Source organism: Magnolia sinica, chromosome 15 (genome assembly GCF_029962835.1).
Source record: "Magnolia sinica isolate HGM2019 chromosome 15, MsV1, whole genome shotgun sequence".
NCBI classification, from domain to species: domain Eukaryota; kingdom Viridiplantae; phylum Streptophyta; class Magnoliopsida; order Magnoliales; family Magnoliaceae; genus Magnolia; species Magnolia sinica.
The window spans coordinates 3,600,697-3,672,785 of record NC_080587.1 but is presented as its reverse complement, the minus strand read 5'-3'; the positions used below and the strand labels follow the sequence as shown (position 1 = coordinate 3,672,785).

At 40.3% G+C, this 72,089-nt stretch overlaps 3 protein-coding genes across 12 annotated transcripts in view; all 3 read right to left on the bottom strand.

Annotated features, from left to right (window-relative positions):
- Positions 1 to 29,203: 29,203 nt before the first annotated feature.
- LOC131227325 (ABC transporter B family member 12-like) lies at positions 29,204 to 52,841 on the bottom strand. 10 transcript variants are annotated; one of them, XR_009162197.1, is made up of 6 exons: positions 51,789 to 52,841; positions 51,413 to 51,675; positions 51,219 to 51,331; positions 30,969 to 31,046; positions 29,584 to 29,850; positions 29,204 to 29,490 (listed from the first exon to the last, which is right to left on the bottom strand). XR_009162197.1 is itself a non-coding variant. In XM_058223104.1 (4 exons), exons 2-4 carry the CDS (start codon positions 30,969 to 30,971, stop codon positions 29,449 to 29,451), a joined length of 312 nt encoding a protein of 103 aa, XP_058079087.1. In that variant the 5' UTR covers positions 30,972 to 31,046; positions 51,219 to 51,469; the 3' UTR covers positions 29,204 to 29,448. The 10 variants fall into 10 exon arrangements, 4 of the variants coding, with proteins under 4 accessions (XP_058079087.1, XP_058079088.1, XP_058079089.1 ...); XR_009162201.1 differs by having other exon boundaries at positions 51,243 to 51,331; XR_009162199.1 differs by lacking the exons at positions 51,219 to 51,331; positions 51,413 to 51,675; positions 51,789 to 52,841 and adding exons at positions 47,128 to 47,210; positions 47,304 to 47,570; positions 47,962 to 48,031.
- Positions 52,842 to 53,480: 639 nt separating this feature from the next.
- Positions 53,481 to 56,345, bottom strand: LOC131228091 (putative disease resistance RPP13-like protein 1). Its single transcript, XM_058223922.1, has one exon. The coding sequence runs from the start codon at positions 56,343 to 56,345 to the stop codon at positions 53,481 to 53,483; it is 2,865 nt and encodes a 954-aa protein (XP_058079905.1).
- A 6,435-nt stretch (positions 56,346 to 62,780) lies between these two features.
- LOC131227174 (uncharacterized) overlaps positions 62,781 to 72,089 on the bottom strand; it is a 17,795-nt gene continuing 8,486 nt past the window's right edge. Inside the window, exons 4-10 of the mRNA XM_058222919.1 lie at positions 68,890 to 69,002; positions 68,388 to 68,456; positions 67,338 to 67,453; positions 66,761 to 66,815; positions 66,005 to 66,125; positions 63,448 to 63,590; positions 62,781 to 63,057 (exon numbers count right to left, since the gene is read on the bottom strand). Of these exons, the coding sequence (XP_058078902.1) occupies positions 62,956 to 63,057; positions 63,448 to 63,590; positions 66,005 to 66,125; positions 66,761 to 66,815; positions 67,338 to 67,453; positions 68,388 to 68,456; positions 68,890 to 69,002 (719 nt within the window). The 3' untranslated portion in view covers positions 62,781 to 62,955. The remainder of the gene's footprint in view (positions 63,058 to 63,447; positions 63,591 to 66,004; positions 66,126 to 66,760; positions 66,816 to 67,337; positions 67,454 to 68,387; positions 68,457 to 68,889; positions 69,003 to 72,089) is intronic.

The following is a 72,089-nucleotide window of genomic DNA, read 5'->3' as shown; positions in this document are numbered from 1 at the left end:
TTCACTTCCTCTTCCCAAAACTTGCATTTGGACAGCTTAGCATATAGCTAATTTTTCTTCAAAGTACTTAGGACCATGCGCAGGTGTTGTTCATGCTCCTCTTGGCTTTTGGAATAAACCAAGATGTCGTCAATGAATACGATTACAAACCGGTCTAGGTACGGTATGAAAACTTGGTTCATTAGGTCCATGAATACTGTCGAAGCATTTGTGAGGCCGAAGGACATTACTAAGAACTCATATTGCCCATAGCGAGTCCTGAATGTCGTCTTAGGGATATCCTCATCCCCAATTCTCAGCTGGTGATATTCCGATCACAGATCAATCTTGGAGAAGTATCTGGCTCCCTTGAGCTGGTCGAACAGGTCGTCAATACACAGCAGAGGGTATCTGTTCTTCACTTCATTCAATCACCAGTAATCAATGTTAAGACGCATCGACCCGTCCTTCTTTTTCACGAAAAGGACTGGCGCTCCCCACGGAGAAACGTTGGGGCGAATGAAGCCTTGGGTCAGCAGCTCGTCTATCTGGCTCCTAAGTTCTTCCATTTCGCAAGGGGGCATGCGAAATGGGGGCAATGATATAGGAGCAGTCCCTAGTTTGAGATCTATGTATAAATCTACCGCTCGTCTTGGGGACAGCCCTGGTATCTCTTGAAATACCTTGGGGAAATCCCGCACTACTGGGATTGGGCTGATGGTGGACTCGACTGATTCTTATTCGTCTAGGGCTTGCAAGCTTTCAAACGTACTATGCCTATTTCTTCCCTTCACTGTAAAGGAGGTCTACTCAGGGATGGTTATAGTGACTATTTTGCCACGGCAGTCCATCATTACCCTGACTTGAGAAAGTCAATCCACACCGAGGATGATGTCAAATCGTTTTATAGGCATAATGATTAGGTCCACAGCCACTTCGTGGTTTGCGAGAGTTAGGGGACATGTTTTGCATACTTTGTCTGTTTCAATGAATTTACCCATGAGGGATGCTACGACTAAGGGGGCATGCATTCGGGTTGTGTTCGATTCTAGCCTAGTTGCAATAGTAGAATCTATGAAAGATAAAGTTACGCCAGAATCAAATAAGAGGAGTAGAGGAGTACCATTGATGTGAGTTGTACCGTGGATTGTCTGGTGAGGGTCTTCCTCAGTCTCAGTAGCGGTTACTGCAAACATGCGAGTGGGGGGATCCTCTGCTGAACTGGAGGTCCCGATTAGGTGGCTGCGACTTAGGTGCCGCTCTGGCTGCTACCAGGTTCGACTGGGGGCAATTCGCTAGTGGTGAGATGCCCTTGTCCCTCATTCTCTTGAAGCAGTTCCGTGCATGGTGTCCAGCTCTGTGGTAGTAATCGCAATTCCTACTAGGAGGCATGGGCGGAGCACCTACAGGTATGACCCTAACTCTTCTCTCTGGTACTGGTGGGGCAGGAGGCTCCTGTCTAGGCTTGGCTAGGGTGTCCCTAGCTGGGGGCTGAGCCCTCATGGTGCGCTCAAAGTCTTTATCCACCCTCATGGCCTTGTCCACCAGCTCCGCGAAGTTTTCGAAATCCCAGGCGCATAGTCGTGACTGAATCCCCGACCTAAGCCCCTCCTTGAACTTCTGTAGTTTGTACTCCGTATCCTCCAGGGCCTTGGGCACAAATCGAGAGAGCTCAATCAATTGGGCCTCATACTAGGCAACAGTCATACTGCCCTATTCCAATTTTAAAAACTGGGCTATCTTCTCATTCCTGCATGACCGGGGGGAAGTACTTCTCCAGGTGGTAGGCGTCCTCTGTTCGAAGTATTACGAAGGTAGCCCTCACGGAATAACCTGGGGGTCAGGAGAGTCCTCCACAGCTTCTGACCTTATATCCATATTTACCACTCCAGGCGAAAGGCCTAGCGTATATACGGGGCTGCGCTCTTGCTGGCGCTCTGGCAGCGGAAGGGGATGTATATCGACTGTATGGGCCCGCTGCGATCATAACACAGGCGGCATGGCTCCCTATGAGGTCGGAATTTTCATGATTTAGGTAATAGGGAAAAGTGATCTTAGTCAAATAATGAAGCAACACAAGGGTTAAATATCCGTCACCCGGCTTGCCGCATACATAATGGCGAACATTTGCCCTCACACGATACACGAATCGAGTTCCTAGTCTAATCAATACCCCTGGTAGTATTTCAAGGGGATTGAGGTTTATGTTTCTAGATTCAAAAGACTAACCTAATATTTTATAAGGGATTATAAGTTTATTTCTAGCCTTAGCATCATTTAGAAAATCTTTTTAAGGAACCTAGGATTCCAATTCATATTCTAAATCCCTTCTAGATACTGGGGATTTCTTTGTAGGTTTAAGTGTTTACTCTACTAATATCTGGGGGAGCCTAAGTATTTTGTTTTTACATTTGTTCATCCTAACTACTTTTTAAGGAAATTTCCCTAAGTTAATTCCATATAAATTCTGTATGTTGATCCCACAGCCTGGCTATCTCAAACTCCACTCTGATACTAACTTGTAACGCCCCGATTTCCAGAAGTCGAGTACAAGACTCGTTCCAGAAACCCTGAGTGTTAATAAATCAGATAACTAGTGAAATACCAAAATCAAAGTGTGATAGCATAAGCAAGCAAGGATAGTATCATATGATCTGAATATTTGGCCCACTCAGCTGGGGGCCTTAATTACAAAATTTATAAGTTTCAAAGTAATAAATAGCTATAAATAAATATTGTGCCTACTAGTTAAGACCAAAATATTTAGCCGCTTCCTGCTACGACTCCTCTTCATAGTATCCGTCTTCAGATCCCGCCATCGCACCCTCAGGGCTGGTGCTACCATCATCTTCATCTACACCTGCATACTCTGTACGGTTGGATATTCGATAAATGAGTGGTCAACTCAGTGTGAATTCTCCTCAAGATTATACACCATCGCCTTAGCAAACATAGTTTAAAGAAAAATAAGAAAACATTCCAAAACAAGCAGGATGCAATCTTATTTAGAATGCATGGATATATGAATGCACATCGACCTGGGGATGCTCATCCATTCGAACTTGGGCTCGTCACCCATGCATAAGCCTGTAGAGCTGGACCTGAGTCCGGCCCAGCACCCCTACTAGAAGTTTGGCTCAGTCCAGAGCTTGTGGCCGAGCTGGGCCTGGTTTCTGGCTACGGCCCAGGTTTGATTTCAACCTGGTATGAAGCTGATTTTTAAAGCAGATTCGGACCTGACTCAGCATGGCCCTACGTTGCACCCAGCCCAGATTTCCAGCTCGGATTTGTGACCTTCCTTGGCCCAAATTGTGGCCGATCTTAACCTTGATTGGCGACTGGTTTGGCTCCGAACATCGCCATATGAATGGGTTGGATGACATATGAACATCACGGTGGGCCGGGGATGTTTCAATGGCGGGCGTTTCCATTCCCATTGTTCCCTTTGGTTCTCATCATTTTTTGGTTTCACAGACCAACATGATCTTGATCTGGTGAAACTGATGGACGTCTGGCTCGGCCCAGAACATCTGTTGGACATCTCTCAGATTATCCTAGCCATCTGATGAAATGGACACTGACAACCAGTGGTCCATCATCATCTGTTTTCATTGAATAACGGAGATGGGGCACTCGGCCTTACCTGAATCTCAAGCTTGTTGGGTCGAATCAGCAAGAACACCATTGCTATAATGGCTTGGGATCAGTCTACACAGTGAGTTAACTCAGTATTAAGCCGAGTCTGGGAGACTGCCAGATTCCACTTGAGCTTGGGCTGACCCGGACAACTGGTGTGACCGCACCCCTTCCCCCTCTCACACTCTTTCTTGGCTCTCTTTCTCTTTCTGTGTATATTAGTGCTTCTGGTATGCACTGACCCAACTCGACCCGAGCTAAAACGGTGCGGGTTGGTGCAGTGCAGCACCGAGTCCACAATCTGCTTCGCTCTCTCTCCCTCTCTGGATCTCTCCTACCTCATCTATTTCTTTCCCTCTCTTGAATCTCTCCTTCTCTTCCTCCTACAATGGCTCAACTGGACTGCACTGGTTCAACTCAACCCGCACAAACCGGGTCGACTCATGGCGGCACCGAGTTCGCTCTCCTCAAGCCTCTCTCTCTCTCTCTCTCTCTCTCTCTCTCTCTCTCTCTCTCTCTCTCTCTCTCTCTCAATGAACTCGAGGTGAGAATCCCGAGACAACGGCCTGGCTTTATAGGGCTGAGGCACATGTGAACGGCCCATCCAACGGCCATGATTCGGTGGCCGGTTGCATGCCTTTTTCTCAGGTTTTTGCATGCATGGAATCCATCCATCACCGGGGATGGGTTCCTGCTACTATGGCCCACAGGAAAAGCAGATTTTTACCTTCAATGGGGCCCACGTCATCATGGTTGGTTTTCGGCTCAACGAGGAAGATGATGTGGCCGATCATGGTCGATTTTTATTCACGGTATATTTTCGTGATCTGGTCCATTTGAACGGGTCATATGGGACCTTTGATCATTGTGGGGCCATTTGTACCACCCACCATCGTCATTTACTCACACCCGGCGATATTTTCCGCCCCATTCGAATTTCTTGCGAGATGAGACATCTCTGACGAGAGAGCAGTTGCGGCCCTAGAGGGGACGGATGAGATCCTTCCACGGAGCCTAGAGGACTGCTTGGATCACGCCAGTTGGGATTTCCAAAGAAGGAAATGCCTCCCGCGCCTACCGATGCTACAGGCAGTTGCCTGTCCATTTCTGGCAGTGGATGGAAAGCATGGATTTCTACCCCAAGGGACAGGTGGGATTGAGGGAGATCTGTTGACGTGGATTGCTTATGTGGAGGACTCCACAATGACTCGATTTTTGGAAGATGTAGTTGTCTGTCCGGGACTGCCGCTGCACGCGCGCATGCACGTATGCATGGAACCGTTCGAACAACATGGGTTTAGTCGTTCAGGGCTCCCCTACTTGATGGATAGTTTGGAATTCAAATATGATGGTCGATGGTGGGCCACACCACACCCAAACGAACGGCTCTCAATCCAGCCTGTTGTAGGTGGAGAATGGGAGAGAAATCCCTTCTTTTTTCAAAACTCATCGGGTCAGCGCGTATTTGACTGACCCGATGGGCTGGTGCACGTCGTGCACGTAGGCCTGAGGTGTACGTGCACTCTGTGTGGACCCCACAGTGGTGGGATCTTGCAATCCACGCCGTTCATCCTTCTTGGTGTCCCCATTTGAGGTATTTGGCCATTGATCAGGACAATCCAATGCTTGGGTGGTCCACAAGTTGTGATTTGGAGCATAATTTAGAGTTTTCCAACAATCTGAGGGCCAGATCGTTTTGAGTTTGAGTATTAATGGTCTCAAAAGAGTCCTAACCCTCCTAGGAGACTCTGGTGTTATGTCTTTAGGCATTGATAGGTAGTTTTGATACATTGGTCTATCCCTTGTCTTAGTTTTGGTTTGAATCTAGGATTACCATTATATTAGCAAGGTTTAGTAGTAACACCCGTGTACTAAAGATGTGGGGTGTTACAGTTCGAGTGGTTACCTTCCAATCAGTGATACTCCACCTCTATGGCGGTAGGACCGCGGTTTCCAGCGAATGGTGGTGGTAGGAGAGGGGGGTTTCTCAATTCCCAGCTCCCTTCCACACTCTACTCCTCTCTCTCTCTCTCTCTCTCTCTCTCTCTCTCTCTCTCTCTCTCTCTCTCTCTCTCTCTCTCTCTTGCTAGAGACTGTTATGGGAGTGAGGGAAAAAGAGTTAAAGGCTTATATAGCTTGGGTTTTGCCCAACTGGCCCCGGGGTGGTAATTTCTACCACAAGTTACCTTATGGGACACACTTACAGTTTTTGGGGCTGTCCTGGCCCATCCATGCCATGGAATAAGTGGCTCATGACCTGATGAGGGGCTATCCAAAATTTGGTGGCAAACGAATGTGGAGATTGATCACAGGGGTCCGATTCGCGATCAACGGTCACTGTCCTTCGATCAAGGGTCAGATTCGATGGACAAGGGCAAGGAAATATCTTTGACCTTGGTGTGAGTTTGGGTGAAATCCGGTCGAAATGTCATAATTTATTGTCCTAAGTGGTGGGCTAATTGTTTTAAAAATTCAGATTTTAGGCTATTAACTTGGGAGAGTTGCGTTTCACAAGCGCCAGCTGGATGGCGCAAATTGTCCATTTTTAGGTGTCGTTTTAGTCCATTGTCCGTGATGGACCACAAGCCCAGTAAGGTCTATAGCTTCCCATGGTTTCGGATTTATCTACCCCTTTTGGGCGTTGCACGACCCGTACAGGCCGTCGCCAAGTATTATTAGGTAGACCGACTCTAAGGCCCGCCCTTAACCCGAACACGTTCAGACTTGATCGCATTAGATGCTTAATTTGTTTTAATTTATTGGTGGTGGGCCCCACATGTGCAATCGAATTATGTGGTCGTATGGCAATCCACTAGTGGACGCCTCAGGACACTGTTCTAATTGGCCCGGGTATTACAATCTACCCCCCTTGTAAATAAATTTCATCCTCAAAATTTGTACCTGATCGTACCGTTTGAGTAGGTTTGGGTAATGTTTGCGGATCTAGGCCTCCGTCTCCCAGGTGGCCTCCTCTTCGTCGTGATGCGTCCACAGCACCTTCATTAGTATGATTACTTTGTTTCAAAGCACCTGCTCTTTCTTGTCCAAAATTCGAGTGGATTGGAGGATATAAGTGGCATTTTCCTTAAGCTTTATGTGCTCCCATTTGATGACATCAATGGGGTCGGGGACGTATTTCTTCAACATGTAGACGTGAAAAACATTGTGTACCCCGGCAAGGGGCGTGGGTAAGGCCAAGAGATACGTGACAGGGCCTATGTGGTCAAGGATTTGGAAAGGCCCAATGTACTGCGAAGCGAGCTTCCCTCTCTTGCTAAAATGCAAGACTCCTTTCATCAACGAGATCTTTAAGAATACGTGGTCCCCTGCTTCGAATTCTAAGTCCCTTCGTCTTGTATCAGTGTAGCTCTTCTGCCTACTTTGGGCTGCTAAGAGGCGGCGCCGAATAATTTTAATCTTCTCGATGCTCGCTCATACCAAATTAGGTCCTATTAGGCTTTTCTTGCCAATCTCGGCCCAACAATGTAGAGCCCGACATGGGCTCCCATATAAAGCTTCATAAGGCGTCATGTCAATACTAGCATGGAAGCTATTATTGTAGGCGAACTCGGCATAGGGAAGGCAATCATCCCAACTATTTGGGAAGTCTAGTGCACAGGCTCGCAGCATATCCTCCAATATCTGTGTAACACCCTGAAAATCAGGGGTCGTGCATACGCTCGACTCCCGAGTTTCCGAGGTCACTTATAACCAGTTTTCATTAATATGTGATTAATCCAGTCTAAATGCGCATTCTGGAACTTCTTGGAACATGAAGCACAACCACACAAGTTTACTGAAATAGAAGAAAATCAATTATACTTATATATACATGCCCAAAAGAATACAAACGGGCGCACAAGGTGACGCCCAACAAATTCACAAAAAGAATAACATGACCAAAGGAATAAATCTGAGCCGCTACTCGACAATCCAACGACTCATCTACTGATTCGACGGGATCCAGCTCATCAACAGGAAGTAAGGGAACTCGCCCTCCTCGAGGCTCGCGTCGCCAGGCTCCATGAAATCTGTATCTCTTGCATCTATGAACGGGTCTGGTTGGTGTTTTAAAACACCGTCCCAGAGTGGGAGTGAGTGATCAACTCAGTGGGTGCTATTAGTCTTAGTTGTAACAAGCATCAATTATAATAAGAATTTAATGAAAAAAACAATCAATCATAAACATCTATCTAGTCTTGTTAATGTGCATGCATGCAAGATGATATGATGTATGCCCTCACCACAACGCTCCCTCGTGCGACAACATCTAACGATCGCCAATGCCAACACTCCCTCAGTGCGACCTCAACTGCCGAGTCGCCAACCTAGCTAATGGCATGCAATGATGATGTTAAACGAGTTCTTAGTTAAGTCCATTCGTCCAGCAGATTTGGAAATCTGATACACCCCACGTATCAAATGCCCTGAACTAGTTGCGAGGCCAAGACCCCCCAATGTGTGAGGCCGAGACCTCGCGATCCTTGACCCCGTCGGGTTTTCCCCATCCCCGACTTCAAGCACATGGGGGTGCTGAATGTGGGTTCGCTCGCGGTCACCACGGGGAGGCGCGTCACCCTAGCGTAGGCCGACAGCTCGAACACAGTGTCCCATTCCACCATGCCCGGCTCACGAGGCTGTGGACCATTTTCCAGTGGGTTATTGATGGGCTACCTCGGTTGTAGGGTGTCACAGGTTCCATACAGATGTGAGCAAACAGGGTTAACAATCATGGTTGGTTAGACAGTAGGCTAGACCGCACGAGTCCAGGCGAGTGCGAGGCGGAACAACATCGGGTGCAAGCAACCCATGTAGTCTAACTACTGTCACCCACCCGTACTCGCCCCAATCCGCGGGTTTAGACTCAAAGCGGTCCTGCCAACGAGACTGCCTTAACTCTCCTTGTTTTCTTGACCAACCCTAGGGTTTGGATGGTAATCCACAACATGTCAACGGACAGAGCCATCAACTAGCAAATTATCATCATGTTCTCACACCTCAATCATATAATTCAAATTCGTCTAATAAGCAAGCTAACACAATTTATGAGCAATGGTGCATATGTGTTGTGTGTGTGGGTGAGGAAGTTGCTCACTTCCTACAACTCATAGAAACAATTACATAGGAATTTATAAGGCACGCATACTATAGGGCATCATCATATGAGCAATCCAACAAGTCATCAACAAGCGATCATCAAATTTGCACCAAGTCATGTAAGAAGTAAGAATAGCATCATGTGAGGAAATCAAATAAAACATACAATTCCAACCACTCTAAATAAACATGAATTCCTAGGTTTTCTCTATACTCTCTAAATGCATCAACCAAGCAATCAAAATCATTAAACTCATATTGAAATTGGTGCTAGGCCACCTAGGAGTAATAGTTCGCACCTATGGATCGTTGAAGACTTGGAAACGACCTAGGAGGATGGATTTTTTTTGGGGTTGAACGGCCGGAATCCCTAAAGCAAGCATTTGTATGTTAGAATCCATGCCAATCTCTTCTCAGTACATGGATTTCAAGAAAAATGGGTGAGGGGTTTTACCTAGATGACCAACGGACGATTCTTGTGGTTGTAGTGTAGGGATTTCCTTGGAGAAGGGGTAGAGAGTTGAAAGGTTGAGCTTCCTTGGGCCCCACCATCAACAACACCCTCCTTCACTCTCTTCTTCCTCTCTCTTTCTCCTTCTTTCTCCTCTTTCTCTTCTCCCTTTTTCTCTCTTCTCTCTTTCCTTCTCTAGGGCAAAATCGTATGGGGAGAGAGAGTGCCCAAATGAGGCCCTTTTATAATGCCAGATTTGGTGGAAATGGCCCCAAGTGTTGGGTTTTTACTATACTAAACCTATGAGAGGCTCTTTTCAAGATCTAGGGCCCACTATAGGGTGTACATAATGATATACACCATAGGATAGTTAGCCCTAATGATGATCTACGTATGAACATGATCGGCCCGCCATTTGGATGCGCCGATCGACAGATACGATTAGAAGTCTGTTCAACGGTCACTGATAGTCGATCAGGGCCGCGGCTATACGGATATGAGCAGGGAAATATCCTTACTCCATGGGTAAAGTTTGATTGCAAACTGACGGTCCGAAATCCTCAACTTTGCATAAGAGTGGACGACTCAATTCACTTAAGTTCCAACTCCTTCCTTTAGGGTATTTGCACTTCTCATGCACTCGTCCTTCGACTCAAGTTGACCGGTTCTGGACCGTACCCAGATCCGATTCCCACGATGGACGTCAAGCCCAATGAGACGAACATTATTCTATAGTTTTGGAACTAGTGGTCCACCAACGAGCGTCTAGAGCTTGTTTAGATAACTAAGGAAGTTCTGGTGGTCCTCTGGCCATGAAACTTATAGGATAGGTGCTCCATGGCCCAATGAAGGGCCATGCAAAATTTGGGGATGATCGGATATGGGGTTTGGTCGCACGGGTCTGATTTGCGATCAACAGTCACCGTGCCACGATCGGGACCCAGATTTTGTGGGCGGGTGTAGAAAAATACATTAGACCCTCATCGTAAATTATGAAGAAATCTGATGGCTGCAATATCTTACATTTCAGTTTTTATTTACACGTGCCAGATTCTAATTTTGGCATTGGTGGGGCGCATCTGGCAAGTGCCAGATTACACTTCTAGGTGTCCACTGGGTCCGTGGTCCGCGATGATCCCCAAGCCTAGTGAGATTTATGCTCCCCTCAATTTTTATAATTTTCTAACTTTTCCATGTCGCGGTATTGCCCGCACGGGCTGCCGCCAAGTGTAAATGGCCATTTGGCTTGATGGCGCGCACTTGGCCCAATCACAACCCGACTGGTCTACTCTAATGGGCTAATCCTAACTTAATTTAGTTATGGCACCAAACCATGAGTAGTTTAAACGAACGGTCCTGCGGCAAATCCTACGAGGACGCCTCAGTACACTGTTCTGGTTGGACGGGACGTTACATGATTAACCGGACTTGTGCGGTTCTTCACTGGTACACCCTGTATAAACTGACATTGAGTGCTAATGGTCATTAAGTAATATTTAGGTTAATTAAATAAAATAAAAATAAAAATAAAAATTGATGGATTTTTGGAAATCCAAAACAGTGAAAATCAAGGATGTTACAATCTGGTTAACCCGTTCTGTCTGTCTGTCTGTTTGTAGGTGGGAAGCAGTGTTGAATTTCAGTTTTACCCTCATTGCCTCCTGTATCCGTGTTCAGAACAATGAAGTAAATCAAGTATCTCGGTCCAACACAATCTCCAACGGAATGCCATGAAGCCGTATTATTTCCTTAATATATAATTTGGCTAGGTTATCGATTGAGTTAGAAGCTCAGATCGGAAGAAAGTGAGCCGATTTTGTCAATCTGTCCACAATCACCCAGATTGAATCGTATCCCTTCCTTGTCTTGGGCAAGCCAAAAATGAAGTCCATACATATGAAATCCCATTTCCATTCGGCTACTGGCATGGGCTGCAAGAGACCCAATGCTCGACCTTTACTTGTTGGCAGGTGAGACAACGAGACACATAGTCAGCTATCTCCCTTTCATATTATCCCACCAGTAATTTTGTTTAAGGTCTTGGTACATTTTGGTGCTCCCTGGATGCATTGCTAATTTGGAGTTGTGGGCGGCACTCAGCACTTCTTCCTTCAGTTTAGGAAGGTTTGGGACGCAAAGGCGACCCCGGAATCGTAAGCCTCCATCGGAGCCGACTCTCCATTCGGACTCATCCCGGTCTCCTGCTACTCCCCTCATTCTCTTTAACAATTCATCGTCCCCTTGGGCCTTAATGATTTGGCTATCAATCAACGGTTGAGCGTGGACGTGGGCTATGACCTTATATGGCTCTTCCATTGTCAACTTCATGTCGAAATCTCGTATGAACTCTACCATGCTCCCTTCTTCTACCATCAATGGGGCTGCAAATTTCAGCGCCCTTTTACAACTCAAGGCATCCTCCACCAAGTTGGCCTTACCTGAATGGTATGAAACTTTGATTGCTTGCCTCCAAGTGCAGAGGTTCGTAAGTAGTATCCCGTAAATACAGGGTCGATCCCACAGGGAGATGAATTGTGAGAAGAAAAAAATAATCAAATGCAAAACAAACTAAGTAATAAAAATTAATCTGATGATTTGATTTTGAAATTTTTGAATGGATGTAATTTAACTAAATAAAATAATACCCAAGCTTCAAAGTTCCACACATAAGTTAATGTTCCAAAATCATGATGACTTGGATAACACAACTAAGATCTGGGTACTATGGTCAGCCTAATCGAAAAATAAAACAATTTAAATATTTTAATAAATGATATAAAAATTAGAAAATAATGGATTTGCACCATTGACATATATTCTCAGGCACCAATGATTTTAAGTATTCAATATCTATAGGATAATGAATATCAAAGAAATATAACAGGTTGAAAACCTCTCCTATCTAGAAAATCTGATTGATCTAGGGTAAGCCTATCCATCAATGTGGATCTCATATGATGGAAACATATGGATCTCACAAGAGGATAAAAAACAAAACCTAAATAATAGATAACATACATACACCATTCTTCTCATCATTAAAACAATCAATCATCATAACTAAAAAAAATATTAAACCCATGTGCTTCCCTTCTAGCTTGGGCTAGAGGGAACTTAGAAAAACATTATTAAATTGCAGAAATAAAAAGCAACAAGAAATAAAGAAAAAAGTACAAATAGAAAAGATCTAAAAAAAACAACTTACAAAGCTTTAATAAAACTAAAAACTCTTTAAAAACCCTAAATTTTGCTTTGGGATGCCTTGAATGATGTTTAAGAATGCCGTAGGAGGCCCTATTTATAAGTAGGGAACTCCAATTTTCGTACAAAGTTGAAAACCCTAGAAAACGCCTCAAATATATGTATTTTCTTAAAATAGACTTCTCGCTACATAGTTCATTTAAAACAGACTTCCTGCTGCGTCGTTTTCCAAAATAGACTTCAGAGCTTTAGAATATACTTTTCAGGACGATTTCAGGATTCTTCACTTCAAATCTTCGATTCTTTTCATTCCTCACTTGGTTTTCTTGGATCTTTGGCATGTGAATTCTTCAATCTTGGTTTCTTAAGATCCATCCCTTGCCTTGGTAATTTTTTAGCATCAAATTCTTACTTTTTAGCACCATTTTTCAATCCAAGCTCTTAAATTCACCTTGCAACACATACATGAGTAAAATAGAATATTAAGATGATTTATGTTCATAAAACCAAGATATAAATGGGGAAAATTATGTAATATTTGAGTCTCAACAAACTTCAAATTTGAAATCCTTCAATGTCTCCATCCAACAACGTTGTCTCATATTCAAGTCTTTTTGGGAAAAAATGTATTTGAGGCTCTTGTGATCGCAAAAGAGCTCGAATTCTTCCCCGTGGTGATAGTGCATTCATAGCTTCAAGGTGAAAATGACTACCACCAACTCGAGGTAGTGGGTGAGATAATTCTCTTTATGCTTCCTCAATTGTCGGGAGGCATAGGCGATGACCTTATCCTTTTGCATAAGTACGCAACCCAAGCCCACTCAAGAGGCGTCCGTATAGATGGTGTATTTGACTCCTTGTTCAGGCAAAATGAGTACCGATGTTGACGTCAACTTATCTTTTAGTTCTTGGAAGGTCGCTTCCTCTCTTTCGTTCCAGGAGAACTTGACGTCTTTTCGGGTGAGTTGGGACAATGGTCGGGCTATTTTTGAGAAATCTTTAATGAATCGGCAATAGTATCCCCCCAATCCATCGAAACTTCTTACTTCAATAACTGAGCCCGATTGCTTCCAATCTTGCATTGTCGCCACCTTGGTCAGGTCCACGGAGATGCCCTCCTTGGACACCACATGTCCCAAGAATTTGACTTCCTCTTCCAAAAGTCGCACTTCTGGAATTGGACAAACAATTGGTTTTGCTTAAGTGTCTTAAGGACTGCTCGTAGGTGTTTTTCATGTTCCTTTCGACTCTTCGAGTACACCAGTATGTTGTCGATGAACACGATAATGAATCTATACAAGAAGGGTCTGAAGACTCTATTCATAAGATCCATGAATACAGTTGGCGCGTTTGTGAGTCCAAAGGGCATGACTAGAAACTCGTAATGCCTAAAGGTGGTCCTAAATGTTGTTTTCTATACGTCTTCTTTCCTGACTCACAGTTGATGATACCCAGATTACAAGTCGATCCCTAGTGGGGGTGGCTAACATGGAGTGTGTGTACTGACATGGATGTGTACTAACAAGCTAACCAAAAAAAAAAGATTACAAGTCGATCTTCAAGAAATACTGGGCACCTTTCAGTTGATCGAATAGATCATCAATTCTTGGCAATGGATATTTGTTTCTCACAATGACTTGGTTCAGCCTCATGTAGTCAATACACAACTGCAAGGTGGCGTCCTTCTTCTTCACAAACAAGACTAGGGCTCCCCAAGGTGAGACGCTGGGTTGGATGAAACCTGACTCTAGTAGGTCATCAATTTGAATCCTAAGCTCTTCCATTTCACACAGGAGCATGCGATAGGTCAGTAGGGGGATAGGAGTGGTGCCTGGCACCAAGTCTATGGTGAAGTCGATCTCCCTTTGGGGAGTGAGTCCCGGTATGTGTTTGAACACATTGATGTAGTCCTGGGCGACGGGTGTGCACGTTAGTGAGGTTCGTCGTAACTATTTTCTAAGGAAGCATAACACAAGACTCGATGCGGATAGCTGACCTGGACTGAAAACGTAAAGAACGAGCCATTGTCTTCGTGGATCGTCATCGTCCAAGTTTCGCAATCGATCTCGGCTCTCATTGCGGTGAGCCAATTCATGCCCAAGATGACATCGTAATGAAAAACCTTTGTGACAATTAGATCCACATGCGCCCTCTTATACCCCAAGTCGATGGGGCAGCCTCAACACATTAATGTAGCTTCCAAGAAAGTCCCGGCCACCGCGATAACTCTCACTCCTGACATGGGAGTGGTGGGTAGTCTTAAATGTTTGACGGTCGTGCATGAAATTAGTGACATAGTGGACCTAGTGTCCACTAGAAGAAATATAGGGGTACCTTGGATATGAACCGTCACTTCCAATGCTGTGGGCTTGGGTGTGGCTGCATTCTGGCTTTCTGCCATCAGTGCATGGACTCGGGCTTATTATGGGAGGTTGGGCTGATGCATAGGCCGTTGTGGCGGCCTATTCTGAGGCGCAGGCGGCCTGCGGAACTAATGAGACGGAACCAAGGCTCGCTAAGAGGGAGCTTGTATGGCTTGCTGATGTGGTCGATTAATGCGCTTAGGGGTGGCCTAGCCATGGTCCCTTGTCCGGGAAAAACAGAAGGCCTCCGAGTGGCCCACCTTTTTGCAGTACTCGCAAATGCGATCGGGTCATGCATAAGCAGGTGGCGGAGCTGCATGTCAGGGAGGCGAGCTTGGGCGCGGCCTCTTCCCTGCAAATGACAAAGATTGTCCCTCTGCCCTGCCTCGAGGGCCTAGCTGAAGGTGGGCTCGAGAGACCCGCTCTCCATCCTGCTCAGATCGCAGGGACATTTCCACCAAATCGGCATATGAACGAATGTTCGAACAACACATTTTGGTGTGAATGCCGGCCCTTAAGCCTTCGGTGAAACGCCGCACCCAGAGCTCTTCATCAGCGACGATTCAGGGGGCGTAGCACGACAATTCGGTAAAATGATTTTCGTACTCGGCTACCAACATCCCTCCTTGTTAGAGGTGCTGGAATTCTCTCCTTCTGCTTTCTATAGGTCTGTGGGAAGTATTTTTGGAAGAAATGCGCCTCAAATTCTTCCCATGTCTAGACGAAATTTGTAAAGACAGCTCTCAGCACAGTCTCCCACAACAGGTCGACTTCCTTTTCAAAAAGGTAAGAAATCAACTCCACTTGCTCAACTTCGGATGTCTAGATCAAGTTGACTGACGTGATTTGGCTAGTCACTCCAACACTAGCCAGATAGCTAGAGTCAAAGCTCTGTCGTGCCTACGCCGTGATGTATACCTTTTATCCATGCCATGCCATACATTAAACCCCAAAAATGAGGCAGATCCAAATCTCATGTCAACCACATCACAGGTAAACAGTATTGATTAACGTCCACCATGAACCTTAAAAGTCCACTGTAAAAATTTCCTACAACCTACTGTAATGTTTATTTTCTAACTTGTTGATAAAGTTAGAGAACGGAAAAACACAAATATCACCTTGATCCAAAACTTCTGCAGCCCCCAAAAAGTTTTCAACAGTAAGTGTCCTATCCCCACTGTTTCATTTGGTGTGGTCCATCTGAGATTTGAATCTGCCTATGATGGGACCACTGGTGAGAGTTCTGACACAGATCATGGTGAGAGTTCTGACACCAATTAGCTAGCCAGTGATGGGACCACTGGACAAACAGCGTCCCAAGCTGATATTGTGTCCTAGGTCTCTATGGCCTTATCAACCGGTTGCATGGCCCTGGTAAAGATCAGGGTGGGCACAGAAAGTTTCCTACAATGGGTGTCGATATCCCCACTTTGTTTGGTGCAGTCCACCTGCAGGTGCAGTCTACCTTATTTTTTGGATCTTCTTAAATTTTGGTATTGTGCTCTACAATGATCTAAAACATGAATAGATGTACTAGATATATAATACACACGTCAAGGTGGGCCCATGGTAAGGGTTGCACCATCTTGGATGAAGCTGGGGTCTCACCTAATCCGCTCTCCTGTACCACATGGCAGACTACGGAATTTCTTGAGGTGTAAAATTTATATTAACCTCATGATGATGTATTTCTTAGATCTACACTGCCCATTCATTTTTTGCAGATCAATGTAGGATACTAACCCAAGAACAATGCAGATCCAAAGTTAAAGTAGACTACACCACTGAAAACAGTAAGAAATATTGATGCTACCGTTGAAAACTCTATGGCTGATATTTGTATTTTAACTTCATCCAAGTACGTGTGATTTCGTGAACAGGTCAGATGGAAAATACACCTCATAGTTGGCTCTAGGAAAGCTTCAACAGTAATTTGTTCCACTTGAGCTTTGGATGTACTCTATTATTGGGCTTATGATCTAAAATTATCTGAAAATTTGATGGATGGTGTAGATCTAACACAAATCATGGTGGGAATCGGAAAAGTTCCACACGATTAAAAGTTATGTTGTGTAGTTAGCAATGTATTTGGGAGAGAAATCCGGCATATCTTATTAGCTCGAGCCATCAGAAATGGTGTGGACGGATGACCAATGAGAAGCACTGACACTGGAATTTCTTGTGCGTTCAACACAGACAATCCACAAGGAATGAAGAGAGGCCTTCTCAAATGAGAAAGAATGAGGGCGGTTTTATCATTTTGAAAAATACAGATCAGAAACTGTATACAACCATAATACTACGTAACAGCTAGCGGCTACATGCCTTAATGGTGCAAACCTTAAGTGCTTTGATAGAAATATTTTAAAAGCATGCACTTATTTGACAGTACCTAAAAGATAAGTGCTTATATGGCAAATCCCTATAAAGTAATACACATCCAGACATCGTGTGCCCGCGCAGAGTTTACTCAATACACTATATATCATTCTTAGTTACTAGGTAATTGGTGTCATGCGAAAAGGAATTGTAAGAGGTACTACACATCAACTGCCCGATTTGTTTTAAATTATACCGGCGTGCCTTAATTGATACAGTAGCTTGATCAAAACCGATCAACTTTGACCCAAAGTGGGTCCTTACTCTTGCCCGGGTGGTAGACTCACAGGAGTTTCAACTCCCGATCAAGGGTTCGAGTACCCATAGGTGGTGAAACTCCACCAGCGTGAGTGTGTGGGGGTGTGTGTGTGTGTGTTAAAAAATAAAAAATAAAAAAATAAAAAAAAAACTTTGACCCAAAATGTTAAAAAAACATATACATGACTAAATTTTGAGAACATTGGTCCCTTACTCAGCCTCTCGCAAAAGTTTATAATGATTAGCCGATAATTAGAGGGTGAGGATATGGCGCAAGGAGGGACGTCATGAGGTCGATCACTATCTTCCTCCATGGATATTTACTATGAATTCACTGAGTTCTTTGGACTCCTCACGGAGCTTCCTCGAATCCATAAGGAATAAAAGTAGAAATAATTCATTATACATTAATTTTCTGAGATTGATTATATATATATATATATATATATATATATATATATATATATATATATATATATATATATATATATATATATATATATATATTACAAATCTTTAAGGAATTAAAACATCCGACGGAGTTTTAGACTTAATTCTAACACAGACACTCTAAAAACATGACTAACTATAAATAGTAAAATTTTTATTTCTATTAGACAGCCCCATGTCATTTTCCTATTACATTTTCCAGAATTATCAGAATTAGGTACAATAATACGATGGACATGATGAATGGGCCGTACGTTCATCAAGGAAGATCCTGACAGATGAATGTCTCGGATGTTCCACATATGTGCTACATCGACATTAGTGGGATGACCGTAGCATATGTGGATGTGGGGCTGCAAATAGCACTCCTACGCTAGCCATTTGTTTATTCACGGTAGGAAAGTGTCGGTGTCGGCTACCACAGGCTTACGTTCATGTCCAGCCAAGAAGGCCGCACAGGATAAAAAAGCTGAATAACATATAATGCGGGCGTATTGACCTTGGAACGCAGATTAGGTGTGACTTAGACCAGCCAAGGGAACGGATATGGCCTTGACCATCGAGCCCACCTCCATCTTTGTGTTGTATATCCACGCCATTGATTAGTTTTGCTGGGCTCATGATCAAAGGATGAAGTAGATACAAATCTTAACCGGACAATGCCCCATAAAATAGTGGTCATTGAATGCCCACCGTTAAAAAGTTTCAAGGGTTCACCTTAGTGTTTATGTTCCATCCAACCTGCTAATAAGGTTACACAGACCCTTATGAAAGGAAAACATAAATAACATATTGAACTAAAACTTTCGAGTCTCTGAAGAAGTTTTTGATAATGGGCATTTAATCACTACTGCGTCCACTTGAGATTTTATTTCCTTTATTTTTAAGTTCACGCCCAAAAATGAGCTGGCAAAATTAATGCATAGGGTGTGGATGTACAATACACATCTAAGGTTACCCCAGAATCCTGCCGCACCCACTCGAATCTTAAATCGGATTTCATACCGAGTTACTTGTTACACTTTTATCGAGGTGAGTAAACTCTATTGGGCCCACTGTGAATGTATATGGCTTATCCAATCCAGCCATCCATTTTTTCAGCTCATTTTAGGGGATGAGCCTAAAATTGAAGTATATCCAAAAAGCTTAATTGGACAATACCATAGGAAACAATGGGAATAGTGATTTCCACCCTTGAAACCTTCCTAGGGTCCACAGTGATGTTTATTTGTCATCCACCCGTTGATAAGATCACACAAACATAAATGAAGGGAAAACACTTCAAGCAGCCACATAATTAAATTTTTACACTTTTAAAAGAGGAAAAAAAAAAAAAAAAAATCTCTTATACTCTTGACAGCGTATGATGGATGATACTCAGGCATCTAGAAATTACTTGAATATTGTATATATAGTTATTTTAAGTGAATTAAACTGTCTATGTTATGTATATTAGCTTAATTTTATTATGAACCACAAAATTATTTTTATTTTTTTCTACACGCACCCACGCAGTAGTGGGGTTTCATCACCTATGGGTGGTGTTGAAACTCTTGTGAGTCTACCACCAGGGCAAGGGTAAGGACCCAACCAAAAAATTATTCCTATGTGGTTATCTGACTGTCAAATTGGTAGGTACTTATTAGATGGCTGAAAATGAAAAATATCATGTCCTATTTTTCAAAAAAAGTATCCACCATCCAGAGGTTGGGATCCAGCAACCAATATGATTTTTGGCCGGAACTCAATGGTCTTAATTTTCTTAATTTAATAAGTTTAACTTCGGTTAACATATCCGACATGTACCATTTTCAAGTGGCTGAGTATTAAGTATCGTAGGCAATCAAAGCACCAAATAATTCTCAAAAAGAAATTTCGAGCCATCTCATTGGACCTAAAACAACCAGTCGTTGAAATTATAAATTAAGATGGCTGCCTCACGACAGAAAAATGCTATTTGCCCATGACACAAATCGTTAAACTAAACACAAGTGTCCCACTAATAGGGTGGGTCACATGCGTAAGATACAGGTCATTCATCAACGGTTCACATAGCAAATCTTGCTGAAAAAATAAAAAAGAAAAAGAAAATTCAAGCATTCACTTCCGATTATCAGGTCACTCGTATATATTCAGGGTCAGGGATGACATGAGAACTTTCAACATAATTGTGTGATTTATAACATGATGAGTAGACCTGCACATTCATCATAGAGGAGCATGGCATATAAAGGCCGCGGATAAGTTCCTGTGCTAGAAACATTGGTGGGACCACCGTGATGTTTGTGAGAAATCTATCCCGTCCATCCATTGTAAAATCATTCTAGAACCAAAAAGGAAAAGGATCCAAGACTCAAGACTCAATTGTGCCGACACTAAAGGAAAAAGGTGGGTAGGGAAATTCCTATAGTTGAAACCTCCCTACACCGTTAGTAACATCATTCCTTCTGAGATGAACATCTATGGCTCCACAAATATTAGCCCGATTGAAAACTTCTATGGCTCCACAAATATTTCAACTGTGGACGATTCAATTCTTGCATTTTCGGCCCACTTGAATATTAGATCCAGCTCATTTTTGACTCATTTCTGAAAATCTCAAAAAACAGATGAACATGGTAAATTTCTCACAAACATCAAGGAAGGCCTCACCTAGGTTCGAGCACAGGAACTTTCTTCCAAAGCCTTTGGCAGGAAATCCACGTCCACATAAAGGTACCATTTTTCAACATGTGTGTGCGCCAATGTGGCATATACAGATACATGAGCTGGGCTGGGCATTTGTCTGGTCCCTGTAGATGAAAGGTTGATACCATTGGCTTTGAAAGGTTCAAATGGAAAGTCCTATGCTAGGTGTTCGCAATTTTGGACATATTTACTCTCATTATTAGTTTTTTTTAGAATCAGCCAAAAAAGGTAAATTTGCCATCAAAGCCAATAATTTTGGACATATTTACTCTCATTATTAGTTTTTTTTAGAATCAGCCAAACAAGGTAAATTTGCCATCAAAAATTAGTTTCTTGGCAGAAAGTGGTTGAGATTTTACCCAGAAAAGACTGCTTAGATTGATTTCGATTCCTTATATTGGCTGGTGTACCACACACCACCTACCTGGCTGGTGTGGGTAAGTGTGGTGCGAAAACCAGCTTGAGCTCCCGGTTGTATGAACTGTTCAAAGGAGATCAAAGTTATATGGGACCCACAATGATGTATTTATTATATTCATGTCGTTCATCCGTTTGACGAGATCATTTTAGAGCATGAACCCAAAAATGAATTATATCCAAAGCTCAAGTCGACCACACCACAAATAGCAGTTGGACAATGATTCTAGTTGTTAAAACTAGGGGTGTACATCGAGTCGAACAAAGTCGAGCTGGCCTCAGCTCGACTCGGCTCGGCCACTAGCTGACCTCAGCTCAAACTCGGCTCGGCTCGGTCCTCGAGCCTCACTGGATAGCTCAGCTCGGTTCAGTCAACACCTCGGGCCAGATCAAGCCGAGTTCAAGCCAAGATCGAGCCAAGTTCGCCATTGCAGCATTTTCACAATCACCTTGTCTGCACCTTCAAAATCTCACTATATTTGAGACAGTAGCAATGGTTTTACAGGTATTTTATCAAACACCTTCTAAGCAACATAAAAATCAAGAAAAAAATGGTGTTGGTTTCATATACATACCTTCCTTGCCACCAGCCACATTTCTTTGAGTCATTTCATCAAACGCTTGGTGAGCAACATCAATATCAAAGTAACCGAGTCACCGAACTGGTTTGATCTGAGTTCAATTCGAGCTGGGTTTGATCCGAGTTGAGTCGAGCCGAGCTGGGGCCAGCTCGAACTCATTTTCGAGCTCAAAAAATTCGCTCGAATTCGGCTTCAAACCAAGTCAAATCGAGCTTTTTCGAGTCGAGTCAAGCGAGCTAACCGAGCTAGCTTGGTTCGTGTTCACCTCTAGTTAAAACATTCATAAAGCCCACCATCACGTTTGTTTTTTATCCAATCTGTTCATAAGGTCACACATACGAAGAGGAAAAACAAATATCATATTTATCCAAAAACTTATGTGACCCCGAAAAAGATTTCAATGGTAGAAGTTCAATACCCCACTGCATTTTGCAGCGTGGTCCACTTGATCTTTGGATCTGTCTTATTTTTATTTTTAGGCTCAAGCCTCACGACAAGTTCACCAACTAAAAGGACAAAGATGGGACCCATAGAACTTGGTGACATCAACACACCAGCCGGTTCGGTGGTGTGAGATACACCAGCCAATCCACTTCATCTTTTAATGCACCAACTTTTCTTATTCCGTATCACCAGCATCAAACCTCTACAGGGTTCATGTTAATGTATATGTAAAATTCCTACTTTTGTGTGGTGAGAATTATTATTTGAAGTGTCAAAAGAAAAGGCTTGATTAGCTTATATAATTTGCACCAAAAGGAACAATGTAAAATTGTACTCATAACCACTAAGTTCATATGATGTAGTTCATCTGAGTTATTTTATTATGCTGATTTTGTGTTATCTCTTTACGTTGGTGGGTTAGTGTTGATTAACTAGCTTGGCGAAAGATAAAACACATGGTGTTTGCGCTCAGTTTGTTTCTTTCACCTGTAATATTCAAATGGGAATAAGTCTGCTACATGGATTTGTAAATTGATTCAGACACTTCTTACATCTTTGGTTGCATTTTTCAGATCTTAAAAATGACAACTGGTGGTACTCTGATTAAGTGAGTTAGGGGCCCTTCAATCCTAGCCAACAGCAAGAGCAGAAGTTTTGGATTCTATTTGGTGTTGAAAAGTGAATCCGTAATTCTTATAGTGGAACTCTGAATTTACAACTGGTGCATGATTCTTTATTGTCACTTAAACTCGTGTTTAGGACTTCTTGAATAAAGCAACTGTGCAACAATTGGCTATATGTGTTTTGTAAATAGTACAAAGTGCTTTACCTGCATTTTTTACTACTTTGGGGAGACGCATTTGATCAGTAAAATTGAAATGGTGAGGATCGATCTTAATGGAGAACTGGGAATACCTAAATGGCCACTGAGTGAAACAGAAATGCTTACCAAAATGATTGGAAATTTTATTTTATTTTTAAAAAAAAAAAAAAAAAGCCTATAAACTTCTATTTTAAAAATAAGATAAAAACGACTAAAACAAAACAAGACAAATGAATTGTATGTACGAAGATACTTAATTCCAAAGGTATAGAGTTGTTTTCAGCAAGGCAAAATTGAGCAAGGACGTCAATACATAAAATACATTACAAGTTGTATATCATACTAAATATGTTATACATTAGGTATAGGAAACTTGCACTTCCGGCGATTATGTCCTGTTTGTTTGCATCGCCCGCACTTGACTATTTGCCGATCTTCTCCACGCGAGAGAATTCTTAACTTTTTTGGTCGTCCAAATGACCTCCTCTGTACTGGGGGTTTAATCTTCGCACAATACTCCTTGAAGTCAACTGTAAATTCTCATTCACTCTTGTCACGTACTGGGTACCCTAATTTATTATACATGGTGAAGTAATTTTGCGCCATGTAGAATGGAGTGCAGTATGAGTAATGAGGAAGATTGTATTTATACATGTTAACAAGACATGCATACAAGGGTACCCCTTCACGTCAAACTCCCGACATGTACACGAAAGCTCACTGAGCTTAACTATATCATTATAATCTCCCAAAACATAGTACTCATCTCGAGAAATAGCATGACAGCGAACATCTCACGCCTTCTATACAAGATCCTTTAATTGTTCCTCCGCCCATGGTGTCTACGGACTTATAAATGATGTTGCAGATTCTATTCTCTTGTAAAATAATTCTTGTATCTTAAATCTTACCACCTCTATCAATTTAGTAACGGGGTATTCGCGTGCTTCTTTGAAGAGGGAATTGACACACTTGGCTATATTTGTAGTGACCAGGTTGAATCTTTTACCTGAAAAGTGCAAAGATGCCCATCTTTTGTACCTGATTTCTCTCAACCATGTATGAACTAGGGGATTAGCTATTTTGATATCATGCATTAACTTTTCAAATTCAGCCTTTTGCATGTCTTCACAGCCCGCCAGTAGTACATTTCCAATAACTTGTCTTTAAAAGTGTCCACCAAGTTTCTATAGATATGGTAAGCGCAGTAGCCATGGATTGCATGCGGGAAGACTTGGTAAACCTCTTTCATTAAACATTTATGTCGGTCGGATATTATCAAAAGACTCGGAAGAGACCCTAACGTATGGTTAAGGCAATTAAGAAACCAATTCCAGCTGCTGCTATTTTCTGATTCCCCGATACCAAACACAACTGGAAAAATATGATTGTCCCCATCTAAGGTCGTGGCAATGAATAGAACACCATTGTATTTGCCCTTTAAGTGTGTCCCGTCAATGACCGATACCCTCTGTATAGAATTCTGAAAACTTCAAATGCATTGTTCGAGTACTACAAAACACCTCTCGAACTTGAAAGTCTCTTGGTTAACAACCACGACAGTCACCGTTCTTGGATTGGCTGCCCTCAATTCATGCAAATACAAGGGGAGTTGACTATAAAAGTCTTTGTAAGACCCCATCACGTGATTAATTACGAGCTCCTTAGTTTTTCATGCCTTCTTATAACTGATAAAAATATTATATTTCTCTTGCATGGCGAAGATAATATGATGTGGCCTCAACCCTAGGTGATGCTCTATGCGAGTAACTACCAAATCACACGCTAACTTGCTGCTTACTTACCGATGATCGCTCTTCATCCATGACATGCTGCACGTATGTTTTGATGTATAATTCTGTACCTTGAATATTCCCGCATCATTCGCTCGAGATGCATGAACCCTCCATTCGCATGTATTTTCGTAGCACACCACGGTGAATCTCCTATAATTTAAGTACAGTACCCTATACTAGAAGTTATTGCGAATTGCAAACTGGCTCAAAATATACTGGCACCAACTCTTGTCCTTAAACATTTTCCTAACGGCTATATCGATTGGTTCAACCAACGAATCTATATATTCCAGCAGTTCTACATTGGTGAATGCAACATCATCGAATGGCTCGGGAACTTGATAAATGATGAAGTTTGATGTTTCGGTAAGGTCTGGAAGCGGAATGTCGCTTACACGTACAGCTCGGGTGGTGGATAATGATGGCAGAACTGCTATTGTTGTTAAAGGCGGTGTCATGTATCCATAAATGAGGCTAAGGTCACGTGCCCCGCTGACTTGGCTAGTCACAAAGTTTGATGTTTGAGGCGGCTTAGGCGGTTGATTGTTGCTTACTCTCACTTGTAATAGCGATGCCATATATTCAAATTCCACGCCATGCTCCTCAACCACATTGTCCACATGTGTTGTCCTATTAATGTGTTGTGTTGTCTCAATGACTAAAGAGATTGAATTTATCTGAATGCTCCAACTGTGTTGCCAGGAACTCTCTCACGTCATCGTCGTCTTCGATTTCAGTTGGAGGGATTGATTCGTTTGATTAAGGATACAATACTTTTATCCTAATATCACAATCTGTTGGGTTACTCTTAATAATCTTGTAAATTCTAGATAGAAGCTCCTCGTACGTAGTCTCGACATGTAGCGTAAAAGTTTTCGAATTTCCACCAGTGTACGAGTATCGCTTGTTTTCGCATTCTAACTCCCCGCCATAACAGCAGATGATTCTCGTAGCCATTATCTGAAAACCAATACAATGACATTATATCAATGAATCGTCAAGCAATGTAAGCTTGCCATAATACAGAACTCGATTACATAATAGAGGACCGAGTACTCACGTTCCATAATAGATGAGGATGATACAGAGCTTAAGGAAATAATGAGCAAGTAATGCATTAATTTTTTAAATAAACAACTAGAGAGAGTAAGCTTATATGGATTAGGGCTTCAAAGATACGAATGATTTCATGTGGTGCTCGCTAAATTCAACGACACTATCTATCATGGAATTGAGCGAGGCAAGCATGAAAATTGAGCGAGGCAAACTAGAAATCGAGAGAGGCAATCATGAAAATTGAGCGAGGCAAACTAGAAATTGAGCGAGGGAAGCATGAAAATTCAGCGAGGCAAACTAGATGTTGAGAGAGGGAAGCATGAAAATTGAGCGAGGCAAACTAGAAATTGAGCGAGGGAAGCATGACAATTCAGCAAGGCAAACTAGAAATTGAGCAAGGCACACTAGAAATTCAACGAGGAAAACTATAAATTCAGCGAGGCAAACTGGAAATTCAGCAAGGCAAACATGAAATTCGAATATGCAGGCAAACATGAAATTCAGCGAGGCAAGCATGAAAATGAGCGAGATAAACATGAAAATGAGCTAGGCAAACATGAAATTAAGCAAGGCAAACACGAAATTCATTCAGATGAAGTAAGACATAAACACAAACTAAATAATCAAGCACTTGATAAATTTAAGCGAGCTTCAGATAAAATGGAATAAACCTTAACTAACTCGCAAACATGAAATTGATTGAGGCAAACATCCAATTCAACGAGGCAAACATGCATTTCAATGAGGCAAACTAGAAATTGGGTAAGGCAAACTACAAATTGAGCGAGGGAAATATGAAATCGAGCGAGAGAAGTTCGAATTTGAGCGAGGGAAGGAAGCATGTAAATTCAGCGACGTAACCTATAAATTGAACAAGGCAAACATTAAATTGAGCGAGGGAAGAGCGAAAATTCAACGAGGCAAACTAGAAATTGGGCGAGGCAAACTAGAAATTGAGTGAGGGAAACATGAAAAGGAGCGAGGGAAGTTTGAATTTGAGTGAGGCAAAACAAATAATTGAGCGAGAGAAGCATGAAAATTTAGCAAGGTAAGCTAAAAATTCAGGGAGGCAAAGTAGAAATTCAGTGAGGGAAGAGCAAAAATTGAGCGAAACAAACTGAAAATTGAGCAAGGCAAACTGAAAATTTAGCAACGCAAACATGAAATTCAGTGAGACAAAAAAGAAATTCATCAAGGCAAACATGAAATTCATCAATGCAAACATGAAATAGAGCAAGCCTAGCATGAAATTGAGCTAGGTAAACATTAAATTGCGCGAGCCTAGCATTAAATTTATTGAGGCAAACATTAAATTGAGCGAGCCTAGCATGAAATTACCCTGGGCAAACATTAAATTGAGCAAGCCTAGCATTAAATTTACTGAGGCAAACATTAAATTGAGTGAGCCTAACATGAAAATTGCGCTACGCAAACATTAAATTGAGCGAGCCTAGCATGAAATTGAGTGAGCCTTAACATGAAATTGAGTGAGCTTCAAATGGAATTGAGCGAGTTTCACGTGAATTGTCGTTGATTTGTCATTCAATACATCAAAGGGAAGTAACTATAAACCACATTAGGGTTTTTATAAAGATCTCTACCTCCAGCAACCGTAGTACCGGTCAAATGCAAGTTGAGGAAGGGTGCTTTGGAGTGAGGGAATAATTTGAACCTTTTTCAGAGATTGCAGATGCAACCAGTTTGGAGTATTCCAGGTAACCCTAACCAAGATGGAAAGTTGCAAATGTAGAATGATAATATATAGATGATAAACGGAGATTTTAGTAGGGAAAATGAAAAGAAAAAGAAACGTGCATGCGTCAGTTTTTCGTTGCAATGGATGGAAAGGCACGTCATTTGCAAATGCACGCGTGGGTTTTCCATTAAAGGAAAATGAAAAGAATGGCAGTGAAAAGGAGGGGTATTTTCGTCCTTAACTTTGTTGTGCGTACGTGTAGGGTCTAAGTTGGGAAGTTAAGTTTCGGATGCTTCATATAAGACGTTGGGTAAAAGGTGGTGTCTAAAGTGGTCATTTTCTCAAGATTAATGGCTCTTATCATCACCAGTTGTTGTGAATCTTTCTGGTTGAATGTGCACTCCCGCATCTAAGCTTTCCTATTGTAAGCAACAGATTGGATGGCACCACAGTCCAATCCTTTTCCCTTCTGGGTTGTTGATGTAGAGAAGATCGCGGACACTTTCATGTTCAAGCTGGGCCAGAGAAGGCCCAATCGGAAGCGGAAGTCATCAAGACCGTCAGAACCTTATAACAGGCATATCTTGCAAACCAGAATGAGTTACTCGACGTACCAATATGATTTTGGGTTAGGATGAGCTACTTTAGCCAACCAACCTAGCGAGGCTGGATCTCCCATACTGAATTTCCGAGATTCCAGCAGATCGACGGTCGAATTTCCTTTTTATTTCTGTTTTTACTATTTTTAGTAAGTTTTGGTTTGATTGTAACTCTTTATCCGTTGGGCTTTAGAAGTTGTGTCTAACATAAAAAGTGCTTAAAATAATTAGGAGAATAATGTGGTCAAGTCAAATAGGATACTTACTATAAATAATAAATTTACTATTTATAGTAAGTTACAAATTTTAGGGAGTTTTAGTTGTAGTTTAATTCCGAAACTTCTTCAAGGCTTGGTATCCCTATTTAAACGATTGTAGAATCGTTTATTTCAATATCAATCAAATTATGAATTTTATAGATTTTATTTTCTATTTTAATTGCTTTTTTCCCGTGGATTCGAGAAGTCTCTGTGAGTCCAGAGAAGCTCCATGGATTCAAAGTAGTTATCCTTGAGGAAGCGTTCATCCCTGCGTCAGCTATGGCCTGTCCACATGGTGACCCATCAGATGGACATTCATGATCACCACATGTTTTCCATGTAAACCATGCGGATGGAGCTACATAGAACTGACTACAACAAGAGCTGCACACTAGAATTCATCTGGAAGACAAGCAATTTCTTAAATGGCATCGGCAGTTATATGGAGTGAGCGCTTTCCACTTAAAGAGGTAGTCCACAATTGGAATTAAAGACATGTAAGAAGTTTCAGTTTTAACTACAGAAACAACATTGATAACTTCCACAACAAGGATGATTCTATCATGAAATGTATTGAAAAAAGCAAAGGATAAATTACAGATACAGGAGAGAAAACCCAGTTCTCATCAGCAAGTACGTGTTACTGCACGTTTGGATGCATTAGCCACTAAGGCAGCGGCGTAGATAAGCATATTTCTACCTCTTCTACATATCAGGGAATCTAAGCATAGCACAAACAGAGTACACGGTAACTTGGGCTAAAATATACTTGTTAGATTGCTGAAATTACTACCAAAACAGAAACAACAATTGAAGACAAACGAAAAAAAAATAAAAAATCAATAGGTTAAAAAAAAAAAAAAAACACCTTCAACTTATTAAGAACAAAACAAAAACAACCATCAACAAATAAACTAACTAATTTTACTACTATGAAATATTTTTTGCAGTTATTGATACACTACGAAACTTAGACATGGCCATAAATGTCAGTGTTAAAAAAAGACAAGGTATCAAATTCGACAATGGCCAAAATAACGGAGTCTTTATTCATACCATTAGAAAGTAATACAGATTGGACTCACCAATATAAACACATCAGTCCATATAAAGCTAATTTTTTTACTTACAAACTTGAGCAGGAAACATGCTTCCCATATAAAAAATAAAAAGCCCCATTAAACTAGTAAAATACTGATTTTTTAATTTATTTTTACATGGCAGTCCTACATTTAAAAGTGAATGGTTGCATCTGGAGCTATTGCGCTGGTCTATGAGACTCCAAATGCTGCCATTATCAAAGCAAAGAAAACCTGTAGTTGAAAGCCATCATACAACCACAAATGAAAATCGGAGAAAGAACAAGAAGAATGAGAATGTGAAGAATGCAGAGATTCTCTACTTACCCTGAAAACTTTGGAAAATGTTGTCTTCCCATCTTGTTCAAGATGAGCAGCGGCATAGAAAATGAGGGTGTTGGTGCAGAAGACCATGAAGAAGGAAAAGCTGAAGCCTACGCCACTTACAATTCCTTGTCGGACTCCATGCTTCATTGGGAACTCGCATTTCTCTTGGTAAAGATCTATTACCTTGTATTCTCCACAAAAAGATGCAATTGTCCGAATACCACCAACTGCATCATTTGCCACTTGACTGGCTTCCTCATACATCTCCTGCAACCAACCACACAATCTCTTAATACATATATGCATACTGAGAAAAATTGAATGGCAGTGCCACTTCAAAAAAGTTAGACTAGTGTAAGGCGGGTCGCGAACAGTTACATGGCCAAGATGGATCAGAAAAGGCCCAGTCGATGACAGAAGTGATCCAGACCATCGGACCTTAAATCGGGTGTATCTCGCAATCCGGAATGAGTTATTTGACATAAAATATATGATTTTAGGGTAGAACGAGCTACTTTAGCCAACCAACCCCACTATGCTGGGTTGCACAACCCGGAATTACGAAATACCCCTGGATCGACGGTCATTTCCCTGTTTTAATTTCATTTTTACTATAAATAGTAAGTTTTAGTTTGATTATAACTCTTCATCCATCGGGCTTTAGGAGTTGCGCCCAACATGAAAAGAGATTAGAATAATTAGGAGAACGGTTTGGTGAAGCCAAATAGGACACTTACTATTTTTGGCCGAAAACCTTGTGCACTAGTAGGCATCACGACCGTCTATAAATAGTAAGTTTACTATTTATAGTAAGTCGCGAATTCTAGGAGTTTTAGTTGTAGTTTGATTCTGATTTCTTTCCTATTGCTTGGTACCCTTATTTAAAGGGTTGTGAACTCGTTTTTAGTCATTCATTAATCAATTTCGAATTTATTAGAATTTATTTCTATTTCCTGCTTTCTTTCCTCGTGGATTTGAGAAGTCTCTGTGAGGAGTCCAGAGAAGTTCTGTGGATTCAGAATATTTATCCTCTTGAGGAAGAAGGTGCTCGACCTCACGTCCTCCCCTGCGTCATAGACTAAGCAGTTACACACAAGGGCTACTTTCAAAATGTCTGTCAGTAAACATTGGTATGTAACTGATCAAAAATTACAATAGAACTGTTGCCAATTAATAGTCTCGGCAAGTAAATGTTATGCAGCAGATAGCATACTATTAATCTTTTGGTTTTTCTTTTACACTATGATGGTCAATTCTATTTCTGACTGAAATTTCTAATGATGGGAAGCTTTTGTGCAACATTCTCCTTGAGAATTAGTCATCAACATACAACGCAATGAGCAAGCATTCTTATAAAAATTCAATGTTCAAGATCAGTCACGAACCATTTGGTGCTGATCCCTCTACTGCCCAAATTTACCTCTTTAACTTTGGAAGAGCCCTGCAAGCTGTTCTTCAGTGACCTAAATACACAAAGAAATGTATATTGAATGTCAGCACTTTTCAGTTATATAAGTTCTAAATCAAACATACCCAAATTACAAAAAGAAAAAGAAATAAAAAATAATAAAAAAAAAAAAAAACAACAAAAATAAAATTAGACAAAGGTAGAATACAACAAATATATGTGTACATGTGGTAAGGTACAGTTAAAATATGTTTTTAACTATATGTGTGGTAGTGATCAGGACAATTGCTTTGCGGTCACCAGGTGGACTGCCAATACCCAAAAGGCAAGGCAATCCAACTGGGTAGCCATCCGGTTAGTGGGCTGAAAAGGTACATTTAACTCAAAATACAAACATCCATTCACATTCAACAGGTGAAACTTGCCATAAATGGGTGATTAGAGCAGTCCAATCTCTGTCATTTTTGGCTCATTGGTCATTGCTCACCAATGTAGTGACAACCAGTGAACAGTCCCAATCACCATATATACTTTCCATGTGCAGGATATACTTCATATAACTTCTATGAAACAGGTAACATGATAGCATTTCCTAATGGAAGAAAAATTCTTTATGCACAATAATCATATGTAAGCATTTGTGCCATGAAAAACATATTTTAAATCAAGTTCAAAGGTCGCATTGGGATGCTCATTTCTAATGAACTGCAATAATCTAACTCAATATGGAAGAAATGACCAACACATGAATGGCACCATTTTTAGTTCATAATTTCATAATGACAGCTAGTTGTGAGTCCATGCATTTGAAGCTTAACAGGAAACTATTATAATCTCAATTTAGGCCTAGACATATATCAATAATGGAATGAAACTTTCCTCACTTTGGTCCAAATCCACTTTGGATCACATTTGGGAGTTCTAAAATAGCAGCTGGGCAGAACTGATTGCTGCAAAAAGACCACATAAAACTGACTGGCAGCTTGATTTGAGTGGAATCTATATCTCATGCCAGCTAGACAGAAAACAAGCAGCCCAGCTTGACAGAAAACAAAATGAAGGCAGAACTCAAGCTAAGTCAACATCTTACTCAAAAATTCAACTCATGCCTAGTACACATTAGGATTTTCGAATTTATGTTTCAAGACTGTTTCATGTTTGTATTGGAAAGAAAGAGTGAATGGTTTTAGAATTCACCTTGATTTTGGCACTCAAAGCATCGATCTTCTGAAAAATAAGGGGGTTCTGCTTCTAATCTAAAAAGGGTATTTTTCTAGGTTAGGCCTGAAAGATATATATATATATATATATATATATATATATAAAGACAATGGAAGAAGAACAATATAAAATTACAGGTCGGGGTAGCTTTTGATACCATGATTTAAGTTGTTGTTACTTGTTGCTAATAGGGTTTCTTCAGTTTGATCTGAAGCAAAACCTCAATGAATCAAATCAACCATTCACCCAAAAAGGAAAATGCAAGCCAAATTGATTATTGGATAAGACAAAATTTACATGATTCATCGTAAGGTCGGCCAGACAATAAAAAGGCAACGTACAGCACTCAAAATATTGGAAGTCATGTATATGTGTTGTAAGGTTGAAAAACCTAGCAATGAAAACAACAAAGACAAAGGAAATTAGAAAAGAATATACACATAGTTCAAATAAAAATAAATTAGTAATCTAAACTAACAAATAATTAGCTAATGAAACGTTAAAATCATGCATGATCATTTCAAGAACTGGCAGACTATCTGAACATTACTTATTCTCTTAAAAAATCAGAACTCCAACAAAAGAACAAAAGAGTAAAAAGGACAACAAAGCTCGTGCTCTTTTGTCACATGGGTCATCGTAGCTATAAAAGAAAATGAACTAAAACTTAGAGTGAGAGTAAGTCCTTGCAAGAAATTTCTTCACAACAAGAGAATTGAGGCAAGCATGAGGCCTAAGAATCTTAGGTTTTACAAAGGAAATTGCATAACAAAAAGAACTAAGAATGATGAACCGAAGTTTGTAGAGAATTTTCACGCTTCGATTAAACTGTTCCATAAGCAACATTTTTTATGACATTGCTAAGACTCTGTCTATGTAGATTTTGAAGTGGCATCTGTCTAGGACTGTCCAAGTGTCTCAAAATGTCAGCTTGGCAAACCCCAGAAAGTAAGTGTCCAAGTAATAGGTCTGGCAAATGCCTAGAATATGAACTGACATCATATCCAGAAAGGGGTTGTTTGTTTGTAATATATATAACTGCAAATTTCTAATTCTTGCATGGTAATTAATGACATATAACTATTGTCTCCACTTTACGCATTCAAGAGACTTTGATCATGGATGTCTTAGATGAGATCAAATCAACATGCAAGCTCACCTCCATAACAGAGTGGCAACTTACAGCAAAATCATGGTGGGAATCGGAAAAGTTCCACATGATTAAAAGTTGTGTTGTGTAGTTAGCAATCTATCTGGGAGAGAAATCCGGCATATCTTATTAGCTCAGGTCATCAGAAATGGTGTGGACGGATGACCAATGAGAAGCACTGACACTGGCATTTCATCCGCCTTCAACACAGGCGATCCACAAGGAATGAAGAGAGGCTTTCTCAAATGAGAAAGAATGAGGGTGGTTTTATCATTTTGAAAAATACCGATCAGAAACGGTATACAACCCTAATACTACATAACGGCAAGCGGCTAGGTGCCTTAATGGTGCAAACCTTAGGTGCTTTGATGGAAATATTTCAAAGGCATGTGCTTATTTGAAAATACCTAAAGGATAAGTGCTTATATGGGAAATCCCTATAAAGTAAAACACATCCATACATCAGGTGTGCCCGCACAGAGTTTACTCAATAAACTATCATTGTAACTGGTGTCATGCGAAAAGGAATTGTAAGAAGTACCACGTGTTGATTGCTTGATTTGTTTTAAATTATACCAGCGTGCCACAATTGATACAGCAGCTCAATCAAAACCGATCAACTTTGACCCCAGGTATCAAAAAACATATACATGACTAAATTTCGAGAACATTGGTCACTTTCGTAGCCTCTTGCAAAAGTTTATAATGATTAGTTGATAATTAGAGGGTGGGGATTTGGCGCAGGGAGGGATCTCATGAGGTTGATCACTATCTTCCACGGGGTATAATTACTATGAATTCACAAAGTTCTCTGGAATCCTCACAAAGCCATGAGGAATAAAAGTAGAAATAATTCATAATAAATTAATAATAACTTGATTGATTTTATATATATATATATTACAAATCTTTAAGGAATTAAAACATCGGACAGAGTTTTAGACTTAATTCTAACTCAACCACTCGCCTCTATTTCTATTAGACGGCCACATGTCATTTTCCTATTACATTTTCCAGAATTATCAGAATTAGGTACAATAATACGATGGACATGATGAATGGGCCGTACGTTCATCAAGGAAGATCCTGACAGATGAATGTCTCGGATGTTCCACATATGTCCTACATCGACATTAGTGGGATGACCGTAGCATATGTGGATGTATGTGGGGCTGCAAATAGCACTCCTGCGCTAGGCATTTGTTTATTCACGGTAGGAAAGTGTCGGTGTCGGCGACCACAGGCTTACGTGCATGTCCAGCCAAGATGGCCGCACACGATAAAAAAGCAGAATTATATATAATGCGGGTGTATTGACCTTGAACGTAGATTAGGTGTAACTTTTTTCTTCTCCTTTTTTTTTTGGCCTTTTTTCCACACAGTCACGCCGTAGTAGGATTTCACTACCTATGGGTGCTCGAACCCTCGACCAGGTGTTGAAACTCCTGAGAGTCTGCCACAGGATTAAGAGCAACGACAGATTAGGTGTGACTTAGACCAGCCAAGGAACGGATATGGCCTTGACCATCGGGCCCAACTCCATCTATGTGTTGTATATCCACACCGTTGATTAGTTTTGCCAAGCTCATGATCAAAGGATGAAGTAGATACAAATCTTAACCGGACAACGCCCCATAAAATAGTGGTCATTGAATGCCCACGGTTGAAAACTTTCAAGGGTTCACCTTAATAATTATGTTCCATCCAACCTGCTAATAAGGTCACACAGACCCTTATGAAAGGGAAACATAAATAACACATTGAACTAAAACTTTCGTGTCTCTGAAGAAGTTTTTGATAATGGGCATTTAATCACTACTGTGTCCACTTGAGATTTTCTTTCTTTTATTTTAAAGTTCATGCCCAAAAATGAGCTGGCAAAATTAATGCATAGGGTGGATATACAATACACATCAAGGTTGGCCCCAGAATCCTGCCGCACCCACTCCAATCTTAAATCGGATTGCATACTGAGTTACTGGGTACAGTTTTATTGAAGTGAGTAAACTCTGTTGAGCCCACCGTGATTGTATGTGGTTTATCCACTCCGGCCATCCATTCTTTCAGCTCATTTTAGGGGATGAGCCTAAAATTGAAGTATATCCAAAAAGCTTAATTGAACAATACCATAGGAAACAATGGGAATAGTGATTTCCACCCTTGAAACCTTCCTAGGGTCCACAGTGATGTTTATTTGTCATCCAACCCGTTGGTAAGATCACACAAACATGAATGAAGGGAAAACACTTCAAGCAGCCACATAATTGAATTTTTACACTTTTAAAAGGTAAAAAAATATGTGATACTCTTGACAGAATATGATGGATGATACTCAGGCATCTAGAAATTACTTGAATATTGTATATATATCTATTTTAAGTGAAATAAACTGTCTACATTATGTATATTAGCTTAATTTTATTATGAACCACAAAATTATTTTTATTTTTTTGTACACACGCCCATGCAGTAGTGGGATTGCATCACCTATGGGTGGTGTTGAAACTCTTGTGAGTCTACCACCAGGGCAAGGGTAAGGACCCAACCAAAAAATTATTCTTATTTGATTATCTGACTGTCAGATTGGTAGGTACTTATTAGATGGCTGAAAATGAAAAATATCATGTCCTATTTTAAAAAACAAGTATCCACCATCCAGAGGTTGGGATCCAGCAACCAATATGATTTTTGGCCGGAACTCAATAGCCTTAATTTTCTTACTTTAATAAGTTTAACTTCAGTTAACATATCATCGGACCTAAAACTCTCAAAAAGAAATTTCTAGCCATCTCATCGGACCTAAAACAGCCAGTCGTTGAAATTATAAATTAAGATGGCTACCTCACGACAGAAAAATGCTATTTGCCCATGACACAAGTCGTTAAACTAAACACAAGTGGCCCACTAGTAGGGGTGGGTCACATGCGTAAGATACATTCATCAACAGTTCACATCGCAAACGTTGCTGAAAAAATAAAAAAGAAAAAGAAAATTCAAGCATTCACTTTCAATTATCAGGTCCTTTGTATATATTCAAGGTTCGGGATGACATGAGAACTTTCAACGTGATTGTGTGATTAACATGATGAGTAGACCTGCACATTCATCATAGAGGAGCATGGCATATAAAGGCCGCGGATAAGTTCCTGTGCTAGAAACATCGGTGGGGCCACCGTGATGTTTGTGAGAAATCTATCCCGTCCATCCATTTTGTGAAATCATTCTAGAACCAAAAAGGAAAAGGATCCAAGACTCAAGACTCAAGTGTGCCGACACTAAAGGAAAAAGGTGGGTAGGGAAATTCCTATAGTTGAAACCTCCCTACACGGTTCGTAACGTCATTCTTACTGAGATGAACTGAAAACACAAATGTTAGCCCAATTGAAAGCTTCTATGGCTCCACAAATATTTCAACTTTGGATGTTCAATTCTCACATTTTCGGCCCACTTGAGTATTAGATCCAGCTCATTTTTGACTCATTTCTAAAATAATCTCAAAAAATAGATGGACATGCTAAATTTCTTACAAATATCAAGGCCGGTCTCACCTAGGTTTCGAGCACAGGAACTTTCTTCCGTAGGCTTTGGCAGGAAATCCACGTCCACATAAAGGTACCATATTTTCAACATGTGTGTGCGCCAATGTGGCATATACAGATATATGAGCTGGGCTGGGCATTTGTCTGCTCCCTGTGGATGAAGGGTTGATACCAGTGGCTTTGAAAGGTTCAAATGGAAAGTCCTATGCTACGTGTTCGCCAATATTTCGCCAATAATTTTGGACATATTTACTCTCATTATTAGTTTTTTTTAGAATCAGCTGAAAAAGGTAAATTTGCCATCAAAAATTAGTTTCTTGGCAGAAAGTGGTTGAGATTTTACCCAGAAAAGACTGCTTAGATTGAATTCGATTCCTTATATTGGCTGGTGTACCACACACCACCGACCTGGCTGGTGTGGGTAAGTGTGGTGCGGAGACAAGCGCGGAAACTCATTGAGCTCCCAGTCGTATGAACGGTTCAAAGGAGATCAAAGTTATATGGGACCCACAATGCTGTATTTATTATATTCACGTCATCCATTTGATGAGATCATTTTAGGGCATGAACCCAAAAATAAATTATATCCAAAGCTCAAGTGGACCACACCACAGATAGCAGTTGGACAATGATTCAAGTTGTTAAAACTAGGGGTGTACATCGAGTCAAACAAAGTCGAGCTGGCCTCAGCTTGACTCGGCTCAACCGCTAGCTGACCTCAGCTTCAACTCGGCTCGGCTCGGCCACTAGCTGACCTCAGCTCGACTCGGTTCGGTCAGCACCTCGGGCCAGATCGAGCCGAGTTCGAGCCAAGTTCGCCATTGCAGCATTTTTACAAATACCTTGACTGCACCTTCAAAATATCACTGTATTCGAGACAGAAGCAATGGATTTTTCAGGTATTTTATCAAACACCTTCTAAGCAACATAAAAATCAAGAAAAAAAAAAGGGTGTTGTTTTCATATACATACCTTCCTTGCCACCGGCCACATTTCTTTGAGTCATTTCATCAAACAATTGGTGAGCAACATCATATCAAAGTAACCGAGTCACCGAACTGGTTCGATTCGAGTTTGATTCGAGCTGGGTTCGATTTGAGTCGAGCTGGGGCCAGCTCGAACTCATTTTCGAGCTCAAAAAATTGGCTCAAAATCAGCTTCAAACCGAGTCAAATCGATCTTTTTCGAGTTGAGTCGAGCGAGCTTGGTTCGTGTACACCTCTAGTTAAAACATTCATAGAGCCCACCATAACATTTATTTTCTATTCAATTTGTTCATAAGGTGATGAGGACATCGTGCACACGCACGCCCGCACACCACCACCCCTACGCACGTACGTACGCAGAAGGAGGACCTCACCATCGATCTGGTTTGATGACGACGTCCAGGGAGGGCCTCCTAGTTAGAAATCAAGTTTTGACTTAGAAAAAGTAGCCCGATAGTCAAGAAAAGCCCACCATGGGATCTCATGATCGTGGCCCACTCGTCGGATTGGTTTTATATTTTAGGTTTTGCTTATTGTTATTATTTAGAACATCGTGAACGCTTTAAATTTCCTTGTTTGGTTTTTATTTTAGTTTACTTCATCACCAAGTAATAGGTGTCGCACATGGTGCGAGTTTTTGGGTATATGGTTCTCCCTATAAATAAGTACCCCTTGTAGTTCTTTTCATTCATTGAAGTTAATAAAAAATTTCTGCTTTATTTTTCTGCTCTCTTCGTGAGTTGTGGAATAATTCAAAAGTGGGTGCGAAGCCCTCCCTTTTCGAAGGGCTAACTACCGTGGTGCGAAGCCACATCGATCCCAATTCACCCCCATCTTCCATCATCTTTTTTTTCCATCTTTTCTCACCATCCGTACTTTAAATTTGTCCTTTTGTTGCATCAAATTTCTTCATTACGGCAAGTTTCCAAATTTCGGCCCGTAGGCGAGCTGAAACTTTGGTGGAGCACCACGCACAAACCGTACATCAGATCGAGCTGAGATTTGGGGGTTTTGGAGTCCATCCCTAGCCGACCAGGGCCAAGGTGGCCTTTTTCTGAATAGTGGGCCCCACACATCTACGGCCGGGATCACACGCTTGTCCGTCTGGGCCATTGTTGTTGTGCACACGCGGGATCATCTTTTGGCTCAGGTTTTTATCCTCTTTTATCCTCTCATAGCCCTTTTTTCATGAATTCTAACCCTAGATTACATGATCCCTAATTGATTTGCCCTTTTTTTCACCTTAGGGTTCATTGAATTGAAATTAGGAAATCCCTTGGATTAGGAACTGATTTTTATGCATGAGTAGTTGATTTTATTTCCCTTTGACATTGTTTGGTTTATAATTTTTATTGGTCCAGTCCTAGCCTGTGTCGGCTTGGACCCGCATAGATTCCCCTTTAATTGAATGTTTGGATTTTCATGTGGGATGTGGAATTTGTGTGATTGTTTTTGAATTGGTGTGATTTAAGCCTGAAATCTTGCATATCATATTTAAATTCACGTCCTGCATCATAAGGTCAAGAGGAAAAACAAATATCATATTTACCCAAAACTTATGACTCGAAAAGGATTTCAATGGTAGAAGTTCAATCCCCCACTGCACTTTGCAGTGTGGTCCACTTAATCTTTGGATCTGTCTTAATTTTATTTTTAGGCTCAAGCTTCACAACAAATTCACCAACTGGAAGGACAAAGATAGGACCCATAGAACTTGGTGACATCAACACACCAGCCAGTTCAGTAGCGTGTGATACACCAGCCAATCCACTTCATCTTTTAATGCACCAACTTTTCTTATTCCATATCACCAGCATCAAACCTCTGTAGGGTTCATGTTAATGTATATGTAAAATTCCTACTTTTGTGTGGTGAGAATTATTATTTGAAGTGTCAAAAGAAAAGGCTTGATTAAAAGCTTATATAAGTTGCACCAAAAGGAACAATGTAAAATTGCACTCGAAACTACTAAGTTCATATGACGTAGTTCATCTGAGTTATTTTATTATGCTGATTTTGTGTTATCTCTTTACGCTGGTGGGTTAGTGTTGATTAACTAGCTTGGCGAAAGATAAAACACATGGGGTTTGCACTCGGTTTGTTTCTTTCACGTGTAATATTCAAATGGAAATAAGTCTGCTACATGGATTTGTAAATTGATTCAAACACTTTATACATCTTTGGTTGCATTTTTCAGATCTTAATAATGACTACAACTGGTGGTACTCTGATTGTGTGACTTAGGGGCCCTTCAATCCTGGCCCAGCAGCAAGAGCAGAAGTTTTGGATTCTATTTGGTGTTGAAAAGCGAATCCGTAATTCTTATAGTGGAACTCTGAATTTACAACTGGTGCATGATTCTTTATTGTCACTTAAACTCATGTTTAGGACTTTTTGAATAAAGTGATTGTGCAACAATTGGCTGTGTGTTTTGTAAATAGTACAAAGTGCTTTACCTGCATTTTTTACTATTTTGGGGAGAGGCATTTGATCAGTAAAATTGAAATGGTGAGGATCGATCTTAATGGAGAACTTGGAATACCTAAATGGCCACTGAGTGAAACAGAAATGCTTACCAAAATGATTGGAAATTTAAATTTAAAAAAATTAAAAAAAATTAAAAACAAAACACTATAAATTTCTGTTTTAAAAATAAGATAAAAATGATTGAAACAAAACAAGGACGAATGAATTGTATGTACAGAGATACTTAATTCCAAAGGTATAGAGTTGTTTTCAGCAAGGCAAAATTGAGCAAGAACATCAATACATAAAATACATTACAGGTTGTTTATCACACAAAACACTACGTAAATTACAAAGTATGTTATACATCAGGTATAGGAAACTTGCACTTCCGGCGATTATGCCTTGTTTGTTTGCATCACCCACACTTGACTGTTTGTCGTTCTTTCCACACGAGAGAATTCTTAAATTTTTTAGCCGTCCGGATAACCTCCTCTATCCTGGGGGTTTACTCTTCACATAGTACTCCTTGAAGTCAACTATAGATTCTCATTCACTCTTGTCACGTATTGGGTACACCAATTCGTTATACGTGGTCAAGTAATTTTGCGACATATAGAATATGGAGCAGTATGAGTAATGAGGAAGATTGTATTTATACATGTTGATAGGACATGCATACAAGGGTACCCCTTCACGTCAAACTCCCAACATGCACACGAAAGCTCACTGAGCTTGACTGTATCATTATCATCTCCCAAAACATAGTACTCATCTCGAGAAATAGCATGACAGCGAACATCTCCCGCCTTCTATACAAAATCCTTTAATTAATCCTCCGCCCATGGTATCAACGGACTTACAAATGATGTTGCAGATTCAACTCTCTTGTAAAACAATTCCTATATCTTAAATCTTACTACCTATATCAATTTAGTAACGGGGTATTTGCGGGCTTCTTTGAAGAGGGAATTGACACACTTAGCTATGTTTGTAGTGACCAGGTTGAATCTTTTACCTAGAAAGTGTGAAGATGCCCATCTTTCGTATTCGATTTCTCTCAACCATGCATGAACTGGGAGATTAGCCATTTCGATATCATGCATTAAAATTTTGAATTCAGCCATCCTGCATGTCTTCACAGCCTGCCAGTAGTACATCTCTAACGACTTGTCTTTAAAAGTGTCCATCAATTTTTTTATAAATATGGTACACACAGTAGCCATAGATTGCATGTGGGAAGACTTGGGGAACCTCTTCATTAAACCTTTATGTCGGTCGAATATTATCACAAGAATCGGAAAAGACCCAAACGTATGGTTGAGGTAATTAAGGAACCAATTCCAGCTGCTGCTGTTCTCTAATTCCCGATGTCAAACACAACTGGAAAAATATGATTGTCCCCATCTAAGGTCATGGCAATGAATAGAACACTATTGTGTTTGCCCTTTAAGTGTGTCCCGTCAATGGCCAATACCTTCTGCATAGAATTCTAACGCATTATCTGAGTGCTACAAAATACCTCTCGAACCTAAAAGTCTTTTGGTTAACAACCACGGCAGTCACCGTTCCTAGATTGGCCGCCCTCAACTCATGCAAATACAAGGGGAGTTGACTGTAAGAGTCTCCATAAGACCCCATCACATGATTAATTGCAAGCTCCTTAGCTTTCCATGTCTTCTTATAACTGATAAGAATATTATATTTCTCTTGCATAGCGAAGATAATATCATGTGGCCTCAACCCTAGGCGTTACTCTATGCAGCTAACTACCAGATCACACGCTAACTTGCTGCTTGCTTGTCGATAATCACTCTTCATCTATGACATGCCGCACGTGTGTTTTGATGTATAATTCTGTATCTTGAATATCCCCGCATCACTCGCCCGAGATGCATGAACCCTTCATTCGCATGACTTTTCGTAGCACACCACGGTGAATCTCCTAAAATTTAAGTACAGTACCCTATACTAGAAGTTATTGTGAATTACAAACTGGCTCAAAACATACTAGTACCAACTCTTGTCCTTAAACATTTGGCCAACGGCTATATCGATCGGTTTACCCAACGAATCTGTATATTCCAACAGTTCTACATTAGTGAATACAGCATCATCGAATGGCTCGGGAACTTGATGAGTAATGAAGTTTGATGTTTCAGCAAGGTCTAGAAGCAAAATGTCGCTTACACGTACAGCTCGGGTGGTGGATGATGATGGCAGATCTGTTGTTGTTACTAAATGCGGTGTCATGTATCCATAAATGAGTCTAAGGTCACGTGCTCCGCTGACTTGGCTAGTAACAAAGTTTGATGTTTGAGGCAGCTCGAGCACTTGATCATTGCTTACTCCCACTTGTAATGGTGATGCCATATATTCAAATTTCACGCCATGCTCCTCGGCCACACTGTCCATGTGTGTTGTGTTTCTCGATGACTAAAGGGATTAATTTATCCGAATGCTCTAACTATGTTGCCAGGAACTCTCTCACGTTATCATCGTCTTCGATTTTGGTTGGAGGGATTGATTCGTTTGAGCAAGGATACAATACTTTCATCCCGATATCACAATCTGTTGGGTTACTCTTAATAATCTTGTAAATTATAGATAGAAGCTCCTCGTACGTAGTCTCGACACGTAGCGTAAAAGTTTTCGAATTTCCACCGGTGTATGAGTATCACTTGTTTTCACATTCTAACTCCCCGCTATAACAACAAATGATTCTCGTAGCCATTATTTGAAAACCAATATAATGACATTATATCAGTGAATCGTCAAGCAATGTAATTTTACCATAATACATAACTCGATTAAATAATAGAGGACCGAATACTCACGTTCCATAATAGATGAGGATGATGCAGAGCTTAAGGAAATAAAGAGTAAGCAATGCGTTGTTTTTCTAAATAAACAACTAGAGAGAGTAAGCTTATATGTATTAGGACTTCAAAGATATGAATGATTTCATGTGGTGCTCGCTAAATTTATCGACACTATCTATCATGGAATTGAGCGAGGCAAGCATGAAAATTCAATGAGGCAATCATGAAAATTGAGCAAGGAAAACTAGAAATTGAGCGAGGGAAGCATGAAAATTCAGCCAAGCAAGGTAGAAATTGAGAGAGGGAAGCATGAAAATTGAGCGAGGCAAATTAGATATTGAGCAAGGGAAGCATGACAATTCAGTAAGGCAAACTAAAAATTGAGCGTGGCACACTAGAAATTTAGCGAGGAAAACTACAAATTCAGCAAGACAAACTGAAAATTTGGTAAGGCAAACATGAAATTCGGATATGCAGGCAAACAGGAAATTGAGCAAGGCAGACATGAAATTCAACGAGGCAAGCATGAAAATGATCAAGGCAAGCATGAAAAAGAGCGAGGCAAACACGAAATTCATTAAGATGAAATAAGACACACATAAACTAAATAATCAAGTACTTTATAAATTTGAATGAGCTTTAGATAAAATGGAATAAACCTCAACTAAAATTAAGCAAAGCAAACATGAAATTGATTGAGGCAAACATCCAATTCAACGAGGCAAGCATGCATTTCAACTAAGCAAACTAGAAATTGGATGAGACAAACTACAAATTGAGCGAGGGAAACATGAAATCGAGCGAGGGAAGTTCGAATTTGATCGAGGCAAAACAAAAAATTGAGCGAGGGAAGGAAGCATGTAAATTCAGCGACACAACCTATAAATTGAACGAGGCAAACATTAAATTGAGCGAGGGAAGAGCGAAAATTGAAACAAAGTAAACTAGAAATCGGGCAAGGCAAACTAGAAATTGAGTGAGGGAAACACAAAAACGAGCGAGGGAAGTTTGAATTTGAGCGAGGCAAAACAAATAATTGAGCGAGGGAAGCATGAAAATTCAGCGAGGCAACCTAGAAATTCAGTGAGGCAACGTAAAAATTCAACGAGAGGAGCAAAAATTAAGCTAGGCAAACTAGAAATTGAGCAAGGTAAACTGAAAATTGAGCAAGGTAAACTAAAGATTAAGCGAGGCAAACTGAAAATTAAGCATGGCAAGCTAGAAATTTAGCAACGCAAACATGAAATTCAGTGAGACAAAAAAGAAATTCATCAAGGCAAACATGAAATTTATCGATGCAAACATTAAATTGAGCAAGCATAGCATGAAATTGAGCTAGGAAAACATTAAATTGAGCGAGCCTAGCATAGAATTAAGCTGGGCAAACATTAAATAGAGCGAGCCCAGCATGAAATTGAGTTGGGTAAACATTAAATTGCGTGAGCCTAGCATTAAATTTATCGAGGCAAACATTAAATTAAGCGAGCCTAGCATGAAATTGCGCTAGGCAAACATTAAATTGAGCGAGCCTAGCATTAAATTTGTTGAGGCAAACATTAAATTGAGTGAGCCTAGCATGAAATTGCACTAGGTAAACATTAATTAAATTGAGCGAGCTTAGCATGAAATTGAGTGAGCTTCAAATGGAATTGAGCGAGTTTCACATGACTGGTCGATGATTTGTCATTCAATACTTCAAAGGGAAGTAACTATAAACCACATTAAGGTTTTTTTAAAGATCTCTACCTCCAGCAACCATAGTACCGGTCAAATGCAAGTTGAGGAAGGGTGCTTTGGAGTGAAGGAATAATTTGAACCTTTTCAGAAATTGCAGATGCAACCAGTTTGGAGGATTCCAAGTAACCCTAACCAAGATGGAAAGTGGCAAATGTAGAATGATAATATATAGATGATAAACGGAGATTTTAGTAGGGAAAATGAAAAGAAAAAGAAACGTGCGTGCATCAGTTTTTCCTTGCAATGGAGTGAAAGGCACGTCATTTGCAAATGCGCGCATGGGTTTTCCATTAAAGGAAAAGGAAGAGAATGGCAGTGAAAAGGAGGGGTTTTTCGTCCTTAACTTTGTTGTCCGTACATGCAGGGTCCAAGTTGGGAAGTTAAGTTTCGGATGCTTCGTATAAGACGCTATGTAAAAGGTGGCATCTACAGTGGTCATTTTCTCAAGATTAATGGCTCTTATCATCACCAGTTGTTGTGAATCTTTCTGGTTGAATGTGAACTCCCGCATCTAAGCTTTCCTATTGCAAGCAACAGATTGGATGGCACCACAGTCCAATCCTTTTCCCTTCTAGGTTATTGATGTAGAGCAGATCGCGGACACTTTCTTGTTCAAGATGGGCTAGAGAAGGCCCGATCGGAGGCGGAAGTCATCAAGATCGTCAGAACCTTAAAACAGGCATATCTTGCAAACTAGAATGAGTTACTCGATGTACCAATATGATTTTGGGGTAGGATGAGCTATTTTAGCCAACCAACCTAGCAAGGCTGGGTTTCCCATACTGAATTTGCGAGATTCCATCAGATCGCCGGTCGAATTTCCTTTTTATTTTTGTTTTTACTATTTTTAGTAAGTTTTGGTTTGATTGTAACTCTTCATCCATTGGGCTTTAGGAGTTGTGTCCAACATAAAAAGTGCTTAAAATAATTAAGAGAATAATGTGGTCAAGTCAAATAGGATACTTACTATAAATAGTAAATTTACTATTTATAGTAAGTTACGAATTTTAGGGAGTTTTAGTTGTAGGTTAATTCTGAAACTTCTTCAGGGCTTGGTATCCCTAGTTAAACAATTGTAGAATCGTTTATTTCAATATCAATCAAATTATGAATTTTATAGAATTTATTTTCTATTTTAATTGCTTTTTTCCTTGTGAATTCGAGAAGTCTCTGTGAGTCCAGAGAAGCTCTGTGGATTCAAAGTAGTTATCCTTGAGGAAGACAGTGATCGACCTCATCACGTTCATCCCTGCATCAGCTATGGCCTGTCCACATGGTGACCCATCAGATGGACATTCATGATCACCACATGTTTTTCCATGTAAACCATGTGGATGGAGCTACATAGAACTGATTACAACAAGAGCTGCACACTAGAATTCATCTGGAAGATGAGCAATTTCTTAAATGGCATCGGCAGTTATATGGAGCAAGGGCTTTCCACTTAAAGAGGTAGTCCACAATTGAAATTAAAGACATGTAACCTCGGCAGCCAAAGAAGTTTCAGTTTTAACGACAGAAACAACATTGATAACATCCACAACAAGAATGATTCTATCATGAAATGTATTGAAAAAAGCAAAGAATAAATTACAGATACAGGAGAGAAAACCCAATTCTCATCAGCAAGTACGTTTTACTGCACGTTTGGATGCATTAGCCACTAAGGTAGCAACGTAGATAAGCATATTTCTACCTCTTCTACATATCAGGGAATCTAAACATAGCACAAACAGAGTACACAGTAACTTGGGCTAAAATATACTTGTTAGATTGCTGAAATTACTACCAAAACAAAAACAACAATTGAAGACAAACGATAAAAAAAAAAAAAAAAATCAATAGGTTACAAAAGAAACCTTCAACTTATTAAGAACAAAACAAAAACAACCATCAACAAATAAACTAACTAATTTTAATACTATGAAATATTTTTTTGCAGTTATTGATGCACTACAAAACTTAGACATGGCCATAAATGTCAGTGTTAAAAACAGACAAGGTATCAAATTCGACAATGGCCAAAATAACGAAGTCTTTATTCATACCATTAGAAAGTAATACAGATTGGACTCACCAATATAAACACATCAATCCATATAAAGTTAATTTTTTTTACTTGAGCAGGAAACATGCTTCCCATATAAAAAATAAAAGGCCCCATTAAACTAGTAAAATACTGATTTTTTAATTTATTTTTACATGGCAGTCCTACATTTAAAAGTGAATGGTTGCATCTGGAGCTAGTGCGCTGGTCTAAGAGACTCCAAATGCTGCCATTATCAAAGCAAAGAAAACCTGCAGTTGAAAGCCATCACATAACCACAAATGAAAATTGGAGTAAGAACAAGAAGAATGAGAATGAGAAGAATGCAGAGATTCTCTACTTACCCTGAAAACTTAGGAAACTGTTGTCTTCCCATCTTGTTCGAGATGAGCACCGGCATAGAAAATGAGGGTGTTGGTGCAGAAGACCATGAAGAAGGAGAAGCCGAAGCCTACGCCACTTACAATTCCTTGTCGGACTCCATCCTTCATTGGGACCTCGCATTTCTCTTGGTAAAGATCTATTACCTTGTATTCTCCACAAAAAGATGCAATTGTCCGAATACCACCAACTGCATCAATTGCCACTTGACTGGCTTCCTCATACATCTCCTGCAACCAACCTCACAATCTCTAAATACTTATATGCATAACGAGAAAAATGGAATGGCAGTCTCACTTCAAATAAGCTAGACTAAGCAGTAACACACAAGGGCTACTTTCAAAATGTCTGTCAGTAAACATTGGTATGTAACTGATCAAAAATTACAATAGAACTGTTGCCAATTAATAGTCTCGGCAAGTAAATGTTATGCAGCAGATAGCATGCTAATTAATCTTTTGGCTTTTCTTTTACACGCTATGATGGTCAATTCTATTTCTGACTGAAATTTCTAATGATGGGAAGTTTTGTGCAACATTCTCCTAGAGATTTAGTCATCAACATACAACGCAATGAGCAAGCATTCTTATAAAAATTCAATGTTCAAGATCAGTCACGAACCATTTGGTGCTGATCCCTCTACTGCCCAAATTTACCTCTTAACTTTGGAAGAGCCCTGCAAGCTGTTCTTGACGCAGGACAGCCCTAATTATGATGCATGCTCATGGACACAATTAAACAGCGGAAATAAAAGGAATGAATGATCTAAAATTCTAACAGTAATCATCATAACTGAGAAAATCATAAAGGAAACATGCAATGGAGCGGGCCATCACCACAACCATGGATTATGGAATTCAATTACTACTTGGGTTGGATCCGGCGAGGGATGAGACCTCCCGATCTTGCATGGTCACACCCAATCGATCAATAAAGATCACTAGTCCGAAGAACCAAGAAGTTTCTCGGATTAGGGATTTGAGAATTTGGGGGTTTAGGGTTTAGATCGGTTCTCAAGATTTTGATCAAAGAAGGATTAGCCAAAACTGGAAAATAGAAGGAAGAAAATTATTACCTTGAAGAAGTTGGAGGGGCACAAGAAGAAATTTGGAGAAGAAGATCAAGGGAAGAGAAGAAGCACCATTAGAGAGAAGAGAGGAAGGAGGCAATCAAAGGTTTGCTTTTTATTAATCAATAGTTAAAATTCGAGTTTAGGGCTTTAGCCTACTTAAATAAGCAAATAAAGACATAAAATTACTAAAATACCCCTAGGATAAGCAAATAAAGACAGAAAATTACTAAAAGACCCCTAACTAAGTCAAAAACGCGCAAATAACATAAGTACGGAAAAGTTTGGGCGCTCAGTCTTCTTTCTCCAATCTTCCTTCACATGTGTCTTCCCTGAGTGGGGTCTTCTATATGTCCAATCACATGTGAAAGGTCTTCAGCTCCTCAATAGTCGCCTATCCACAAAGACGGCACTTGTGGTTGGCGCTTTCTTCGTTGGTACACCTTGAATGTGCTTGTGTCCGCATCAGTTCTTCAGTGACCTAAATACACGAAGAAATGTATATTGAATGTCAGCACTTTTCAGTTATAAGTTCTAAATCAAACATACCCAAATTACAAAAAGAAAAAGAAAAAGAAAAAAAAAAACATCAACAAAAATAAAATTAGACAAAGGTAGAATACAACAAATATATGTGTACATGTGGTAAGGTACAGTTAAAATATGTTTTTAACTGTATGTGTGGTACATGTGTACAGTGATCAGGACAATTGCTTTGTGGTCACGAGGTGGACTGCCAATACCCAAAAGGCGAGGCAATCCAACTGGGTAGCCATCCGGTCAGTGGGCTGAAAAGGTACAGTTAACTCACAATACAAACATCCATCCACATTCAACAGGCGAAACTTGCCATAAATGGGTGATTAGAGCAGTCCAATCTCTGTCATTTTTGGCTCATTGGTCATTGCTCACCAATGTAGTGACAACCAGCGAACAGTCCCAATCACCATATATACTTTCCATGTGCAGGATATACTTCATATAAGTTCTATGAAACATGTAACATGACAGCATTTCCTAACGGAAGAAAAATTCTTTATGCACGATAATCATATGTAAGCATTTGTGCCATGAAAAACATATTTTAAATCAAGTTCAAAGGTTGCATTGGGATGCTCATTTCAAATGCACTGCAATAATCTAACTCAATATGGAAGAAATGACCAACACATGAATGGCGCCATTTTTAGTTCATAATTTCATAATGACAGCTAGTTGTGAGTCCATGCATTTGAAGCTGAACAGGAAACTATTATAATCTCAATTTAGGCCTAGACATATATCAATAATGGAATGGAACTATCCTCACTTTGGTCCAAATCCACTTTGGACCACATTTGGGAGTTCTAAAATAGCAGCTGGGCAGAACTGATTGCTGCAAAAAGACCACATAAAACTGACTGGCAGCTTGATTTGAGTGGAATCTATATCTCATGCCAGCTAGACAGAAAACAAGCAGCCCAGCTTGACAGAAAACACAATGAAGGCAGAACTCAAGCTAAGTCAACATCTTACTCAAAAATTCAACTCATGCCTAGTACACATTAGGATTTTCGAATTTATGTTTCAAGACTATTTCATGTTTGTATTGGAAAGAAAGAGTGAATGGTTTTAGAATTCACCTTGATTTTGGCACTCAAAGCATCGATCTTCTGAAAAATAAGGAGGTTCTGCTTCTAATCTAAAAAGGGTATTTTTCTAGGTTAGGCCTGAAAGATTAAAAAATTAAAAAAAAATTAAAAAAATTTTAAAAAAGATAATGGAAGAAGAACAATATAAAATTACAGGTCGGGGTAGCTTTTGATACCATGATTTAAGTTGTTGTTACTTGTTGCTAATAGGGTTTCTTCAGTTTGATCTGAAGCAAAACCTCAATGAATCAGATCAACCATTCACCCAAAAAGGAAAATTCAAGCCACATTGATTATTGGATAAGACAAAATCTACATGATTCATCGTAAGGTTGGCCAGACAATAAAAAGGCAATGTACATCACTCAAAATATTGGAAATCATGTATATGTGTTGTAAGGTAGAAAAACCTAACAATGAAAACAACAAAGACAAAGGAAATTAGAAAAGCATATTCACATAGTTCAAATAAAAATAAGTTAGTAATCTAAACTAACAAATAATTAGCTAATGAAACATTAAAATCATGCATGATCATTTCAAGAACTAGCAGACTATCTGAACATTACCTATTCTCTTAAAAAATCAGAACTCCAACAAAAGAACAAAAGAGTAAAAAGGACAACAAAGCTTGCGCTCTTTTGTCACATGGGTCATCATAGCTATAGAAGAAAATGAACTAAAACTTAAGGGTGAGAGTAAGTCCTTGCAAGAAATTTTTTCACAACAAGAGAATTGAGGCAAGCACGAGGCCTAAGAATCTTAGGTTTGACTAAGGAAACTGCATAACAAAAAGAACTAAGAATGATGAAACAAAGTTTGTAGAGAATTTTCACACTTCAATTAAACTGTTCCATAAGCAACATTTTTTTATGACATTGCTAAGACTCTTTGTCCATGTAGATTTTGAAGTGGCATCTGTCTAGGACTGTCCAAGTGTCTCAAAATGTCAGCTTGGCAAACCTCAGAAAGTAAGTGTCCAAGTAATAGGTCTGGCAAATGCCTAGAATATGAACTGACATCATATCTAGAAAGGGGTTGTTTGTTTGTAATATATATAACTGCAAATTTCTAATTCCTGCATGGTAATGGCATATAACTATTGTCTCCACTTTACACATTCAAGATACTTTGATCATGGATGTCTTAGATGAGATCAAATCAACATGCAAGCTCACCTCCATAACAGAGTGGCAACTTACAGCAAAATCAAAGACTGCATAAAGTCCTCCAAGTTCTTCTAATCTTTCCTTAAAATTTCCCCCAACCCTTCTCATAATACCAGATGTATCTGAAAATTACAGGGCAATGGTTATTAGCAAAGGCAAAGAAACATGATCTACTACAAAACAGTGAATATTTTGTATCTTACAACCACATATGCCAGGCTACGCAATCAGGACCTCTCCTCACCATACCCCGAATTGCCTTCTTTCTACCCTTCTTCTCCTAGCTTTATCTGTTAAATTTAAGCTTGAATGAGCACATAATTATGAACCCCAGGAATTGGGTATCATGATCTTAAATGACATGACGAACCTTATCAACTATTGCCTCACTGGATTCTGAACCATTTGAAACCAGACGATGAAATCCATTCATTGAGCTCCATAACTCCTTCACCTCAAGATGTATCTTTAATAAATTGCCATGAGTATGAAGAATACTGAATACGTGTTTGTTCACCACTCACAATTTCTTTTGATGGATCACAAATAAGAGCTTGTAATTTAATATTGAAGACTCACACTTTGTGAGGCCTGAGAAATTTGTGTTCCCACGTGCTTAACAAATGACCGAAAATCCTTCGATGCCTTCCTCTGCTCAACATGTCGTTGCAATGACGAGCCACCATTGCTGCCATGCCTGATATTCAAAGAATTCTGAAAGCATATCTCCTTTTTCTTCTGTAATTGAAAAAAAAAAAAAAATCAAACTATTGCCAAACTTAGTAACCAAACTAGGTGATTAAACAGCTAGATGAAAAGGATACCTATCAACAATAAAATAGAATAGAAATATGCACTCTCCTTCATGTTTGCCACCAAAAAAAAAGCAACCTCAATTAGCAATATGTGCACAAAGCATACCAAGAAGATGAGTTTTTATAACAATTAGCTTGTAGGTGAAAATTACAAATCTAATTTAACATTATCCTCCCTCCTGATTTGAGACCTTGTAAGGACTGATCGGTTTCTAAATGTAGTACATGATTTACATAGAGAATTACAGCCACTTGATTATTTTTTCCTTAAGTTCCTATAAGAAATTCTACCAATTAAAGAAATTGCAATAGTAAATGCATATGTTAGCAGAAAGCAATGTTGATTTCTATTTTATAGTAAAGTGACACACAATGTTTGAAAGTCTCAAGAATAGGTAGTATCAAGCGGTAGAACCTGGCTACGTCTCCTAAGATGGCATTTTCATAAGTATGTGCCTTATATCCACACAGTCCATCCATTTCGACAGATCGTTTTAGGATATGAGCCCAAAAATCCAACAGGTCCAAATCTCATGTGGACTATACTATATGGAAAAGTTGTGATTGATCATTAAAAGCTTCTCGAGGGCCAGAAAAGTTTTGAACCAAGCTGATATTTACATGGTCTTTCATTCAGGTATTTGTGACCTCATCAACAGGTTGGTTGGAAAATAAACATTTCAATGGCCCTCAAGAAGTTTCTAATGATGGGTGTTCAATTACCACTATTTTTTTGTGGTATGGTCCTAACAAAGCCTGACAAGAAATTAATTTTTATCTGTAACAACCCAACTACACATTAAAAATTACGTATTAAGTGATTTCATTCATACCTTTCAATCAAATAAAATTAATTATAACTAGATTTGTCCTCTAACAACTTCTATAACTTAAACTTTATCTAAAGTAAAACTAATCTATGTGAGACTTATTGACGTAAGGAAGCACGTGATGAGGTCGATCACCGTCTTCCTTAAGGATAATTACTCTGAATCCACGGAGCTTCTCTAGACTCCTCACAGAGATTCCTCAAATCCACGAGGGATGAAAATAGAAATAATCCTCAAATACCTAAGTTTTGGGCCAGCCTAATTTTTGAGTTCCAGGGTGAGCACGAGGCAGTGTGGATCTCATTCACATTATCTGATGAGAGAGAGAGAGAGAGAGAGAGAGAGAGTACCTGGTTGGCCATGATATTATTTAAACCTTGTCTACCTGAGGATCTTCTCATCTTCAACGCCTCATTTGATTCTTTCCAAATCAATCGTGATGTTTGGGATGTGTGATATGTTGCTCCAATTCTTCCCTCTGCATTTCTTCTCTAGCATTGGACTGTCCATGATTCGGAGATGGGTAAGGCCCTGCAACCCTTGAGGCGATGATCGCAACTCGGGGCAGTCGTTGATCTGGAGACTCCTAAGCGACTTGAGCTGTCCTAAATCATTAGGAAGAGACCTCAATTAGAGCAACTGCTGATAGTAAGAGTCTTTAGTGACTCCAATTGTTTCCATCCATAGGGGAGACCCGTCATTTCATAGATGTGGAGGGACATTAGACTTTTCGGGAGGTGTGTCGGCAGTGCTTTCAATTTTGGGCATTTTCTGATTGTTAGTGAGTGTAGAGATGGCATTATCTCTTTATCTTCTAATCTCAACTCCCACTCCTCCAATTCATACATGTTACGGAACTCGAGCTCTTCCAGCTTCGGGAATGCCACTGCGTTTATGTCCCCACCACTGCTATTCCCGTAAAACTCACTTCCCACCCGTTTTACAAGACCTGCTGCTATTTGAAGGTATTTAAGTGAAGGTAGTCTCCCTAGCCCAGGCAACTGTGTACACTTATTGCAATCTATTAATTTCAACTTGACTAATTTTGAGAAAGATGAATAATCTCCTATCCAGGTTGGGAACTTGTAACCAATGTATCCCCAAATTTCCAGCTCTTCTAGGTTAGCAAGTGGCCGCTGGAGGGCTTCAACTACATTTTCCATCCTCTCCACATCACCATTTCCTGACATTTCAAGAGCATCATCTGGTGACATAGCTAGAGACAATACGCGAAGTTGTAACTTGTTCTCCAGTTGTGCTTCCTTAGCCTCATCCACGCTCGTCACTCTCTCCAAGTGTTCTATTAGTAGCTTTCCTTGGAGAGAGTCAAGTTGCTTCAGCTCTCCAATCTTACATCCTCCATCACCTCCCACGATAAACCTACTCAACGTTCGAAGGGAACTTATTCTCCCCAACCCTTTCGGTAAGTACTTTAGTGACCGTGTGTGATTGAATTCCAGATGTCTCAAGTGGACCATTGCACTCATCCCACTCGGCAGTCTCTGGAGTTCACTACAGCAATTCAACTTCAAGGTCTGCAAATTGTGGAGACAAGTCACTGATTCCGGCAACTCAACTACATCTGAATAAGACATGTCAAGATACCGTAAATGCTTCAGCAACCCAATTGAGCTTGGCAATTCTTTAATTCTGGTGTGGAGATACAATGCCCTAAGGGACCTAGCGCATTGGAATAAATGATCAGGGATGGAATCAATTTTTGATTCTCCAATTTGGAGGAGTGTTCGCAATTTTTTTGCATTACATAGAGGGGCAGGAATTTCGGACGTTTCCCAGTTGACAATAAAAGATGAATGACGAGCCGTAGCAGAGCTGGAGTCCGACATTCCATTCTCAAAGATGCAATATTCATTCTTTGCAATGAATTGGGCGAGATCGTGACATAGATCATGTATTGTACATCCGATGACTTCTTCTTCATCTTCATATCCAATCACCACTTTTTGAAACAAAGACCGCGCCAGTAGATCATCAAAGTACTCTCCGCCAATTGCTTCCATCTCTCTTCTTCCCTGGGGCTTGATGAAACCCTGAGCTAACCACAACTTGACTAATTTATCCTTCTCCATCACATAATCTTTCGGAAATACTGAGCAATATGCAAAACACGGCTTCAAATGGACAGGCAAATTTTCATGGCTCAGCAACAAAGCCGGTAAGATACCTTTTGCGATGCCCCGTATTTCCCATGTTTCACTTTCCAAGATGTCCTGCCAATCTTGTGCCGTCCTCTTGGAACGCATGACGCTTCCAATTACCTTTACTGAAAGAGGCACTCCTTTACACTTCTTCGCTATCTCTCTTCCAATCTTTTCCAACGCCGGGCAATCTTCCTCTTTCCTCCCAGCGAAAGCTATTCTACTGAACAGTAACCAGCAATCAGAATAGGATAAACCTTTTAATTCATGCATGTAGGCGGAGGGCATGCATGTATTTGCAACCTTCATGCTGCGGGTGGTGACCAAAATTTTACTTCCATGAGCACCGCTTTGGAAGGAAAGCCGCAGTTTCTCCCACCTTTCACTATCATCGTTCCACACATCATCAAGGACAAGCAAGAACCGTTTTCCTTGGAATGTTTGGATAAGCTGATTTTGCAATGAGTCTAGCAGAGAATGCGGCCGACTTGTCCCTCCAGCTGCTTTTATAATTTCTTTTGTAAGATTTGTTACATTAAAATCATCAGAAACACAAACCCATAGAACCTTATGGAAATGGCTCCTCACCTTTTCATCATTGTAGATCAATCGAGCAAGAGTCGTCTTGCCCAACCCGCCAACGCCTACTATCGAAATGACATGAATCCGTCCCTCCTCAGAACTGCTCCCGCTGACCAACTTGCTTATTATGATATCTTTCTCTTCGTCCCTTCCAAGCATCTGTGATTCGTCTACTAGCGAACTCGTTTGAAACTCGGCCTTGTGAAGCTGACTACCTCCACGGAAACTGTGAATCTCCTTAAAACTGAACTTACTTGTGTCAGCTGCAATCTGATCCAGCTTCGCCCTTACTTGTTTTATCTGACGAGCAAAATCGCGTTGTGATTCGACTTTACTGACAAATGTCCGCACCTTATCTCCGATGCTGCGATTATGAGTACCGTCGGTCCATGAATCATGGACCAACTTTATCCAATCTTCTAGACCGCAACACGAAAATAGTGAACGTAAGCACTTCCACGGCTGGTTTCCCATGAGTCGATCGTCACCGTCGTTGGTCTCTGATTCAGATTCTGGCGATGGAATCATCTCATCTAGCAAGTCCTCCGCATCGTAAGCCACATCTTTGAGTTTTTTTAACCAAACTTGAATACTTGGGTTGTGAAATTGCATAATCTCAGCATCATTAAGAACTGCTTGAATGGATTCCAATGTAGAAGATAACTTTATAAGTTCTTCTTTGGCATCACCAACCAAATAAACCTCTTCTCGAAGTTTGTTCATAACCATTGAAACAAGCGCAGTCGCCATTATTCCAGAACAGAGAGAGAGAGAGAGAGAGAGATCAGATGCAGGAAATTGAGAGGGAGAGACCGATGAGATTGCAGGTAATTGAGAGGGAAAGACCGATGAGATTGCAGGTAATTGAGAGGGAGAGACCGATGATCAAAGAAATGAGGAGGGAGAGAGGGAGAGAGAGAGAGAGAGATTAGATTGAAGGAAATTTAGACGAAGAGCGATCAGATAGCGCGAAATTGATGATCGAGGGAGAGAGAGAGAGAGAGATGAGATGGCAGGTATTTGAGAGAGAGATGTCTGAAAGCGAAAATTTCCAATGCTTCAGCTTAAGAGGGGCTTTTATATATATATATATATATATATATATATATCCAACGAAGCCCTGTGGATCCCGCAGAGATGTCCATGTAAAATCCATTCCGTACATCATTTTCTCCGGCTCATGCTAAATTAGAAATACAAAAATGAACCAAATCCGTATTCAAATGAGCCACAAAATAAGAAATAAGTAGTGATTGATACTACCCTCACATGACCTTGCTAGAGACGGATAGTTCTGGCACGGGCTCTGTGGGCCAACCTTGATTTATGCTTTTTATCCACACCGTCCATATATTTGATAAATCATTATAAGGAGGGCCAATAAGGGAGGCATATCAAAAGTTTAAGTGGACCACGCTACAAGAAACAGTGAGGATTGAAAGCCTACAGTTAAAAACCTTTTGGGGGGCACAAACGTTATGGATCAAGCTGATATTTATGTTTTCCCTTCATCCAAATCTATGTGACCTTATGAACCGGTTGGATGGCAAATAAGCATCATCGGTGAGCTCAAGTAAGGAGGTTTCAACGGTGGGCCTTACTATTACCAAAACTTACTGTGGTGTGGTCAGCTCAGGCCTTCAGTCTACCTCTTTTATGGGCTCATGCCCTAAAATAATATGTCAAAATAAATGGACAGTGTGGATAGGACACATATATTGCAATGGGCCCCACAGAACCCTCGCAGGACCATTAGTCTCTATCTATACCTTGCTATTGGTAGTACCCAATTCCTGCCTTACAATTTTTGGAGATTGGGTTTCGTGGGTGACGCTGACACCAGCCAAGTGGCCAGTGGGGATAAGGTTTTGCGGGTGAGCCTGACACTAGCCAATTGGCCAGTGATAGGTGCACTGTGGCCCCACCATAGTTTATGTATTTTACCAATACATTTTATTTATTTTTCCAAATTATTTTAGGAATTGATTAAAAAAAAAAATGAGGCACATTTAAATATCAGGTAGAGTGAATATAGTGATTGAATGTCCACTGTTAAAATCCTCCTAGGGCCCATTGTAATGTTTGCTTGACATCCAATATGTTGTTTAAGTCATATAGACCTGGATGAAAGGAAAAAAAAAAAAAAACTAAATATTAGCTAGATTGAAAACTTTCCTGACACCAAAGAGTTTTTAACTGTGGGAGTTTAATTAACAGAGTTTCATGTGATGTGGTCCGCTTGAGAATCTATCTCGTTCTTTGGCTTATGCTCATTGTACCCTACTTCTAATTGTTCTTGGAAAACCTAATTAAAATAACACATGTTATAACAAAAGAAAGATATACTATATGATGATAAGAAAGGGAGCTCCAGGAGGCGGCCAAGAAGTGTCAAAAGCAGATTAAGTGCCCAAGGGGTTTTCAAAAGTAGGCTAAGTGGTCAAGAGTTGTCCAAAAAAGTAAATTGAGCAACAGGATGCATCTAGAAGCAAAACGAGCGAACGAAAGGCATACAGAAACAGAACGAGCGTCTAGAAGTGGTTTGTGGCCAAGAGGCAGAAGCGAGATCAAGTGTTTAGAAATGGAAAGCGGTCTATGGAAACAAAATTTGGCCAATAGAAGAAGAACAAATATAAAATGAAAACGTAATAAAAGAAGAATTTAGACAAGAGAATGGTATCAAAAAATATTTTTTGACTGCTACAACATTGTAGTAATGAAAGAAGAATATGAAAGAACAAATTGTAACAGAACTCTATAAGTAGTAGAGAAATATAATATACAACCAACGACTTAATCCAACACAACAAATAGTCTATCAATAGTACAATTCAATCAAATTTATTTCTCATTTCAACCTATCCTAATGGTAGCAGTAATCAAGTAATAGTAATCCTTAACTATAATCTTTAATTGTAACATAAGTTTAAGGTCATATGCTGGATTTGTTCTCTATCCAATATCGAGTAGTTTTTTTAAGAGACACATTCTTGCAGTCGCTCTCAATAACTAATTATAAGTTTTTTCTTTTGCCCGATTTGCATTAGTATTCTGAAAGTTTTTTTCTTATGGAAAGCATAAAATAACCCACCTTTAGAGGAAGAACCACACCCTTTAATTGTCGCCTGATCATTATAAACTTTTGCAAGTAGCTGAGTAAGCAATTTATCTTCTCAGATTTTGGTCATATACCTTTATATTGAATGTATTTGTTTATTTTGGCACTTAGGATCAAAATTGATAAATTTGAATTGAGTCATTGTATCGATTGCACACTCTTATAATTAAAAACAAACCGAGCGACCAAGAACTTTCATCCAGGTCTATGTGATCTTATGAACAGGTTGGATGCTAAATAATCATCACAAGCCTTACGAAGGTTTCAATTGTGGGTGTTATTATCACTATTACTTCATTGGTCTGGTACATTTTGAGTCTTTGATTCGCTTCTTTTTTCGGCTAATATTTTAAAAGATATATAAAATAAATGGGCAGTGTGCACAAACCCATACATGGTTAGACCCGTCTATCCCGAACTCAGGTCAATCCGTGACCCTTTGAAAGGGGCAGCAGGCAAACATGGATTGGGTACTACTACCTAATGCATCCCCACCTGACACATGCAGGGGACATGGGGGATCTGAAGGCCGCTGTGATGTATGGGTTTTATCCACGTGCTCTTTTCACTTATCATTTTAGGGTATCATCCAAAAAACAATGAGTGGGATTCAAGGGTCAAGTGGACCACACATTGGGGAATAAATACCTAACGTTGAAAACTTTTCTGGGGCCAGGAAGCTTTGTATCAAACTGATATTTGTGTTTCCCTTCATTTAGGTTGACCTATGAATACGTTGGATGACAAATAAAGGTCACGGTGAGGCCTGGGAAGGTTTTAGCAGTGGACATAATTAAAAACCTCTACAGCCCCTAAAAAGTTTACAACAGTCCAATCTCCATTGTTTCCTCTGGTGTGGTCCACCTGAGATTTGAATCTGCCTCAATTTTAAGCTCATGCCCTCTCTGAAAAACTTAATAGACGGTGTGGATTAAACATATACACGTGGTTAGGCTCAGAAACACCGGCTAGCCAAACCGCGTCCGACTAGTAAGCATGTATGGTAAGAAGTCAACCTTCATAAATGCCTCTGGCCCACCATTCAATCATGCAAAAGGGCCCAAGCAGTATCCCATGTGCTGTAACATACAATGGCCGACAATAAAGCTGTAATCAAGGCATTTGAAATGATGTCAGGCATTAGCGGAGAGGAGCGGTTTTTAATGGTAGATATTCAATCACTACTGTTTTCTCATGGTGTGGTCCACCTGAGATTTAGATCTACCTCATGTTTGGGATCAAGACTTAAAATTATCTTTCAAAATGGATGGACGGCGTGGATAAAAAAGTATACATCATGGTGGGTCCACGTAGCACCTACCACTAGCCACCGGGGCGGGTCACTAGCCAAACCTCGTCCGACTTCACCCAAGAGGGTTCGTGCCTTACCGTAGGGCCCATCTTGATCTATATAATCTATATCCAGGCTGTCTAACCTTTTCTTCCAAATCATTTCAGTGCATGATTCCAAAAATGAGAAACAGATCCCATAGCTAGGTGGACCATATCATTGGAAACAGTGGTGCTTGACTTTTAATGGGCCATAAAAGTTTTGGATCAAGCTGATGTTTGTTTTTTTCCCTTCATCCAGGCTTATATGACTTTATCAATGGATTCCCTTCATCCAGGCTTATGTGACCTTATCAACGGATTGGATGACAAATAAACACTATAAAATCATTAAGGCATGCCTTATAAGTTTTTAATGGCAAGGAGTTCAATCACCACTGTTTCATAGAGTATGGTCCACCTGAGGTTTGGATCTTCTTAGTTTTTTGGATCATGTACTGAAACGATATGGAAAAACATATGGACGGCAAAGATACAGAATAGATACATAAAGGTGGCCCCACAGTATGGGACGCACCATCTTGGGTGAGGCCGGGATCTCACGTAATCCTTGCAGGAGAGTGGATTGCATGTGCCCCTGGCGATGTGTGGGGCACGCAGAGATGTCCATTACAAATCCACTCCGTCCATCTACTTTTAAAGATCATATTAGAATAGGAATCTAAAAATCGGGCAAATCTAAAACTCATGTGAGGCCATACCACATCAAAAAGTGGGAATTGAATGCCTGGGGTGACAAAAGTTTTGTATTAGGATGATATCTGTTCCTGCATTTTATCCTAGTGGTAATAACCATATGATTGATCTGGGTAGCATATAAACATCATGGTTAGCTTTAAAATGGTTTCAGTGTTTCTGTTTTCACTATTTTGTTTGTAGTCGCCCACCTGATTTTTGGATCAGCCTTATTTTTAGAATCCTATCATATTGTGATCTTAAAAAACGGATGGACTTGAGTGGATTTGTCAACCACATCTTTCTGGAACCCACACAGCCCTAGCACGTGTATATTTATGCTCTTCAACTTGCTCATAAGCCCAGGCAATCATCTCATTTATCACATGGTATAAGACATTATTTACTAAGTATAATTGAATTGCGCTCATTGTCTTTTGCTCTAAGTCTTCTCAATCCTTCTCCTTCTTAGTTTTAGGACATCTCTTTTTACTAAGGAGTGCACGTTACAGCCCTTGTTGAATTAGGAGAGCTTTCATCTTTAACCTCCATAATTTAAAATTATTATTTCCTGTAATTTTTTTTTCGTATTTAACATTCGATTTTTTAGAAGCCAAGTCTAAGATTCAATCTAAAATCCCAACGTAATAGCCTATGCTCTGACACCACTTGTTGCACACAACCACCCACATTAGGCACGAAAGCAACCTTAGAGAAAAATCAAACACATAATAGGGAAATGCATTACATAAGTAAGAACGAAGAAACACAACGATTTATACAAAAAAAAAAAATCCTTGAGGAAAAAACCATTGCACAAAGCAAGAGAATCCAATACGAAAAACGTAAGCACAAGAGATGGAATCAACTTACAATCAAGCCCCCGCCTCTCAGGATGAATTTCTAAAATAGAAAAACTCTAGCTCTCTTCTCCAAAACCCTAGACATGTTTTTTCTCTCCGAATACTACTCCAATTTGGAATTAAAAGCTACTTATATAGTCCCTTCACAAAATTATAAACAAAACCTGCACTTACGCAAAATCATGCAATTCTGTCGATGGGATTGAGTCCTATCGACGGCTTGTGCCTACCAATAGGATCGAAGCATCCTTGATGGGATTGAAGATCCTCTAAAAAACTGTCCAACGAGAAAATTTTAGTAAGATATATTGGACTATTGATCCTATTGATGATTCCTGTCCAGCATAGATTAAAGGTTTTCAACAGCCCACCATGATGATTATGTGAAATCTACTACCATAAAAACATTAAGACCTAGGGCTCAAAATTCAGGACAATCTGTGATTTAGGTGGGCTACATCAAGAGAAACAATTTGGAGGGTGGGCATCACTTACATACTATTTCCTCATCCTTTACACTATTTTCAATCTTATGGTCCACTTGAATTACCAATTTTTTGAGACACACGCCTAAGATTGGGGTTAGTAAATGGATTCCGGAAACACATCAAGTTAAGACCCGCCCTGATTTTGTAGTCCTAAAAGTTTTAGATCCTGCCCAAATCGTTTCAATGATAAATTAGACTTTTCACTCTAAAAATGTTTTACTAAATATAAGAAGTCAAAGGATATTTCTGGAATATTATCCACTTAGAAGAATTTCCAAATTTAAAAAACTCAGCAGAAAGTGGTCAAGATTTCGCTACAGAAGGGACAGTTCAATTCTGGTTGCTTCTTTTAACATATTGCAGGATAATTTTGGCCCAATTAAGGTATTCCTTTGGGAGATCGGTTCTAGTGGTTTTGGTCCATTTGTCTAGATCTTTCAAATGAATAGTCACTTGTCCATACAAGAGTTCAGCTTGCGGAGTTTTTGGATATACAAAGTTAATTATATATTGGGTGTGCCATATTTCATGATTTATTGGTTAGAATGAGAAGAAATTTAGTGTGAGTGATATTCTTGATGTGCTTCTCGAGATGGTCCGGTCAGATTGGAAAGATATTTTCCATATATGGCTAGATTAATCAAGGACGTTTCCACCCTCAATCAAGCACAACACTTTATTAACAACACACTTTAATAGTATTTACTCTTCAGACTACTTCCTATACCTGTGAATTGGATTTCTCAGAAATAGAATTTTGAGCACTTGAATTTACATGTTTGGATGGAGAATTTCTATACCGTGCGTATACAGAGAACTACAGAAATCAAGAAGCTAAGAAAATGCAGAAGACCAATGCGGCCCAGCTATTGGTTCAAAAGATTGTAAGCCGGTAAATCCTTTATGCTGGAGACGTCTTCCAATGCTAGCTCACGCTCCAGCTGTGTTCGTGTCGATTTCAAAACCTCCTAGAAAGATGAGGAAGACGGATGATCAAAGAGGAAAAAGTCAGGTAAACAGAATTTCAAGGGAAACCAATTCCTCTAGGCTAGGTTACTCAGGTACGCTTTCCACAATCTCTTAAATGGGTTGATGGCTCATCTACCATTAATGTGGGCACTGATCTAAACAGTACAAATTGTGGACCATCCAATGGAGGCCATAGAACGGAGATGATCAGCGGTACAGATTCAATGATCGATATAAGATGGTTAAGATTCATCCCATAGATGTTATTTCCAGGATATGCTCCATCTACAATAGGACCTACAATTTGGACATCCATAGATACAGATGTATGCCATTTGTATGCCCGATAAGAAGCCACTGTCAATGAAATGGAGTGTCACAGTGCTTACATTGAATTCCATATAAGAAGCACGCTTCGCAAGCCATTGAGCATCCATCATCTGAAATGCCACACAGTAGAGGTTATCGAATGCCATTTCATCCACTCCAAGCAGCTCTAGAAAGCGAACCCCTGCCAGTGAAGTTGGCCTGCCTGCAAGAAACTTCCAATCACACGTTAGTTTCATTTTCAATGAACATAGTCAAAAGAACACTAAGGGCCTGTTTGTAGGGCTGTCAAGTGTACCAGGAACTGTGCGTACCCAATCAACCCGACCCGATTTTAATGGATCTGGGTCCAATTTGTTGGACCCATTAAGGAATCAGGCCAGGTTTGGATCTCATTTTTGGATAAAATAAAAAATTGGTCCAGTCGGGTTTTTGGTTGGGTCCAGGCAGTTTTAATAGTAAAACTACTTATTTTTAACATGTATTGATTATTCTAATAAGAAATGAGGTTCCCTATGCTGCACACATGTAAGAGAGACTGTTTATACATCATGCATCCACCAAAGCAGCATGCTTGTGTGAGATCTAATCCATCCAGCAGGTAGGCCCAATCATGTAAATGCTCTTAACTGTCCCAAAGCCAACTCCAAGATTAGATCCAAAGACCCAATGGGTACCCAAACCCGATCAGATCCAGGTTTTTAAGAACCACACCCAGACATAAAAAGACCCGAACCTGGCAAGAACAGTACCTGGTAAACCCAGGTGCAGGTACTACAGGACCCGACCCTTTGACAGCCCTACCTGTCTGGGTGCCACTTAAAAATGAGTTCATTGCATTTTACTTGATAGAAATCATGTATTAGAGATCATGATTGCTGGTTATCAAGATTACCTTGCCATAAAAGAAATGCGATCTCTAATACAAAACTACAACTACCTAAAAGGAGATGAACTCATTTTTAAGTGGCAACCAAACAGGCCAAAGTATTTGCTGCAGAGGACTTATATGGTCCTTGACCCGAGGATCTGCATGGTATACTCAGCTTAAAGCATTTGTGCAAGTGAGGTCCATTGCTAGTGATCTAGGCTGTTGAGCTGGCGGGCCCCACCTGGGATGCACCAGACTCTAAAACCCTCCCAGATTAGACGATTCTAGCCATCTGATCCTTAGCCTTTTCTTCCAATGAATGTAGACTGTTGCTGTACTTCCTTTTCTCAACATTTATCTGCAGACGTTTGCTGTCCAACACAATCCGGCCCCTTCCACACATGCACACACCTTTACCCACACAGTATGCATGCCAATCTAGAATGTGTTGCACATCCAAGGGCTGCATTAGGTGGCCTCCCCTTTGGAGATGCTATATCCAAGAATCAGGCCCATCCATCATCAGTTGCACTACACATATCTAACATAAGACGTTTTGGCAATTCTATTTAAACCGTCCATCTTTTCCATATAGGGGTGGTCCACCTGATAGATGGACCAGATGGTTTTAGCACACAGCACTTGCCAGCACTTGCCAGTTTGGCACGTGTGGTGCATGCAAGTGTTGACAAGGTGAGGGTGGACCATCCATCCATTCCATATAAGGGTGGTCCACCTGATAAATGGACCAGATGATTTTTGCACACAGCACTTGCCAGGTTGGCACGTGTGATGAGTGCAAGTGTTGACAAGGTGAAGGTGGACCATCCATCCGTTCCATATAGGGTTGGTCCGCCTGATAAATGGACCCGATGATTTTTGCACACAGCACTCGCCAGATTGGCACACATGATGCACGTAACTGTTCATGTAGACAAGGTGCAAGTGGCTAGCAGAACAACTATTTGCAGGCCTCAATCCAACAATAATTTTGGGGCCATGGTCCTCCGGGCACCATTACTATTGATGGTGTACGCGGGAGCCCTTCTGTTTTTCAGCTGGCTGCTATGTAGTAAGTAGCGATTGCTAGCTAGCCTTTTTTCAGCTGGCTGCTATAAGCACTAATGCCCCTATCACATGACAGCTCCCCCTAACAAGCTAACAAAAACATAAAAAAACATGACAGCTCCCCTACCCAGCCATCCCAGGGCCAATCAGACCAATGGCCTAGATCACCCCAAGCGCCCTGCTTGTCCCAAATAAAGCCCACGGCAACATAAAATAAATACTCTGGTCAAAGATCATATAATCCTCTTTGATATATTCTACTTGTTCAGAACAGAAGAAAATGAGGTAGTCTGCATTTTAGGGTCCTGAACATCAGTAAATACACGTTTTTCTGGAGCCCCCAAATACACATTTGATCTGATGGGCCCCACTTTGGATGGGGTACACCCAAAAATCTACTATCATCTGCTCTTTTGATCTTTGGCCTTTCCTCGGTGAATGCATACTGTTGCTGTATTTTTTCTTTTCTTTTCTTAATATCTACTTGTAAGCCACCAATCATAGAGATAGGATCTTCCAATCTGGAAGATTTTTGGACCATCCCTTATCCATAGTGGCCCCCAAAATCCAGATTCACTGAACCTTGGAGCCCACGAACTGGGAGCCTCATCAAATATTGTACATATGTTGAGGCTCGGGACCTAATTAATCATCAGCTTCCAAAATTGAGAACCCTGTACCTGATTGCAAGTCCAACATTTGTGCCAGCACAAAAGAAATATTTATTCCAGCTATGGCAAAGGGATATTCCCATTCCGCCCTTCTCCCTTCTTGCTTGTGCAACAGCCTCTGGAACCAATCCTGCCCAACAAACACTGCTTTAAAAAATCACGTTTTCATGGTTGCTGGTGTGTTAGATCTAATGGTGTGTTTGAACGAATATTGGATAAAAATGAATACTGCCCTTGATGCGACATAAATGGTATCTAATCAGGCTTGAACTGGTTTCTATATCAATGGAGGAAATCTGTTGATTTTTCCACAATATCATGGCCTCCAAACACCCAACAGAACCCGATAAGTTTTCAAAAAAAAAACAAAACAAAACAAAACCAAGTTCATGATTTTATCGCGATAAAGGTTGCATCCAAGAGGGCTACAATCCACAACGATGTTGGATAAGAACCCAGTGTAGATGCACATGAAGCAAGAATAATCACGATCGGATAGTCACAACCATACAATTGAGGGCAGGCAAAATAGATGGTAAGAACAGAACGGGCCTTACCATCAATTTTCTCGGCCCTTATTTGGTCTCTAATTAATCAGGGTGTGCTTATTGGGGCCATGTGCAATCCATGCCGGACCCTCGGTCCAACAACCTTTGTTGATCATGGGTGGGCTCATTTGGGCCCAATGTATAAATTCACAATTTAAAAATTATGCTTATAGAAAAGAAAAAATAATAAAAGGAGAGACAAGGTAAGGAGACAAACAGGATACTTCTTTGCGAAAAAGATGAGATTCTCCAGTGATATAAATCCGCCACCCCTGAAAGGAAACTCAACACTATTCACATTACTGGGAAGTGGGAATAAAGAAAAGCATGCCTCAGCTCATTCACTTTTGGCGTGGATATGTGAGGAAACATACAATTTTGGTCAAGTAAAATGGTGTATTTTTGCTTGACCAAGAATTTACAATTGGACCAACCATTCCGTGATTGAAATTGTTCACAGGATGGAGTCCGACCACAATGGATCAGTCATATCCCAAGAATCTTCCCCCATTAGAAATTCTTAGCCATATGATCCATGGATTGGTTCCTGTTGAAAGTGGACCATTAACTGACCTTTCCATTTGAAGGCCTGGAGTTGGAAAGAAGATCGTCAGGTGGAAGATATTTTTGGCTTATGGCCCATCCATGATGGGACAAACTAGATGAACAATCTGGAACACTGAAAAGTGGACCTCACTCATACTATTGTGTAGTTAAGAAAAAAAAATAGACACCATTTTGTTGCAACCCTCTAGTTTTACGCAAAGAAAATCCTCACATGCATGCCAACCCACCTGAAATCTGTTGACGGGTCAGGACCTTGCCAACCCATCTCCTTCCAAAGCTCCGACTTAAGAGATGGGAGTTCTCGATCAGGATAAGCCAACCTCCAAAGTTGTCGGAGGGCATCCTGCGACACAATATCATTGCCAGACATTATTACCTCCAACACCGTATTCTACAAATATTCAGCATCTTAACATTGGAACTTATGAGGTTTCAAATGACCTCACATGCTATCGGGCCCACTCATCACATCCACCATGTAAAACAATGGGTGGTTTAAAGATGTTTTCCTATGGTCTACATCCAATGAACACGTCCGGCACACATGAGTCAACTGGCGTGATTTTTTTATGCTAGGTTATCTGAAGGCAGAGCCAACCTCATGCACAGCTCAAATGTCCCATATATCTGACTGCTAGGCACATATCTGCATGTGAAGGTGCATCTAGATGGATAGGGCGTGTGTGGGGCTAGAACAAGCACTCTATAAATTTACATGGGTAAATACATGTTTTCTGGATTTTTCTTTTCAATTAAATTAAATTTAAATTTTATATATATATATATATATATATATATATAAAAGAAAAGAAAAGAAAAAGAAGAAGACCACAACGCGTTACAACCTGTATCTTAAAGGTAATGGTGGTGGCCATTACGGCCACCATTACCATTAACATTATGGAACACCTTGAGAGAGGGTCTGTATTAAGGGATGCAAAAACAGTTGCATAACAGATGTTACAGAAAAATAGCCTATAACAGCTGCTACAGGTCTTTTTTATTTACACACACACCCCACATGAGCACTTGAACCAATGACCTCAGTGTTGAAACACACTCTGTCTACCACTGAGCCACAAGTTGGAACCCCGTTCTACGCTAATATAGGTTTCTTTCACATAAAAAATAATAATATTATTATAATTTTTAAAATTTTAAATTAAAAAAGGTCGTATGGCCTGTAATGGCATGGTCGTTACCATCACCATTACCATTATTGAATAACAATGCATACAACATGGTATAGAAGTGAAAAGTTTAGGAAGATGGCTTACTTGATGCTCTAGATGAGTACCATCAAAAGGAACCTCCAGCCTCTGCTGCAGATTCCTCAATCTTTCTTCCTACATGGCAAATCATTTATTAGCAAAAAGTAAAGTTACAGAGCCAAAATTTCAATAGAGAAAAAGCATGGGAGCTGAAGTAACAGTGAATGAGAAGGCAACAGAGCAACTTTTCAGCAAATTCAATTCTGACTACCAGAAGAACATTTTGGTGTATGACTCACCCAGGGACCGAAACTATCACAACTCATTCCAACTCACAATACAAAAACATACACATTTAGGTGTGTTGACTCTGTATCAACCGAGTTTGATCCCGCTACTGGTTCCGAAAACACCCATGAAGAAAACATTCAAAATTTTAAAATACTTGTAAAATCCATATGGCTTGCTTCAGTTTCTTGATGTAACCTATCTATTCATAATCTCAGCCAAGAAGGAAGAAATGAAGTGCTTCACCCAAAGAATAGAAAAGGCCATGTATGACTCTTACCTGTAAAGGGCTAAGAGAAGGTTGAATGTTCTTCCTATCACTTCCGTTTTGACCAATGAAAGGAAGAGATAAAAGCCTTCCAAGGAGCGATCCCGATCCAATGACAATGTTTGCTGAGAAGAAAATTGAAATTATCAAGAACATCAAACACCAACTCCCAGCTCGTCCCTAAGATGGGTAACATCACATTATAAAGAGAAAAACAAATAAGATGATAAATAATAAAGCATTAATCCTTATTTCACAAGCCGCATAGATAGAGTTGGTGTGCCATAATGGCCGTTACGTTAAGGTAATGGTGACCACCATTATACGTTATGGGTCGTAATAGCCATTATGGAAAAAATGAACTGTAACTACTAACTACCGTTATGGCCTACTACACCCCATAAAGGCCCCGTAATAGTCTGTTATGGGGTAGATACTGGTTTTTTGGGTTTTTTTTTTTTTTAATTTAAAAGGAAAAAAAAAAGGCCATAAAGGCCATTACGAGGGGCTCTAATGGCCATTACGACCCGTATAGTAAAGGTAACAGTGGTGGCCGTTACAGCCATCGTTACCGTTACGGAATACGTTGAGGTAGACCCAATGAAGAATTATATGATCCTCAACTTGAGGATATGCATAGGATCCTTGAACCCCCAGTTTGCACAAGTGCAGTCCATGGTTGGGCGATTTAGACCATTGACCAGATGGGCTCCCCAATGAATGACATTGCCCCAAAAATTTCCTCGATGTGAAAAAACTAAATCTTGATTGGGAGCATGCAAATATACAGTTAAGAAGAGAAATGCAACGACAGTCCACATTCAACTGAAAGAAGGGTAAAGAATGGATAGCTAAGATCTTCCTATTAAGAAAGTTTTTGCGCATGGTCCATCCACAGAAAGGGGGGCCTATCATATTAACTGACTGTATGACTGAACCATGGCCCCACCGGTACAAACTGAAAACTTGAGAATATTATCCATATCCTAAGGTTGAGATCATATAATTCCCTCCCCAGTGAGTTCTCCCTTTTCATTTAAAAACTTCCACAGGAATAAGTCAGTTACTTTCTAACCACTGGACTTTCTATTGCGCTAGTAAGTGTGAAATGATCCGTTTTCACATCAAACAAGTTATGACCATGATCAGTCATGAAATATTTTGAAGCCTGAAGCCGTAAAAGGAAATGCAATTACAGGAATTATTAACAGGCCAGACTCACACCACTCAATACCAGTTTTATCTGCATTAAGATGAGAAAAGCAATCCACTACAATGCTCCCAAGTCTTTCGCATGGACCTGGGCTAACCGGGTTTGGGTCTTGCTCAGTCAGGATGGGTCTCATTCTTGAAGATCCAGACCAAGATCCGATCAGGTCTAGGTTCCTGTTGAGTACCCATCGGGTCTTTAGACTTAGGTTTCTAGTTAGTTTGGGTCAAATGAGAGCATTTGCATGGTCAGGCTCACTTGATGGATGGCGTTAGATCACACGTGCATTTGCCACTTTGACACATGCATGGTGAGTAAATGCATTCCCTTACATGCCTATGACTTGGGAAACCTTATTCCATTGCTAGAATAAATAAAATAAATTTATTATCTACAACATCACCATTTATACTAATTGGACCCAACCAAACCATACTTGACCCAAACCGAAAATTTACCTGGATCCCAAAAGCTGAGACCTGAGCACGACCCAATACGTTGACAGATCCAAAAATTGGACCCAGACCTGTTAAACCTGTAAAATCAGGTCGGGTCCATTGGCACCCATTGATAGCACCAGCTTCAACTGTGTTTTAAGTGTCTACATTTTTTCAGAGGAAACAAAAATTTTATTCGGAAACAGAAGGGTGGAAACCACAAAACCGATGATGAGACATCATCGGAACAAAGAAGCACAGATTATGAAGAGGACGTGCAATTTGGATTCAGCAATACATGTGAGAGTCCACAGTAACAGCCCATCATGTTGGATATTTGACGCCAAGTCAGTTTTCTTATAGAACAAAAGAGATGATTAGTTTATCTTAGTCGCACAAAGCATACGTGGGATTTGAGCTTGGAAGTGGTGAAGTTGTGTTTGTAAGAGGAAGATATGATCTAGATATGAACGGTTACGAAGTGGAAGAGGAAGACATGATCTAGACATTCCCTGAGCAAGTGGGTCAGTGCTCTCACTCACAGTTTCCAACTTTCTGGTTGACAACAAAATCTGATAGGATCATTGCCTTCCAAAACATCAGGAGCAACCAGCCACCCATTTGCACCTGACAGGGTGAGCTTTTCAGACAGCTTGTGGTGTGCTGATAAGATGAAATCCCAATAAACCCGAGGTTAAAGACAAGCTAGAGTAGGAATCGAATGATCACCTTGAGTTCCAGCAGAGGTGGTGGTAAGGGCGGAGGTCCATTTGAAGATCAGAAGACAACAAACAAGAAGGTAGTTCACTTAACAATCATTGTCGATGTGATGGGGACATCACGCGCACACGCATGCCCCCCTACGCACGTACGCAAGGTTGAGGGTCCCACCATCAATCTGGATCGATGACGACGTCCAGGGAGGGCCTTTTAGTTAGAGGACTGCGTTTTAGTTCGTTGGAGTGGACCCGATAGTCATGTGAATCCCACCATAGGTTCTCATGATCGTAGCCCACTATTCTAATTAATCTAGTACTTTGGGTTTTGCTTATTATTGGTATTAGGACTATCATGAATGGTTTAAATTGCTTTGATTAGTTGTTATTTTTTATTACTTCGTCTCCAAGTAATAGGTTGTGCATATGGCACAAGTTTTGGGGTATAGGGTTTTATTATAAATAGGCACTCCTTGTAGTTTTTTTTTTCTCAATGAAGATTAATAAAATTTCTGCATTTTTCTACTCCTCTAAATTCCCGAGTTGTGGAGATTCAATTGGGTGTGAAACTCTCCCTTCCTCGAAGAGCTGACTACCGTGGTGCGAACCCACACATATCTCAATTTGCCCCCACCTTCTTCCATCCATATTTCTCTTCTCCTACAAGATTCCATCTGCAAATCCATCAATATTTGCAGCCGTGTCCCCATCTACAACAGATTTCCAAAATCTGGCCCTGCAGGAGAGCTGAAACTTTGGCAAAGCACCACGCACAAACCGTGCATCGGATCGAGCTGAGATTTAGAGGTTTTGGAGTCCATCCCTGGCCGACCAAGGCCAAGGTGGCCT

Bases quoted from the DNA above. Each gene is read 5' to 3' on its own strand.
- LOC131227325 (XM_058223104.1), bottom strand. The intron at 29,491-29,583 runs GTAAGTAGAGAA...TTTCAACTACAG, and splicing joins CATTTTCCAAAGTTTTCAGG to GTTTTCTTTGCTTTGATAAT.
- LOC131228091 (XM_058223922.1), bottom strand. From the start codon at position 56,345: ATGGCGACTGCGCTTGTTTCAATGGTTATGAACAAACTTCGAGAAGAG.